The sequence below is a fragment of the Musca autumnalis genome, unplaced genomic scaffold (assembly GCF_047663935.1).
Source record: "Musca autumnalis isolate F117 unplaced genomic scaffold, ASM4766393v1 scaffold_1, whole genome shotgun sequence".
In the NCBI taxonomy this organism is placed as follows: Eukaryota; Metazoa; Arthropoda; class Insecta; order Diptera; family Muscidae; genus Musca; species Musca autumnalis.
Genome location: NW_027411644.1, coordinates 148,674,729 through 148,746,817, shown reverse-complemented (window position 1 = coordinate 148,746,817; position 72,089 = coordinate 148,674,729).

The window sequence follows — 72,089 nt, the reverse complement described above, 5'->3', positions numbered from 1 at the left end:
TGTTCGTGGTGGTTGCTTTATTGAGAGTGAATTCAAATGACAATATTTACAACTTAACTGCTAGGTATGAAAACTTATGCTAAGGCTATTTACATCTTGTGTGTGTGTCACAATATGCGAACACATCGCTTGCAATTACATGAGTTGTGTTGTGTGTTGCAAGAGGGTGTCAAACAAAACCAATAACTCCAATATATTTATTATTTATTATTTATTATTTATTATTTATTATTTATTATTTATTATTTATTATTTATTATTTATTATTTATTATTATTTATTATTTATTATTTATTATTTATTATTTATTATTTATTATTTATTATTTATTATTTATTATTTATTATTTATTATTTATTATTTATTATTTATTATTTATTATTTATTATTTATTATTTATTATTTATTATTTATTATTTATTATTATTATTTATTATTTATTATTTATTATTTATTATTTATTATTTATTATTTATTATTTATTATTTATTATTTATTATTTATTATTTATTATTTATTATTTATTATTTATTATTTATTATTTATTATTTATTATTTATTATTTATATTTATTATTTATTATTTATTATTTATTATTTATTATTTATTATTTATTATTTATTATTTATTATTTATTATTTATTATTTATTATTTATTATTTATTATTTATTATTTATTATTTATTATTTATTATTTATTATTTATTATTTATTATTTATTATTTATTATTTATTATTTATTATTTATTATTTATTATTTTATTATTTAATTTATTATTTATTATTTATTATTTATTATTTATTATTTATTATTTATTATTTATTATTTATTATTTATTATTTATTATTTATTATTTATTATTTATTATTTATTATTTATTATTTATTATTTATTATTTATTATTTATTATTTATTATTTATTATTTATTATTTATTATTTATTATTTATTATTTATTATTTATTATTTATTATTTATTATTTATTATTTATTATTTATTATTTATTATTTATTATTTATTATTTATTATTTATTATTTATTATTTATTATTTATTATTTATTATTTATTATTTATTATTTATTATTTATTATTTATTATTTATTATTTATTATTTATTATTTATTATTTATTATTTATTATTTATTATTTATTATTTATTATTTATTATTTATTATTTATTTTTATTATTTATTATTTATTATTTATTATTTATTATTTATTATTATTATTTATTATTTATTATTTATTATTTATTATTTATTATTTATTATTTATTATTTATTATTTATTATTTATTATTTATTATTTATTATTTATTATTTATTATTATTTATTATTTATTATTTATTATTTATTATTTATTATTTATTATTTATTTATTTATTATTTATTATTTATTATTTATTATTTATTATTTATTATTTATTATTTATTATTTATTATTTATTATTTATTATTTATTATTTATTATTTATTTATTTATTATTTATTATTTATTATTTATTATTTATTATTTATTATTTATTATTTATTATTTATTATTTATTATTTATTATTTATTATTTATTATTTATTATTTATTATTTATTATTTATTATTTATTATTTATTATTTATTATTTATTATTTATTATTTATTATTTATTATTTATTATTTATTATTTATTATTTATTATTTATTATTTATTATTTATTATTTATTATTTATTATTTATTATTTTATTATTTATTATTTATTATTTATTATTTATTATTTATTATTTATTATTTATTATTTATTATTTATTTATTTATTATTTATTATTTATTATTTATTATTTATTATTTATTATTTATTATTTATTATTTATTATTTATTATTTATTATTTATTATATTATTATTTATTATTTATTATTTATTATTTATTATTTATTATTTATTATTTATTATTTATTATTTATTATTTATTATTTATTATTTATTTATTTATTATTTATTATTTATTATTTATTATTTATTATTTATTATTTATTATTTATTATTTATTATTTATTATTTATTATTTATTATTATTATTTATTATTTATTATTTATTATTTATTATTTATTATTTATTATTATTATTTATTATTTATTATTTATTATTTATTATTTATTATTTATTATTTATTATTTATTATTTATTATTTATTATTTATTATTTATTATTTATTTATTTATTATTTATTATTTATTATTTATTATTTATTATTTATTATTTATTATTTATTATTTATTATTTATTATTTATTATTTATTATTTATTATTTATTATTTATTATTTATTATTTATTATTTATTATTTATTATTTATTATTTATTATTTATTATTTATTTATTTATTATTTATTATTTATTATTTATTATTTATTATTTATTATTTATTATTTATTATTTATTATTTATTATTTATTATTTATTATTTATTATTTATTATTTATTATTTTATTATTTATTATTTATTATTTATTATTTATTATTTATTATTTATTATTTATTATTATTATTTATTATTTATTATTTATTATTTATTATTTATTATTTATTATTTATTATTTATTATTTATTATTTATTATTTATTATTTATTATTTATTATTTATTATTTATTATTTATTATTTATTATTTATTATTTATTATTTATTATTTATTATTTATTATTTATTATTTATTATTTATTATTTATTATTTATTATTTATTATTTATTATTTATTATTTATTATTTATTATTTATTATTTATTATTTATTATTTATTATTTATTATTTATTATTTATTATTTATTATTTATTATTTATTATTTATTATTTATTATTTATTATTTATTATTTATTATTTATTATTTATTATTTATTATTTATTATTTATTTATTTATTATTTATTATTTATTATTTATTATTTATTATTTATTATTTATTATTTATTATTTATTATTTATTATTTATTATTTATTATTTATTATTTATTATTTATTATTTATTATTTATTATTTATTATTTATTATTTATTATTTATTATTTATTATTTATTATTTATTATTTATTATTTATTATTTATTATTTATTATTTATTATTTATTATTTATTATTTTATTATTTATTATTTATTATTTATTATTTATTATTTTTTATTTATTATTTATTATTTATTATTTATTATTTATTATTTATTATTTATTATTTATTATTTATTATTTATTATTTATTATTTATTATTTATTATTATTATTTATTATTTATTATTTATTATTTATTATTTATTATTATTTATTATTTATTATTTATTATTTATTATTTATTATTTATTATTTATTATTTATTATTTATTATTTATTATTTATTATTTATTATTTATTATTTATTATTTATTATTTATTATTTATTATTTATTATTTATTATTTATTATTTATTATTTATTATTTATTATTTATTATTTATTATTTATTATTTATTATTTATTATTTATTATTTATTATTTATTATTTATTATTTATTATTTATTATTTATTATTTATTATTTATTATTTATTATTTATTATTTATTATTTATTATTTATTATTTATTATTTATTATTTATTATTTATTATTTATTATTTATTATTTATTATTTATTATTTATTATTATTATTTATTATTTATTATTTATTATTTATTATTTATTATTTATTATTTATTATTTATTATTTATTATTTATTATTTATTATTTATTATTTATTATTTATTATTTATTATTTATTATTTATTATTTATTATTTATTATTTATTATTATTATTTATTATTTATTATTTATTATTTATTATTTATTATTTATTATTTATTATTTATTATTTATTATTTATTATTTATTATTTATTATTTATTATTTATTATTTATTATTTATTATTTATTATTTATTATTTATTATTTATTATTTATTATTTATTATTTATTATTTATTATTTATTATTTATTATTTATTATTTATTATTTATTATTTATTATTTATTATTTATTATTTATTATTTATTATTTATTATTTATTATTTATTATTTATTATTTATTATTTATTATTTATTATTTATTATTTATTATTTATTATTTATTATTTATTATTTATTATTTATTATTTATTATTTATTATTTATTATTTATTTATTTATTATTTATTATTTATTATTTATTATTTATTATTTATTATTTATTATTTATTATTTATTATTTATTATTTATTATTTATTATTTATTATTTATTATTTATTATTTATTATTTATTATTTATTATTATTTTATTATTTATTATTTATTATTTATTATTTATTATTTATTATTTATTATTTATTATTTATTATTTATTATTTATTATTTATTATTTATTATTTATTATTTATTATTTATTATTTATTATTATTTATTATTTATTATTTATTATTTATTATTTATTATTTATTATTTATTATTTATTATTTATTATTTATTATTTATTATTTATTATTTATTATTATTTATTATTTATTATTTATTATTTATTATTTATTATTTATTATTTATTATTTATTATTTATTATTTATTATTATTTATTATTTATTATTTATTATTTATTATTTATTTTATTATTTATTATTTATTATTTATTATTTATTATTTATTATTTATTATTTATTATTTATTATTTATTATTTATTATTTATTATTTATTATTTATTATTTATTATTTATTTATTTATTATTTATTATTATTATTTATTATTTATTATTTATTATTTATTATTTATTATTTATTATTTTATTATTTATTATTATTATTTATTATTTATTATTTATTATTTATTATTTATTATTTATTATTTATTATTTATTATTTATTTATTATTATTTATTATTTATTATTTATTATTTATTATTTATTATTTATTATTTATTATTTATTATTTATTATTTATTATTTATTATTTATTATTTATTATTTATTATTTATTATTTATTATTTATTATTTATTATTTATTATTTATTATTTATTATTTATTATTTATTATTTATTATTTATTATTTATTATTTATTATTTATTATTTATTATTTATTATTTATTATTTATTATTTATTATTTATTATTTATTATTTATTATTTATTATTTATTATTTATTATTTATTATTATTATTTATTATTTATTATTTATTATTTATTATTTATTATTTATTATTTATTATTTATTATTTATTATTTATTATTTATTATTTATTATTTATTATTTATTATTTATTATTTATTATTTATTATTTATTATTTATTATTTATTATTTATTATTTATTATTTATTATTTATTATTTATTATTTATTATTTATTATTTATTATTTATTATTTATTATTTATTATTTATTATTTATTATTTATTATTTATTATTTATTATTTATTATTTATTATTTATTATTTATTATTTATTATTTATTATTTATTATTTATTATTTATTATTTATTATTTATTATTTTTATTTATTATTTATTATTTATTATTTATTTATTTATTATTTATTATTTATTATTTATTATTTATTATTTATTATTTATTATTTATTATTTATTATTTATTATTTATTATTTATTATTTATTATTTATTATTTATTATTTATTATTTATTATTTATTATTTATTATTTATTATTATTTATTATTTATTATTTATTATTTATTATTTATTATTTATTATTTATTATTTATTATTTATTATTTATTATTTATTATTTATTATTTATTATTTATTATTTATTATTTATTATTTATTATTTATTATTTATTATTTATTATTTATTATTTATTATTTTATTTATTATTTATTATTTATTATTTATTATTTATTATTTATTATTTATTATTTATTATTTATTATTTATTATTTATTATTTATTATTTATTATTTATTATTTATTATTTATTATTTATTATTTATTATTTATTATTTATTATTTATTATTTATTATTATTATTTATTATTTATTATTTATTATTTATTATTTATTATTTATTATTATTATTTATTATTTATTATTTATTATTTATTATTTATTATTTATTATTTATTATTTATTATTTATTATTTATTATTTATTATTTATTATTTATTATTTATTATTTATTATTTATTATTTATTATTTATTATTTATTATTTATTATTTATTATTTATTATTTATTATTTATTATTTATTATTTATTATTTATTATTTATTATTTATTATTTATTATTTATTATTTATTATTTATTATTTATTATTTATTATTTATTATTTATTATTTATTATTTTATTATTTATTATTTATTATTTATTATTTATTATTTATTATTTATTATTTATTATTTATTATTTATTATTTATTATTTATTATTTATTATTTATTATTTATTATTTTATTATTTATTATTTATTATTTATTATTTATTATTTATTATTTATTATTTATTATTTATTATTTATTATTTATTATTTATTATTTATTATTTATTATTATTTATTTATTATTATTATTTATTATTTATTTATTATTTATTATTTATTATTTATTATTTATTATTTATTATTTATTATTTATTATTTATTATTTATTATTTATTATTTATTATTTATTATTTATTATTTATTATTTATTATTTATTATTTATTTATTTATTATTTATTATTTATTATTTATTATTATTATTTATTATTTATTATTTATTATTTTATTATTTATTATTTATTATTTATTATTTATTATTTATTATTTATTATTTATTATTTATTATTTATTATTTATTATTTATTATTTATTTATTTATTATTTATTATTTATTATTTATTATTTATTATTTATTATTTATTATTTATTATTTATTATTTATTATTTATTATTTATTATTTAATTATTTATTATTTATTATTTATTATTTATTATTTATTATTTATTATTTATTATTTATTATTTATTATTTATTATTTATTATTTATTATTTATTATTATTATTATTATTTATTATTTATTATTTATTATTTATTATTTATTATTTATTATTTATTATTTATTATTTATTATTTATTATTTATTATTTATTATTTATTATTTATTATTTATTATTTATTATTTATTATTTATTATTTATTATTTATTATTTATTATTTATTATTTATTATTTATTATTTATTATTTATTATTTATTATTTATTATTTATTATTTATTATTTATTATTTATTATTTATTATTTATTATTTATTATTTATTATTATTATTTATTATTTATTATTTATTATTTATTATTTATTATTTATTATTTATTATTTATTATTTATTATTTATTATTTATTATTTATTATTTATTATTTATTATTTATTATTTATTATTTATTTTTTATTATTTATTATTTATTATTTATTATTTATTATTTATTATTTATTATTTATTATTTATTATTTATTATTTATTATTTATTATTTATTTATTTATTATTTATTATTTATTATTTATTATTTATTATTTATTATTTATTATTTATTATTTATTATTTATTATTTATTATTTATTATTTATTATTTATTATTTATTATTTATTATTTATTATTTATTATTTATTATTTATTATTTTTATTTATTATTTATTATTTATTATTTATTATTTATTATTTATTATTTATTATTTATTATTTATTATTTATTATTTATTATTTATTATTTATTTATTTATTATTTATTATTTATTATTATATTTATTATTTATTATTTATTATTTATTTATTTATTATTTATTATTTATTATTTATTATTTATTATTTATTATTATTATTTATTATTTATTATTTATTATTTATTATTTATTATTTATTATTTATTATTTATTATTTATTATTTATTATTTATTATTTATTATTTATTATTTATTATTATTATTTATTATTTATTATTTATTATTTATTATTTATTATTTATTATTTATTATTTATTATTTATTATTTATTATTTATTATTTATTATTTATTATTTATTAATTTATTATTTATTATTTATTATTTATTATTTATTATTTATTATTTATTATTTATTATTATTATTTATTATTTATTATTTATTATTTATTATTTATATTTATTATTTATTATTTATTATTTATTTATTTATTATTTATTATTTATATTTATTATTTATTTATTTTATTATTTATTATTTTATTATTTATTATTATTATTTATTATTTATTATTTATTATTTATTATTTATTATTTATTATTTATTATTTATTATTTATTATTTATTATTTATTATTTATTATTTATTATTTATTATTTATTATTTATTATTTATTATTTATTATTTATTATTTATTATTTATTATTTATTATTTATTATTTATTATTTATTATTTATTATTTATTATTTATTATTTATTATTTATTATTTATTATTTATTATTTATTATTTATTATTTATTATTTATTATTTATTATTTATTATTTATTATTTATTATTTATTATTTATTATTTATTATTTATTATTTATTATTTATTATTTATTATTTATTATTTATTATTTATTATTTATTATTTATTATTTATTATTTATTATTTATTATTTATTATTTATTATTTATTATTTATTATTATATTATTTATTATTTATTATTTATTATTTATTATTTATTATTTATTATTTATTATTTATTATTTATTATTTATTATTTATTATTTATTATTTATTATTATTATTTATTATTTATTATTTATTATTTATTATTTATTATTTATTATTTATTATTTATTATTTATTATTTATTATTTATTATTTATTATTTATTATTTATTATTTATTATTTATTATTTATTATTTATTATTTATTATTATTATTTATTATTTATTATTTATTATTTATTATTTATTATTTATTATTTATTATTTATTATTTATTATTTATTATTTATTATTTATTATTTATTATTTATTATTTATTATTTATTATTTATTATTTATTATTTATTATTATTATTTATTATTTATTATTTATTATTTATTATTTATTATTTATTATTTATTATTTATTATTATTATTTATTATTTATTATTTATTATTTATTATTTTATTATTTATTATTTATTATTTATTATTTATTATTTATTATTTATTATTTATTATTTATTATTTATTATTTATTATTTATTATTTATTATTTATTATTTATTATTTATTATTTATTATTTATTATTTATTATTTATTATTTATTATTTATTATTTATTATTTATTATTTATTATTTATTATTTATTATTTATTATTTATTATTTATTATTTATTATTTATTATTTATTATTTATTATTTATTATTTATTATTTATTATTTATTATTTATTATTTATTATTTATTATTTATTATTTATTATTTATTATTTATTATTTATTATTTATTATTTATTATTTATTATTTATTATTTATTATTTATTATTTATTATTTATTATTTATTATTTATTATTTATTATTTATTATTTATTATTTATTATTTATTATTTATTATTTATTATTTATTATTTATTATTTATTATTTATTATTTATTATTTATTATTTATTATTTATTATTTATTATTTATTATTTATTATTTATTATTTATTATTTATTATTTATTATTTATTATTTATTATTTATTATTTATTATTTATTATTTATTATTTATTATTTATATTTATTATTTATTATTTATTATTTATTATTTATTATTTATTATTTATTATTTATTATTTATTATTTATTATTTATTATTTATTATTTATTATTTATTATTTATTATTTATTATTTATTATTTATTATTTATTATTTATTATTTATTATTTATTATTTATTATTTATTATTTATTATTTATTATTTATTATTTATTATTTATTATTTATTATTTATTATTTATTATTTATTATTTATTATTTATTATTTATTATTTATTATTTATTATTTATTATTTATTATTTATTATTTATTATTTATTATTTATTATTTATTATTTATTATTTATTATTTATTATTTATTATTTATTATTTATTATTTATTATTTATTATTTATTATTTATTATTTATTATTTATTATTTATTATTTATTATTTATTATTTATTATTTATTATTTATTATTTATTATTTATTATTTATTATTTATTATTTATTATTTATTATTTATTATTTATTATTTATTATTTATTATTTATTATTTATTATTTATTATTTATTATTTATTATTTATTATTTATTATTTATTATTTATTATTTATTATTTATTATTTATTATTTATTATTTATTATTTATTATTTATTATTTATTATTTATTATTTATTATTTATTATTTATTATTTATTATTTATTATTTATTATTTATTATTTATTATTTATTATTTATTATTTATTATTTATTATTTATTATTTATTATTTATTATTTATTATTTATTATTTATTATTTATTATTTATTATTTATTATTTATTATTTATTTATTTATTATTTATTATTTATTATTTATTATTTATTATTTATTATTTATTATTTATTATTTATTATTTATTATTTATTATTTATTATTTATTATTTATTATTTATTATTTATTATTTATTATTTATTATTTATTATTTATTATTTATTATTTATTATTTTATTATTTATTATTTATTATTTATTATTTATTATTTATTATTTATTATTTATTATTTATTATTTATTATTTATTATTTATTATTTATTATTTATTATTTATTATTTATTATTTATTATTTATTATTTATTATTTATTATTTATTATTTATTATTTATTATTTATTATTTATTATTTATTATTTATTATTTATTATTTATTATTTATTATTTATTATTTATTATTTATTATTTATTATTTATTATTTATTATTTATTATTTATTATTTATTATTTATTATTTATTATTTATTATTTATTATTTATTATTTATTATTTATTATTTATTATTTATTATTTATTATTTATTATTTATTATTTATTTATTATTTATTATTTATTATTTATTATTTATTATTTATTATTTATTATTATTATTTATTATTATTATTTATTTATTTATTATTTATTATTTATTATTTATTATTTATTATTTATTATTTATTATTTATTATTTATTATTTATTATTTATTATTTATTATTTATTATTTATTATTTTATTATTTATTATTTATTATTTATTATTTATTATTATTATTTATTATTTATTATTTATTATTTATTATTTATTATTTTATTATTTATTATTTATTATTTATTATTTATTATTTATTATTTATTATTTATTATTTATTATTTATTATTTATTATTTATTATTTATTATTTATTATTTATTATTTATTATTTATTATTTATTATTTATTATTTATTATTTATTATTTATTATTTATTATTATTATTTATTTTTATTATTTATTATTTATTATTTATTATTTATTATTTATTATTTATTATTTATTATTTATTATTTATTATTTATTATTTATTATTTATTATTTATTATTTATTATTTATTATTTATTATTTATTATTTATTATTTATTATTTATTATTTATTATTTATTATTTATTATTTATTATTTATTATTTATTATTTTATTATTATTATTTATTATTTATTATTTATTATTTATTATTTATTATTTATTATTTATTATTTATTATTTATTATTTATTATTTATTATTTATTATTTATTATTTATTATTTATTATTTATTATTTATTATTTATTATTTATTATTTATTATTTATTATTTATTATTTATTATTTATTATTTATTATTTATTATTTATTATTTATTATTTATTATTTATTATTTATTATTTATTATTTATTATTTATTATTTATTATTTATTATTTATTATTTATTATTTATTATTTATTATTTATTATTTATTATTTATTATTTATTTATTTATTATTTATTATTTATTATTTATTATTTATTATTTATTATTTATTATTTATTATTTATTATTTATTATTTATTATTTATTATTTATTATTTATTATTTATTATTTATTATTTATTATTTATTATTTATTATTTATTATTTATTATTTATTATTTATTTATTTATTATTATTATTATTTATTATTTATTATTTATTATTTATTATTTATTATTATTATTTATTATTTATTATTTATTATTTATTATTTATTATTTATTATTTATTATTATTATTTATTATTTATTATTTATTATTTATTATTTATTATTTATTATTTATTATTTATTATTTATTATTTATTATTTATTATTTATTATTTATTATTTATTATTTATTATTTATTATTTATTATTTATTATTTATTATTTATTATTTATTATTTATTATTTATTATTTATTATTTATTATTTATTATTTATTATTTATTATTTATTATTTATTATTTATTATTTATTATTTATTATTTATTATTTATTATTTATTATTTATTATTTATTATTTATTATTTATTATTTATTATTTATTATTTATTATTTATTATTTATTATTTATTATTTATTATTTATTATTTATTATTTATTATTTATTATTTATTATTTATTATTTATTATTTATTATTTATTATTTATTATTTATTATTTATTATTTATTTTATTATTTATTATTTATTATTTATTATTTATTATTTATTATTTATTATTATTATTTATTATTTATTATTTATTATTTATTATTTATTATTTATTATTTATTATTTATTATTTATTATTTATTATTTATTATTTATTATTTATTATTTATTATTTATTATTTATTATTTATTATTTATTATTTATTATTTATTATTTATTATTTATTATTTATTATTTATTATTTATTATTTATTATTTATTATTTATTATTTATTATTTATTATTTATTATTTATTATTTATTATTTATTATTTATTATTTATTATTTATTATTTATTATTTATTATTTTATTATTTATTATTTATTATTTATTATTTATTATTTATTATTTATTATTTATTATTATTTATTATTTATTATTTATTATTTATTATTTATTATTTATTATTTATTATTTATTATTTATTATTTATTATTTATTATTTATTATTTATTATTTATTATTATTATTTATTATTTATTATTTATTATTTATTATTTATTATTTATTATTTATTATTTATTATTTATTATTTATTATTTATTATTTATTATTTATTATTTATTATTTATTATTTATTTATTATTTATTATTTATTATTTATTATTTATTATTTATTATTTATTATTTATTATTTATTATTTATTATTTATTATTTATTATTTATTATTTATTATTTATTATTTATTATTTATTATTTATTATTTATTATTTATTATTTATTATTTATTATTTATTATTATTATTATTTATTATTTATTATTTATTATTTATTATTTATTTATTTATTATTATTATTATTTATTATTTATTATTTATTATTTATTATTTATTATTTATTATTTATTATTTATTATTTATTATTTATTATTTATTATTTATTATTTATTATTTATTATTTATTATTATTATTTATTATTTATTATTTTATTATTTATTATTTATTATTTATTATTTATTATTTATTATTTATTATTTATTATTTATTATTTATTATTTATTATTTATTATTTATTATTATTTATTATTTATTATTTATTATTTATTATTTATTATTTATTATTTATTATTTATTATTTATTATTTATTATTTATTATTTATTATTTATTATTTATTATTTATTATTTATTATTTATTATTTATTATTTATTATTTATTATTTTATTATTTATTATTTATTATTTATTATTTATTATTTATTATTTATTATTTATTATTTATTATTTATTATTTATTATTTATTATTTATTATTTATTATTTATTATTTATTATTTATTATTTATTATTTATTATTTATTATTTATTATTTATTATTTATTATTTATTATTTTATTATTTATTATTTATTATTTATTATTTATTATTTATTATTTATTATTTATTATTTATTATTTATTATTTATAATTTATTATTTATTATTTATTATTTATTATTTATTATTTATTATTTATTATTTATTATTTATTATTTATTATTTATTATTTATTATTTATTATTTATTATTTATTATTTATTATTTATTATTTATTATTTATTATTTATTATTATTATTATTATTTATTATTTATTATTTATTATTTATTATTTATTATTTATTATTTATTATTTATTATTTATTATTTATTATTTATTATTTATTATTTATTATTTATTATTTATTATTTATTATTTATTATTTATTATTTATTATTTATTATTTATTATTTATTATTTATTATTTATTATTTATTATTTATTATTTATTATTTATTATTTATTATTTATTATTATTATTTATTATTTATTATTTATTATTTATTATTTATTATTTATTATTTATTATTTATTATTTATTATTTATTATTTATTATTTATTATTTATTATTTATTATTTATTATTTATTATTTATTATTTATTATTTATTATTTATTATTTATTATTTATTATTATTATTTATTATTTATTATTTATTATTTATTATTTATTATTTATTATTTATTATTTATTATTTATTATTTATTATTTATTATTTATTATTTATTATTTATTATTTATTATTTATTATTTATTATTTATTATTTATTATTTATTATTTATTATTTATTATTTATTATTTATTATTTATTATTTATTATTTATTATTTATTATTTATTATTTATTATTTATTATTTATTATTTATTATTTATTATTTATTATTTATTATTTATTATTTATTATTTATTATTTATTATTTATTATTTATTATTTATTATTTATTATTTATTATTTATTATTTATTATTTATTATTTATTATTTATTATTTATTATTTATTATTTATTATTTATTATTTATTATTTATTATTTATTATTTATTATTTATTATTTATTATTTATTATTTATTATTTATTATTTATTATTTATTATTTATTATTTATTATTTATTATTTATTATTTATTATTTATTATTTATTATTTATTTATTATTTATTATTTATTATTTATTATTTATTATTTATTATTTATTATTTATTATTTATTATTTATTATTTATTATTTATTATTTATTATTTATTATTTATTATTTATTATTTATTATTTATTATTTATTATTTATTATTTATTATTTATTATTTATTATTTATTATTTATTATTTATTATTTATTATTTATTATTTATTATTTATTATTTATTATTTATTATTTATTATTTATTATTTATTATTTATTATTTATTATTTATTATTTATTATTTATTATTTATTATTTATTATTTATTATTTATTATTTATTATTTATTATTTATTATTTATTATTTATTATTTATTATTTATTATTTATTATTTATTATTTATTATTTATTATTTATTATTTATTATTTATTATTTATTATTTATTATTTATTATTTATTATTTATTATTTATTATTTATTATTTATTATTTATTATTTATTATTTATTATTTATTATTTATTATTTATTATTTATTATTTATTATTTATTATTTATTATTTATTATTTATTATTTATTATTTATTATTTATTATTTATTATTTATTATTTATTATTTATTATTTATTATTTATTATTTATTATTTATTATTTATTATTTATTATTTATTATTTATTATTTATTATTTATTATTTATTATTTATTATTTATTATTTATTATTTATTATTTATTATTTATTATTTATTATTTATTATTTATTATTTATTATTTATTATTTATTATTTATTATTTATTATTTATTATTTATTATTTATTATTTATTATTTATTATTTATTATTTATTATTTATTATTTATTATTTATTATTTATTATTTATTATTTATTATTTATTATTTATTATTTATTATTTATTATTTATTATTTATTATTTATTATTTATTATTTATTATTTATTATTTATTATTTATTATTTATTATTTATTATTTATTATTTATTATTTATTATTTATTATTTATTATTTATTATTTATTATTTATTATTTATTATTTATTATTTATTATTTATTATTTATTATTTATTATTTATTATTTATTATTTATTATTTATTATTTATTATTTATTATTTATTATTTATTATTTATTATTTATTATTTATTATTTATTATTTATTATTTATTATTTATTATTTATTATTTATTATTTATTATTTATTATTTATTATTTATTATTTATTATTTATTATTTATTATTTATTATTTATTATTTATTATTTATTATTTATTATTTATTATTTATTATTTATTATTTATTATTTATTATTTATTATTTATTATTTATTATTTATTATTTATTATTTATTATTTATTATTTATTATTTATTATTTATTATTTATTATTTATTATTTATTATTTATTATTTATTATTTATTATTTATTATTTATTATTTATTATTTATTATTTATTATTTATTATTTATTATTTATTATTTATTATTTATTATTTATTATTTATTATTTATTATTTATTATTTATTATTTATTATTTATTATTTATTATTTATTATTTATTATTTATTATTTATTATTTATTATTTATTATTTATTATTTATTATTTATTATTTATTATTTATTATTTATTATTTATTATTTATTATTTATTATTTATTATTTATTATTTATTATTTATTATTTATTATTTATTATTTATTATTTATTATTTATTATTTATTATTTATTATTTATTATTTATTATTTATTATTTATTATTTATTATTTATTATTTATTATTATTATTTATTATTTATTATTTATTATTTATTATTTATTATTTATTATTTATTATTTATTATTTATTATTTATTATTTATTATTTATTATTTATTATTTATTATTTATTATTTATTATTTATTATTATTATTATTTATTATTTATTATTTATTATTTATTATTTATTATTTATTATTTATTATTTATTATTTATTATTTATTATTTATTATTTATTATTTATTATTTATTATTTATTATTTATTATTTATTATTTATTATTTATTATTTATTATTTATTATTTATTATTTATTATTTATTATTTATTATTTATTATTTATTATTTATTATTTATTATTTATTATTTATTATTTATTATTTATTATTTATTATTTATTTATTTTTTTTATTTATTTTTATTTATTATTTATTATTTATTATTTATTATTTATTATTTATTATTTATTATTTATTATTTATTATTTATTTATTTATTATTTATTATTTATTATTTATTATTTATTATTTATTATTTATTATTTATTATTTATTAATTTATTATTTATTATTTATTATTTATTATTTATTATTTATTATTTATTTATTTATTATTTATTATTTATTATTTATTATTTATTATTTATTATTTATTATTTATTATTTATTATTTATTATTTATTATTTATTATTTATTATTTATTATTTATTATTTATTATTTATTATTTATTATTTATTATTTATTATTTATTATTTATTATTTATTATTTATTATTTATTATTTATTATTTATTATTTATTATTTATTATTTATTATTTATTATTTATTATTTATTATTTATTATTATTTATTTATTATTTATTATTTATTATTTATTATTTATTATTTATTATTTATTATTTATTATTTATTATTTATTATTTATTATTTATTATTTATTATTTATTATTTATTATTTATTATTTATTATTTATTATTTATTATTTATTATTTATTATTATTATTTATTATTTATTATTTATTATTTATTATTTATTATTTATTATTTATTATTTATTATTTATTATTTATTATTTATTATTTATTATTTATTATTTATTATTTATTATTTATTATTTATTATTTATTATTTATTATTTATTATTTATTATTTATTATTTATTATTTATTATTTATTATTTATTATTTATTATTTATTATTTATTATTTATTATTTATTATTTATTATTTATTATTTATTATTTATTATTTATTATTTATTATTTATTATTTATTATTTATTATTTATTATTTATTATTTATTATTTATTATTTATTATTTATTATTTATTATTTATTATTTATTATTTATTATTTATTATTTATTATTTATTATTTATTATTTATTATTTTATTATTTATTATTTATTATTTATTATTTATTATTTATTATTTATTATTTATTATTTATTATTTATTATTTATTATTTATTATTTATTATTTATTATTTATTATTTATTATTTATTATTTATTATTTATTATTTATTATTTATTATTTATTATTTATTATTTATTATTTATTATTTATTATTTATTATTTATTATTTATTATTTATTATTTATTATTTATTATTTATTATTTATTATTTATTATTTATTATTTATTATTTATTATTTATTATTTATTATTTATTATTTATTATTTATTATTTATTATTTATTATTTATTATTTATTATTTATTATTTATTATTTATTATTTATTATTTATTATTTATTATTTATTATTTATTATTTATTATTTATTATTTATTATTTATTATTTATTATTTATTATTTATTATTTATTATTTATTATTTATTATTTATTATTTATTATTTTATTATTTATTATTTATTATTTATTATTTATTATTTATTATTTATTATTTATTATTTATTATTTATTATTTATTATTTTTATTTATTATTTATTATTTATTATTTATTATTTATTATTTATTATTTATTATTTATTATTTATTATTTATTATTTATTATTTATTATTTATTATTTATTATTTATTATTTATTATTTATTATTTATTATTTATTATTTATTATTTATTATTTATTATTTATTATTTATTTATTATTTATTATTTATTATTTATTATTTATTATTTATTATTTATTATTTATTATTTATTATTTATTATTTATTATTTATTATTTATTATTTATTATTTATTATTTATTATTTATTATTTATTATTTATTATTTATTATTTATTATTTATTATTTATTATTTATTATTTATTATTTATTATTTATTATTTATTATTTATTATTTATTATTTATTATTTATTATTTATTATTTATTATTATTATTTATTATTTATTATTTATTATTTATTATTATTATTATTATTTATTATTTATTATTTATTATTTATTATTTATTATTTATTATTTATTATTTATTATTTATTATTTATTATTTATTATTATTATTTATTATTTATTATTTATTATTTATTATTTATTATTTATTATTTATTATTTATTATTTATTATTTATTATTTATTATTTATTATTTATTATTTATTATTTATTATTTATTATTTATTATTTATTATTTATTATTTTATTATTTATTATTTATTATTTATTATTTATTATTTATTATTTATTATTTATTATTTATTATTTATTATTTATTATTTATTATTTATTATTTATTATTTATTATTTATTATTTATTATTTATTATTTATTATTTATTATTTATTATTTATTATTTATTATTTATTATTTATTATTTATTATTTATTATTTATTATTTATTATTTATTATTTATTATTTATTATTTATTATTTATTATTTATTATTTATTATTTATTATTTATTATTTATTATTTATTATTTATTATTTATTATTTATTATTTATTATTTATTATTTATTATTTATTATTTATTATTTATTATTTATTATTTATTATTTATTATTTATTATTTATTATTTATTATTTATTATTTATTATTTATTATTTATTATTTATTATTTATTATTTATTATTTATTATTTATTATTTATTATTTATTATTTATTATTTATTATTTATTATTTATTATTTATTATTTATTATTTATTATTTATTATTTATTATTTATTATTTATTATTTATTATTTATTATTTATTATTTATTATTTATTATTTATTATTTATTATTTATTATTTATTATTTATTATTTATTATTTATTATTTATTATTTATTATTTATTATTTATTATTTATTATTTATTATTTATTATTTATTATTTATTATTTATTATTTATTATTATTATTTATTATTTATTATTTATTATTTATTATTTATTATTTATTATTTATTATTTATTATTTATTATTTATTATTTATTATTTATTATTTATTATTTATTATTTATTATTTATTATTTATTATTTATTATTTATTATTTATTATTTATTATTTATTATTTATTATTTATTATTTATTATTTATTATTTATTATTTATTATTTATTATTTATTATTTATTATTTATTATTTATTATTTATTATTTATTATTTATTATTTATTATTTATTATTTATTATTTATTATTTATTATTTATTATTTATTATTTATTATTTATTATTTATTATTTATTATTTATTATTTATTATTTATTATTTATTATTTATTATTTATTATTTATTATTTATTATTTATTATTTATTATTTATTATTTATTATTTATTATTTATTATTTATTATTTATTATTTATTATTTATTATTTATTATTTATTATTTATTATTTATTATTTATTATTTATTATTTATTATTTATTATTTATTATTTATTATTTATTATTTATTATTTATTATTTATTATTTATTATTTATTATTTATTATTTATTATTTATTATTTATTATTTATTATTTATTATTTATTATTTATTATTTATTATTTATTATTTATTATTTATTATTTATTATTTATTATTTATTATTTATTATTTATTATTTATTATTTATTATTTATTATTTATTATTTATTATTTATTATTTATTATTTATTATTTATTATTTATTATTTATTATTTATTATTTATTATTTATTATTTATTATTTATTATTTATTATTTATTATTTATTATTTATTATTTATTATTTATTATTTATTATTTATTATTTATTATTTATTATTTATTATTTATTATTTATTATTTATTATTTATTATTTATTATTTATTATTTATTATTTATTATTTTATTATTTATTATTTATTATTTATTATTTATTATTTATTATTTATTATTTATTATTTATTATTTATTATTTATTATTTATTATTTATTATTTATTATTTATTATTTATTATTTATTATTTATTATTTATTATTTATTATTTATTATTTATTATTTATTATTTATTATTTATTATTTATTATTTATTATTTATTATTTATTATTTATTATTTATTATTTATTATTTATTATTTATTATTTATTATTTATTATTTATTATTTATTATTTATTATTTATTATTTATTATTTATTATTTATTATTTATTATTTATTATTTATTATTTATGATTTATTATTTACTATTTATTATAATTTCCGGATTCCAGCGCTATCTCTCCATACAAATGCAATTTATACCAAATTTAGTATTTTCCGTACTTATAAGTACGAATTTCAGAATTACCGCAATCCTACACTTCAAAAGTAGTTTTAATTCCAAATTTCAGTATTCCATCTCTATGCGTTCACTCACATCCAAATTGTACCAAATTTAGTACTGTTCGTACCCATAAGTACGAATTTCCAAAACTTACTCAATCCTACACTCCAACAGTAACCTTAATTCAAAATTTCAGGATTCCAACTCTATCCGTTCAACTAAATTTATATTGTACCAAATTTAGTACCATTCCATTCACCCAAATATAAATTGTACCAAATTTAGTACATTTAGTACTTTCCGTTCCCATAAGTATGAATTTCCAAAACTACCTCAATTCTACAATCCATCAGTAACCTTAATTCGAAATGTTAGGATTCTAACTCTATCCGTTCAACTAAATTTAAATTGTACGAAATTTAGTACCATTTAGTACTTTCCGTACCCATAAGTATAAATTTCCAAGACTAACTCAATCCTATACTCCAAAAGTAATTTAATTCCAAATTTCTGGATTCCAGCTCTATCCGTTCACCCAAATATAAATTGTACCAAATTTAGTACATTTAGTACTTTCCGTTCCCATAAGTATGAATTTCCAAAACTACCTCAATCCTACACTCCATCAGTAACCTTAATTCAAAATTTCAGGTTTCCATGTCTATCTAAATCCAAATTGTACCAAATTTGGTACCATTTAGTACTTTTCGTACACATATGTAAGTATGAATTTCCAAAAGTACACCCATATCTCAATCGTACGCTTCAACGGTAATCTAAATTCCAAATTTCAGGTTTTCAGCTTATCCGTTCACCCAAATCCAAATTGTACCAAATTTAGTACCATTTAGTACTACTCGTACACATAAGTACGAACTTCAAAATAATTTCCTTATATCAACACCACTTCCCAACCTTGATTTCCATACCAAATATGAACATTGTACCTATATCCGGGTTAAGGTCGTACTTCATATGATTTTTGGCAAAATTGACATACAAAACATAATTTTAGAGGAGTGACGTCAAGGACTAAAATGTTCTCCGCTAACCTTAATTATAAGTCTCAAAAAAAAAGGAAATCTCTATTTCCATTACATACCAAGGAAATATCGGTATCAATTTTGTCAAGAAACAAGTAAGAAAAGTCTATAGTCGGACGGAGCCGACCATGGAATACCCTATACCACTATCCCTGGACGATCGCTCTCCACGGAACTTCTTTTCCATTATTGTGAAAATTAAATTATTATTAAGTTATCTAGCATGACAAAGACATTTTTGTAGCAGGAAAGGAAAATTTAGTTCACACAAACTAAAATGTAATGAAAACCACTTATGTAGTACTACTACTTCCGTTCTTTAACCGCTACGTTATTGCAATTTTTACCAATTTCACACAAAAGTTTCAGTCACTTTAAACGGCTAAGTATTATCTGATCTTCACGTTGCACAGTGTCCGATTTTCCGAAAAACCTGGCCAAAACTCTAAAAATGAATAGATTTTGACCTAACCTTTGGTTCTTATGTTTATTCGGCCGCTGATTACGTTTTTGATATTATTTAACCCTCAGGCGGTCATTTAAGTGGATTTTTGGTCCCTCCTCCTATAAAATGTGATCTTATCGGATCAAAATATTCTACAAATTTGTTCGCCATCAATTTTTACTATGGGTCCTAGAATACACCAAAACTCTATACCTTACCTAAACTCCAGAAATATGCAAAATTATAAACAAATTTTAGGGTTAAGGGCGTACTTCATGTGAGCTTTGGCAAAATTGTCATACAAAGCATCATTTTAGAAGAATGCCGTCAAAGACAAAAATGTTCTCTGCTAAATTTCACTATAAGTTACCAAAGAAAAGAAATCTCTATTTGCATTACATACCAAGTAGAGTTGGGTAATCTAGTTCCTAATTCCTTGTACTAGTTCTAAAACGTATGAGTAACATCATGAAATTTAACGTGTGTTGTTAAGTATACGCAGTTTGTTCAAAGAAAAAATGTGGGCCATTGGAACTGCGAAGTGAACGAGATAGTTCCATATAGTTCCTGGCACAACTCTAATACCAAGAAAATATCGGTATCAATTTTGCCAAAAAACCATGAAACTAAAATAGGGTTGCAAGCTTCCACCATTTCTAAAGTTTTGGAAATATTTGAGTTAAGATCACTTGGATTCCTTGCACTTTAGGTGTATAATGTCTTTGGTAACTATACTGACAAGAATGCGAGAAATATTTTTCTTAAAAAAATTAACCCTCGTGCGAGTCATAAAAGGGGTCCTTTTGGTCCCTTTTTCCACAAATCTTTAAAATCTCCTATAAAATGTGATCGGATCAGATCAAAATATTCTAGAAATTTGTTCGCCATAAAATTTTACTATAGGTCTTAGAATATACCAAAACTCCAAATTATACCCAAACGCCAGAAAGTGACCCTATACTATATTCTGACATTCTGACAAAAAATATCACATAAAAACAAAAAGTGCAAATATGTGCAGGATGTTTCGATGGAAATTGGTAAAAAACCCTTCATTTTTTATGAAATGGTAAATTACACGGCCCAACTCAATCTTACTCACAACTATTTTCATAATTTATTGTGAAAATTGATCTTAAAAAAAATTAACAAGTACGGACATCAATTCATTGGCGACACTGAACATTTCATTGGCGACACTGAACATCTTAAATACGTTTCACATACCTTTTATTACAATTACAAAAAGAAAATATTTAATAACCGTTGTTTAGTTTGCATATTATCATAGATTTATAAACAACTTAAATATTGAAAAGAAAAAAATCCAAATAGGGTCACTTCGACCTGCTTTTATATATTTTTTCATAACTAAACGCACTTTTTTTCGATTTTTGGCCAGGTTTTTTTGGAAAATCGGACACTGTGCGTTGGTGTGTACGCTTTTTCTTCATCATAAACTCAAACTTTGTTTAAAATTTTGCGGGTTATTATTTTGACTTACAAAATTGGTTAAAATTTTGTTTTTGGTCCATTTCATCCCCTGAACATTTCACGATCATCTTCAAAAACTAATCATTTCTATTCTGGCCCGAACCCAACCTATTTAAAAAATTCGTTACAATCGGTCCATAATTGCGGCCTTAAGCTTGTTTACAATTTTTAATGGACGGACACACATCGCTAAATCGCTTTATCTCGTCGAGATATGAATTTTGGCATACCAAATAAGGGGTCTAGGATGAATATTTCGTGGTGTTACATAAACTTTTGGAGAGACAATATGTAGCATGGGATAAAAATGTGGTTCTCTACACAGAACCCATTATATATAAGGCAGTAGGCCCGTTATCTAGCAAACACTTTATTGCAATTTACATCAGAGTTTTTTTCCATATGTAGGCTACTTTGCGAAATATATATGTCCTCAAGGAATTAAAATATCGACCAAAAATAAAATTTTTATATTTTTCATACAAACGTAATGGCCATTTTACCCGCTAAAGAATATCAGATCATCATTCAAAATTGTAGGCATCTTTTTCCACCTATACTCTTACCCGGTGCAAAATTTGGTGACTATTGATGTATAATTGCGACTTCTAGCGAGTTTATTATTACACTACAAACACCTAACGGAATATATTAGGCTGTAACTCTGTTATCTGATCATGCACACCAACATAATTGGCATCAATTGAAAGGTCAAGCGTTCCACTTTCAAGTATATCTCACTTGTCCGGAATGTCACTTCCAGGAATTAAGATATAAGCTGTATATTAAAAATTTGCACAATTTTCACACAAAAGTTTTGGTCCATTTAACCCTCTAAATATTATCCGATCGCCATCTCAAATTGCATGCTTCTACTTCGTGATATACTCTCACCTTATTTAAAATTACGCGTTGATCGGACTATTATTGAGACCTACAGAGCCGCTAGAAAATTGGATAAATATTATGTTTTTGGTCCATTTCACCCGCTAAATATTTCACGATCATCACCAATAAGAATAGGGATCTATTCTGATCTAAACCCGACCTCAATACAAAATTTCGTGACGATCGGTCCATAATTGCGGCCTGGAGCGTGTTTACAATTTATAATGGACAGACGGACGGACGGACTGACGGACGGACACACATCTCAAAATCGCTTTATCTCGTCGAGATATGAAGATTGATATACCACATTGGGGGTCTCCGACGAATATTTCGCGGTGTTACATGAATTTTTACCAAAACAAACTTATAATACCCTTTTCCACATTGTGGTATAGGGTATAACAAGGAACTAAAATATGGGTGCAACTTTCTACCATTTAGACAGTTTTGGAAATACTTGAGTAAATATTAGTTGAAATCCTTGCACTTTAGGTATATGGTGCCTTTTGCAAGTTTACTGACAAGTATGCGAGGAATATTTTTCTTAAAAAAATTATCCTTAGTGTGAGTCATAAAAGGGTCTTGTTGGTCCCTTTTTCCACAAATCTTTAAAATCTCTTATAAGATGTGATCACATCAAAATATTCTAGAAATTTGATCGCCGTAAAATTTTACTGTGTGTCGTAGAATACATCAAAACTCTAAATTTTACCTAAACGCCAGGAAGTTATCCTATACTATATTCTGACATTCTGAATCAACGAAAATATGTATAATAGGGCTATAACCAAAAAAATACCACGCCACTACCATGTGCGGAATATTGTCCAGATAACGAAAATGCGTGTTTTAGTTCGATTCGGTGAAAAAAGTTTCCGCACCGACTGCGATTACTAAAGCCCTTTTAATATTTTTAAGGATGTAAGCGACACAAATTACCGTTATATTTAAGATATTCCACAAATGATTTATTTTTTTAGTAAATAGGATTTAGTAACGGAACTATACCAAAATTTAATAAAAACTTTTGGTTAGATCAATAGTTATTCAATAAAAACCGTTTTCTGTAAAATTTGCTTTTTGTCGCTTACACCTTTTTCGCGGGAAGGGCTCGATATTTCTACAAGCATATTTTTTCGGGCCTAATTTTTACAATTTAAGCTAGATGCTCCACTTGGGAGTGTTGTTTTTCTTCTATGAATTTATATTTTATTTATGTAATGAAGTTGAAAAAAAGCAACAACTAATAAAACAAAAACAAGTAAAAAAGCATTAAGTTCGGCCGGGCCGAACTTTTCATACCCTCCACCATAAAATATTCATTCCTGTCCCCAACTTTAAGTGAGTACGTTAAAATGTCAGATAATGTACATAAAATGCTTCATTCGGGAGGCCCTTTTTTATGGTGCCTATATCTAACTGTTGACAATTTTTGGTGGGCTAGAAATTGGGAGGTACTGTTATATAGGGGTTATAATAAAACATGGGCCTATGTTGACAGTTTTTGATGGGAGCCCCTAATAACTCCTAATTCGGTTAAAAATTTAGCTAGAATCCTCAAAATATCGAAAATCGGTACATAACGTGGGAACTTCAAATGTCATTAACAGCTAGTTCGGAGGTATCTGGGCTATATGAGAATATGAACTTAAATGAACAATTTTTGTTGCAGAATTTTTGTTGACTTTTAAATTTCAAATTACAGAAAGTTCGTCCAAAAAATAAAACTAAGGTACGGAAAATCGGGAGGTTTGTTTTGGGGCTATACAAAAACATGGACATACGTTCGGTTAAACATTTTAAGTAAAATCCTCAAAGTACCGAAAATCGGGAAGTATCGTTATATTGGGGATATGTTGAAAATTGTTGATGCAGATGCGTGGTGACCACTACAACCTTCAAATGTCAAATTACAGTTAGTTCTGTTAAAAATTGTAGCTAAAATGGCCAAATTACTGAAAATTGGGAGGTATCATTACATGGGAGCTATATCCGAACATGGACCTATGTTGACAATTTTTGATGGAGAGGTGTTGTGACCACTAAGAACTTCAAATGTCAAATTACTGCTAGTTCGGTTTAATATTGTAGCTAAAATCATCAAATTACTGAAAATCGGGAGGTACCGTTATATGGGGGCTTTCTTGACAATTTTTGGTGGAGAGGTGTGGTGACCACTAAGAATTTCAAATGTCAAATGTTCAAATTACAGATAATTCGGTTAAAACGTGTTGGTAAAATTCTCAAAATACCTGAAATCGGGCGGTAACGTTATATGGGAGCTATTCCAAAACATGGACCTATGTCCACTAGTTATATAAGTTTATTGACATTTAAAAACCTTAAATGTCAAATTATAGCTACATCGGTCTGAAAATGTAGCTAAAAACGTAAAAATACCGCAAATCCGGGGGTACCGTTATATGGGGGCTATACCAAAACGTGGACCTATGTCCACAACTTTTATTATATATGTTTATTAACACTTAAGAACCCTAAATGTCAAATTATAGCTACATCGGTCTGATAATGTAGCTAAAAACGTCAAAATACCGTAAATCGGGGGGTACCGTTATATGGGGTTATACCAAAACGTGGACCTATGTCCACAACTTTTGTCACATAAGTTTATTGACACTTAAGAACAATAAATGTCAAATTATAGCTAAATCGGTCTGAAAATGTAGCTACAAACGTCAAAATACCGCAAATCGGGAGGTACCGTTATATGGGGCCTATACCAAACCGTGGACTTATGTCCACAACTTTTGTCATATATGTTTATTGATACTTAAGAACTCTAAACGTCAAATTATAGCTAAATCGGTCTAAAAACGTTGCTAAAAACGTCAAAATACCGCAAATCGGGGGTACCGTTATATGGGGGCAATACCAAAACGTGGACCTATGTCCACAAGTTTTGTTATATATATTTATTGACCCTTAAGAACCCTAAATGTCAAATTATAGCCAAATCGGTGTGAAAATGTAGCTAAAACCGTCAAAATACCGTAAATCGGGGGGTACCGTTATACCGGGGTTATACCAAAACGTGGACCTATGTCCACAACTTTTGTTATATAAGTTTATTGACACTTAAGAACCCTAAATGTCAAATTATAGCTACATCGGTCTGAAAATGTAGCTAAAAACGTCAAAATACCGCAAATCGGGGGGTACCGTTATATGGGGGCTATACCAAAACGTGGACCTATGTCCACAACTTCTAATATATAAGTTTATTAACACTTAAGAACCCTAAATGTCAAATTATAGCTACATCGGTCTGATAATGTAGCTAAAAACGTCAAAATACCGTATATCTGGGGGTACCGTTATATGGGGGCTATACCAAAACGTGGACCTATGTCCACAACTTTTGTTATATAAGTTTATTGATACTTACGAACCCTAAATGTTAAATTATAGCTAAATCGGTCTGAAAATGTAGCTAAAAACGTCAAAATACCGTAAATCGGGGGGTACCGTTATATGGGGGCTATACCAAAACGTGGACCGATATAGCCCATCATCGAACTTGACCTGCCTGCAAACAAAAGACGCATTTTCCCAAAATTTCAGCGTCCTATCTCCATTTTTGTGGATGCTAGAGTGATTACCACAGACGGACGGACGGACGGACGGACGGACGGACGTGCTCAGATCGACTTAGAATTTTACCCTGATCAAGAATATATATACTTTATAGGGTCGCAAATGAGTATTTCAATGCGTTACAAACGGAAAAACAAACTTAATATACCCTCCATACTATGGTGGAGGGTATAAAAAAAAAAACAAAAATTACAATTGTCATTCGATTTCCTCGTACTTGATTGACATTTTAGTTTTTTACGTTCCGGATCCAATAAATCATTCCCTGTGAAAATCGATGTACTAAAACTCGAGTTACGAGAAATTCCAAAGTAGAAAAATTACCTAAAATTGTTTTAGAAAATATCGCATATTTTATCGCGTTTTCTGCGGTTCGTTTCCACTGCAATGAAACAACTAGTCCAGCATCTTCGTTTTAGTGGAAACAGAGATTTGAAAACTTCACTGATAAGGGAGCTACATTCATTTTATCTCAAAATTTAGTGTGTGATGCTACATCCACGGTTCTTGATTGATCGCCTTGAAATAGATATATGCCGATGTAGATTTTCATGGTGGACATTAAAATCGGATGTGGACAAAAATTGTATGCACTTTGCTCAAATTAGCGATGTTTTATAGGTTTTTTAATGCTAAGATGCAGCCGATGCTACATCTTAGCCTTCAAATTAAATTTTGAAAAATATAATGCATATAATTTAAAATGGGTTATTTGACCTCTATTTCCTCTATTTAATATGAATGTATATAAAGCAAAATTCGTCTATCTTATTGGGAGATTTAAGCAAAATGAAGGAGGTATTCCCATAGATTTTTCCAATATTTTTTACTATATAATGCCTGTTTAATATTATTTTTTCAAACAAAAAATAATTTTTTTGATGAAAATTTGTGTTTATTTTGGCTGTAACATCGCAGCTATAATATCAATCTGTATAATTTTAGTCTCATTTGATTCGCGGTGAAGTTTTGATCCACAATAAATTTTGCAATTTTATGGACCTTTATTTTTAAAAAAGTTGACTTATATTCAATAATTTATCCATTTTATGTACCTTCCACGAATTCTGAGCAACATTTTACATGTATTATAGTAACAAGTGTGCTCATTAAAATAATTAGCATTTTTATAATATTTTTTTTTTAGATTTACTTTGGCAGTTTGGTTGAGATATGTGTTTTACTTACTATTTGTACAAATAGTAAATAATATTTTTTCTTAAAAGACAAAATAAAACCGCCATAACTTTTTTCAGCAAGTTAGATAAAACAATGTGGATAACCTACGGTACGGTTCCATGGAGGCTATTAAAACGTCGATCTATACCTACAAATTTCTGGCGGCGAGTTTTTAGACTTAAAGGCGACTATGAGGGCTATATGAAGGCGTGGACCTATACCGACAAATTTAATATGGAACATTTAATGCCCCACATGAAGACCAAATGCCAAATTTCAGTCATTTCGGTGGATTATTGGGCCACAACCTTCAAAATACCTAAAATCGGGAGGTACCGTTCTATGGGGGCTATATGAAGGCATGGACAGATATAGCCCATTTGCAATACTAAACATCTTAGGAGTAATATAAACTTTTATACCAAATTACAAAGCTCTGTATCTTGATTTCAGCAGACAGATGGACGGACATGGTTATATCGACTTAGAATTTTACCCTGATCAAGAATATATATACTTCATAGGGATGTGTTATAAATGGGATGACAAATTTAATTAAACATTTAAAAGAAATTGTTGATGAACACTTTGAAAGAGTTGAAGAATACCGTGGAGAATTCTAATTATGTGAAGAAATATCTTATAAAAGCAAACTTTAATGACTCAAGAATAGACATTTCGGTGTTGTTAAAAAAATAGTGAATAGTTGCATGTTTTGCCTACAATTGAATGAGGTAAAATAATTTTTCGTAGTGTAAAAATTATATTTTATAGAGTGAGAGTTTAGTATTATTACTTAATTTATTATTGGGGATATTATTTTTTATTCAAATGTATATGATTTATGGTGAACTACCTTATTTACGTAAGTAACAACATATCATTCCGTATCAACTGCCCTTATAGCGATCACCTGTTAAGTAGATCAGCTGTCTTATAGCGATCACCTGTTAAGTAGATCAGCTGTCTATCAGCTATACTTTTAAGGATGTTAAAATTAAGTACCGTTGTGTTTTGTATATAAGGACGATGAAACTGAAAATAACGTCAGAAGTCGCAAAGAACCTCAACTGGCTTTACAACTTCTTAAAAAGTAAAACTTCGCTATTTTGAAAGAAAGCTGAAATTGCTTAGGCAACCAGTTGTGACTGCACTAAATTACAAATACTATAATTTGCCAAGTGTCGTTTTTAAGCGCCGGTATAGCCAGACTAGGCAGGCCTATTATTACCCAAATGTTATTGTACAATGCCATATAAGGTATCGGATGATTTCACGTATGTGGAACCTACTATCTAAATTTTCGGCTCAAATTGGCTGTTATTTGCCATTTAGGGTTAGCTGTTCTCAACAAAAGGGTTATGACTTTTCGAAATTTTTTCTTAAAAATGATTTCCTGTAGTGAGAATGAATGAACTTTTGCCTATTAATGCCAAAAATAACATTCATTTCTTTTTTTACAAAAAAGGTCCCGCACAAACCACTTTGAAAAAAAAAAATTTAAAAAATTCTTTGAAGTGACAAATTTTTTCTCAAAAAAATATTTCCTTTTGCACGAATGAATGGCCCTTTGCCCACTTAGCGCCAGGATTTTTTTTTTTGTTGAAAATTTAAAATTGTTTAATTGAATTCATTTTTATTTTCTTTTTTAAGAATTTTTTAATAAATAACTTTTTTTCTTAAAACTTATAGTTTTTCCGGAATCGGGTGTCCGTTAAAACGGACAGTGGCAAAATCCGCTACCGTAAATTTGTATTATTATTATTATTATTTATTAATAGATTGGAAGTTTACAATTTCATATAATACAATTTGTATGCATGTGTAAAAATATATATTAAAACTCAATCTATATGTGGGGAAGCAAGAATGCTGTGTGCCAATGTACTTATAAGTATGTACTTTTAATTCATTATATATTAAATTCATTGATTAATAATTTTCTGTACTTAATACAGTTTTCTAAATATGATATTAGAGATGATAAGTTCGTGCCATTTAATATACTTATAACTTCGTTTTCATTCAGTATAATATTATTAAAATATTTCTTTCTATATACCTTAAAAACGGGACAAAAACCAATAAAATGTAAAGTATTTTCTGGTTCATTTGTATTACAGATAGTACAGATTCCATCTGTATTATTTTTAAAGGCCTTTGAATTTAAGTCAAGTAGACCACCTCTAGCTTTAATGATAAGACTGGTTACATGTGCTGAAAAATCTGCAGTAAGATTAGGGATCCTATTATAATCTAGCTGAGAGTACAAATCATGGAACTGAGAATTTCTTGCTGTCATTTCAAAGTCAATTTTTTCTTTTGAGTTTAAATATCTAATTACATCTTTCCAATAGAAGCATAATGGCAATCTATTGGTGGAATGCAAATATCTCAAATCATGACATAAAACTGTCCATTCATTAGCCCATGAAATTTTCAGTTCTAAAATGTTTTCAGCTAATATACGTGGAAGTCGATTTGACTGCAACTGTAATACTTTTTTAATGTAACAAAAATGTGTTTTGAGTGTGGAAGAGAATAAGGAATTTAGCCCAGTTTCAAGATGCAATATGTAGTTCGGAGTGTTATTTGGCAGGTAAAGCATTTTCTTAATAAAAAATCGAAACAACTTTTCTACATCTTCATACCTCTGATAACCCCATACCTGAGCTGCGTAACACATTATTGATTTTGAACATGAATCAAAAATTTTTAGCTTATTGGCTTTGGAAATTTTCTGGTTTTTAATGTACTTTGACCACGTAGAATTTATAGCAATTTTTGATGCTGATAGTTTATTCATTAAATGCGTTTTAAAAGATAAATTATAAGTAATATCAACACCAAGGTAACGGTAGGTATTAACAATTTCAATATCCTGGTTATTATAATAAAACTTTAGACTTGACGGTATTCTGGTACCATCGGCATATAGCAAGATTTTGACATTGGTATTTGCGACATTAACTCCCCCAGGTAGTATATTTGGCAGGTCGTTGAGATATAGGGAAAATAGAACAGGGCTAAGTATACAACCCTGTTTAACTCCCGTCTCTACATTGAAGTACTCGGAATAATAATTTCCGTCCCAAACCTTGCTTCTAGTATTCTTATATAACGACGCCTCCAAACAATAGTATGCTAAGTCGACTTAGCATGTTTTCAAGTTCTTTACATTTTTATATTTAACGTCCTTTAACTTAAATTCTGTCAAATTTTGGTAATAATCGGACAATCCGAACAGAAGTTATAAACAAATATTTACTTAGCATAGTACTGAAGGTCAAAAAAAGTTCCAAACTTTTAGAGCTTGTCCTGCAAAACTCACTGTTCAGAATTAGCAAACTATTATTTGGAGGTGTCGAACGTCTTTTAACTTAAATTCTGTCTAATTTTGGCAATGATCGGTCAATCCGAACAGAAGTTATAAACAAATAATGACTTAGCATAGTACTGAAGTTCAAAAAAATGTCCAAACTTTGAGAGCTTCTCCTGCAAAACTCACTTTTTAGACTTAGCATACTATTATTTGGAGGTGTCGATAATATCTCTATTATTGAGATAATTTTTCTTGAAATGCCTATAGAAGAGAGTTTGTAGAATAAGCTGTTTCTTGGAATAAGGTCAAACGCCGAAGAAAAGTCAACAAAGAATGCATATGTATGCTTATTTGTTATTTGGTTTATATTGACGATATTCACTAGGTTAAATATGTTATCAATTGTCGAGTATTCCTTCCTAAAACCCGCCTGAAACTCATTTAGAATATTATGCGTTTCCAACCAAAATGTTATCCTGTTTAATAGAATAGAATTGAAGATCTTGCACACTGAATCTATAAGCGATAGTCCTCTGTAGTTTCCAGGGTCATTTGCATCACCTTTCTTATAAAGGGGTATAAGTATGGATTCCTTAAAAGATGAAGGCACTTGTTCTTTGAGAAATATGTAGTTGAAAACGTGTAGTAGATTTCGAAGCAAAATCGGAGGTGCATATTTATAGAACTCATAAGGAATGCCGTCTTGACCAGGGGCTTTATCGGCTTTTAATTTTTTAACGACGTTATATAGTTCACAATACTCGAAAGGGGAATCTAATAGTGGATCCACAAAATACGGCAAACACCAGCTTATGTCAACAGTATCTCCTCGGTTTAGTAAAAGGGAACTAAAATGTGCCTTAAAATCATCAGAGCTAAGGTTTCCATTTACTATATTAGGACGATGTTTCAATGTATTAGACAACGACCACCATTCTTTGCTAGATTTTACAGTGTCTAGTCTTTTTAGGTTTTTGTTATAGAAAAGTAATTTCTTTTTTTCGCACATTTTTTGGAAGCTATGTTTAGAAGAGTAGTATAGGGTTCTGTTACGTTGTGTATTCTGTTTCCTGTAATGTTTTAAGTTTCTATACATGGCCGACCTTAAGCGATAACAAGCCCAGTCAAACCACTTTTGTCTGGGTATAAAACGTTTCTTATTATTTCTTTGGATTTGAGCTTGTTTGATGGTATTTGATATACTTTGGACCATATCGTCAACGGACAAATTATTGGTGATATTATCTTCTACTAGTAGCGTATTAATATTTTGGACATATTGTGTTTTATATGATTTTTTTCCAGTATAATCTATTGATTGCTTTTCTATTGCTCTCATTTTGATTCTTTGGCGTTTTGATTTCTAGACATAGAGGCATATGATCAGAGTACGACTTCGAAGGAATCAGAAATTTGTCTATGTATTGCAAAAACGAAGAAGAACAAACACAATAATCTATGACAGAGCTACCCATGATGCCGCAAAAAGTGTATTCCCCATCGCTATCACCGCTCACTCTACCATTTAAGACAATACCCCCTATATTTTCAAAAATGTTTAAAAGTTGTTTACCGCGGGTATTAATTGTATTGTCTTTAGACTGCCTGTTAGGGTATAAATTAAACCCTCGAACTATAAATTGATCCAATGACTGTTCGTTCCCAATTCTAGCATTCATATCTCCCATGATACAAAAGTTCTCTGGACAGAGATCAGTCAAAAAATTACTGAATTTTTCAGCATCATGTTTCCAATTTGTGCAGTTCAAATAGATAGGAATTAAGTAAAAAATATTTCCGTGGAAATTAGAGGATAAGTAGGGGTACAAATTTGACGGAATAAAGTTGAGTTTATATTTATGTTTTATCTCTTTTTTGTAACCGTATAAACATCCTCCACTTGCTCTACCAAATCTACTGTTCTTCACTGCATCAACCCAATGAATATAATAGTTTTTGAAAAAAGATGTAAAGTTAGATTGTTTATTAGCAGTGACATGCGTCTCGAAAAGAAAGAAAATATCGAAATTATTAATAAATGACAAAAAGTTACCGTAATTGAAACAACTTTCTAAATTTGAAACGTTGTAAGATATTATATGGCACGATTCGTATTGCTATTGAGTAAAGGAGTTAGTATTAATAGTGTATAAATTGATAGTTGGCTTCCAGAATGTATGGGAAATTGGTATTTTTTACAAATATGTATAAAGTAAACTTCATTTTTAGACGTACGCACAAATCCAACTGTTTCATATTTTTAAAGATATTGTCTATCTTCTTCAATTTATAAAATATTTTCCATCGTAAGCCCTAAAGAACGGCATGTTTAGCATGTTTATACATAATTGTAAAAAACACCAATTTCCCATACAAATTTACGGTAGTGGATTTTGCCACTGTCCGTTTAAACGGACAGCTAACTTTGCAGTGTAATACAGAATAATTCTTGTTTTGTATTCACAATTTATGTTTTTAGAATAATACTTTCACATCTTTTCTAACTAATCTCTGCGTTGTATAAGTGTAACTTGTCTGCTTATGTGTTTTTTACCATTGTAAGAATATCACAAAATCACTTCACGAAATGGGTTATTTTTGTGACGAACCGCGAAAAAATACGCAGGTCAAATGTCAATTTATGAACGGGGAAGGACAGACATATGAGCAAACAATTAGAAAATGCAAAAAAACCGGCAATAAAACACGTATATAATTGTTTTTTAACTGCATTTTTGTGCGCATTTTTTGCCGGCGTTTAAACGACCAGTGGCTTTAAGTGGGTTAATGACTAAAAAGGTCCCGCACAGACCTCTTTTAATTTTAGTGATATATGAAATAAAGTTATATTTAATATAAAATTATATATGTGTTATAATACGATGATAAAATTAGTGAGAAACAAACGGTTATGTCATTTTGGTTATGTCGTGTGCCCCTATACGTTGTTTCCTGTTAAATATCTGCTTACAGTGACTTCAAAAAATTGTCAAAAGTTCTGAAAAAATAAAAACATTAAAAGCTTTTCTCATCGAATCCCTTTCTAATTAAGATTTTATGCAATCTTAGGTAAAAACTCATCAAAATATTATACAAGAATATGAGGTTGTAAAGAAATCATAACCCTAGTAAACAAGCTTCTCTGGCAGAAGTTGTGGGTATAGTCCCCGTATAATGGTAACGCCCGATTTGAAGTATTTTTAGATTTTTCATTTTAGCAAAAATTAGGTATTTGGTGATCCCAGAATTTAAAAACTTCTCCACCTAAATTTGTGGGCTTTAGTACCTTCGTAACAGAAATAAAACTAATTACTCCATATTAGTTCGGAATATTTCATAGTGTAGGGTATTAATGTGAAGGCCTGGCCGAACTTAACGCTTTTTTAATTATTTTCTTAATTTTCCATTTCTTAATTGGAGGCTTATATGACAATTGGGGCCGTATTTTGTAAAATTGAATTCAAGAGTGTATGGGTAAACCGCTTCCATTTTCATCGCCACCATTTTATATAAATCATTAATATATTTTCACCTTTGCCGATCAAATCGTCCATGGTCAATTGAATTATAATTGGGATATTGTGGTGGGGAAATCCCGCACCGGGAATTTTACGGTTTTTTGGCTACGGGATATTCCCGGCAAACTAATTCTTATTTTCCGGGAAATCGAGAAATGCATATTTACTTTTATCGCAACTGATATTGAATGAATGAATAAGCTATGTAATAAGTAAAGAACCTATGACGAGGGATTATATGCCCGTTTTTTTATGCCATAGAATCAAAATTCGAACAGAATCAGGAAATGACAAATGATTTGGAAATAACTTTAATCCACAAAATTTTTTTTTTCAGCGAAAAAGTTATAGAAGCCGCACCAAAAACTTGGACAATAACGACGCATTTTTGTCCTGCTATTTTAAAGCCCCATTTTTTGAAGCAAACTTGAGCATAACAACATATTTTCCAAAACATAAGATTTTCGAAGTTTATAAAATAGGAATTTCTGATCAATACCTTCATTGTTTGAGGTACATCTCTTTCCATCAAGCGATTTCCTTAGCTTTGAATAATGCAAATGGTCAGTGTGGGGTAAATCCTGACAACATGCTGGCAGAAGTGCATATTGGTAATCCAATCCATTTTCCATATTTCTTCATTTTTACTTGATAGAGCGAAAACGTGTCATCTATTTTCGGAACGGAACTCCCTGTAAAATTTGCTCTGGTGGTCTAATAAATGGAACCGGTATTATATTTCATATATTTAACTATAAGAAGATGGAAAAATTACGAGAAGATTGATCCACACTCGTTATTTAAAATTTCGCGGTTTCCCGGATACCCGGAAATTGCGATTTTGTCATTCCCGTTTCCCGGGAATGCACTACGGTTTCAAGCAGAAATTTGTTGGCCAAAACTATTTTTTGGAAGTTTCCAAATTTTAAGTTGTTTTTGGGCAGAATAATAATAAAAAAACACTTTTGATTTTTTCAAAGTAGTCTGGCTTAATCCCATTATTGTTGTTTTTTTAATATTTAAAACAACTAATTTATTATCAAATCAACCGAAAATAATTAGTTTTTGCAAATACCATTAGTTGCCGTTAATTGGCGCAGTACCAATGTTGAAACTTTTTTTTTTTTTCTCTATTAAGTTGCCTTTCGTAGAAAGGTGTTACTTGGTCCATCCCTTGTTCAGCCAAGAGATATTGAAACTTTTTTGTATAAAAATAAAACAGACTTTGTGCTTGAAAATGTGTACGTTGAAATAGTTTTGGCCAGAAAATTTGGATTTGAGACCATAGTGGAATGATAAAAACAGGGAAAACCCAAAGCCCTAATTATAATTGTAGAAATATTTTGCCCAAAGGTTTAATTATTTAAATGAAACTTAATGTGAAGCAAACAAAAAGAGAACAAGTTAAAAAGCGTTAAGTTCTGTTTCTGTTGTGAAAGTACCTATGCCCACAATTTTAGCTGGAGAAGTTACTTGACCACTAGAAACCCTAAATGTCAAATTATGGATAATTCGGCCAGAAAATGTAGCTTAAACCGTCAAAATACCTGAAATCGGGCGGTTCCGTCATATGGGGGCTACAAGAAAACGTGCACCTATGTCCATAATTTCTGGTGGAGAAGTTTCTTGGTCATTGGGGACCCTAAATGCCAAATTATAGCTAATTCGGTCTGAAAATGTAGCTAAAACGTTAATAGCTGAAATCGAGCGTTACCGCTATACGGGGGCTGAACCGAAACGTAGACCTATGACCATAGTTTTAGTGGAGAAGTTCCTTGATCACTGCGAATCCTAAATGCCAAATTATAGCTTATTCGGCCAGAACATGTAGTTAAAAACATCAAAATACTGGAAGTCGGGCGGTATCGTTATATGGACCTACAAGACGTGGACCTATGTCCATAATTTTTGGTGGAGAAGTTTCTGGCGCACTGGGAACTCTAAGTGTCAAATTATATTTAATCCGGTCTGAAAATTTGGCTAAAAACGTAAAAATATCTGAAATAGTTCGGAACCCTTATATGGGGGCTATACCATAACGTGGACCGATATAGCCCATCTTCGAACTTGATCTAAGTTCACACCAAAAATAAATGTATACAAAATTTCAGCCGTGTAGCTCGATTCATTCGGAAGATCGCGTGATTACAACAGACGGACGGACTGACAGGGGTATTTCGACTTAGAATTTTACGCTGACCAAGAATATATATACTTTATAGGGTCCCAAATGATTATTTCGATGAGTTACAAACGGAATGACAAACTTAATATACCCTCCATATTATTATTGAGGGTATAAAAAAAGGGGACAAAAATGGATAGTGAAGCGATCTTTTAAACTCATTAATATAAAAACCAATGAAACACTTCATTGAAAATGTTCTTGTTTAATTTCGTTGAATACACCTTCATCAGTTTTCTGATAGTTTCCGTATAAATCAAAGATTTTATTGTCCCACCCAAAGTATTTGCATCATATTGTGTACATTTTTGTTTCGTGCACATTTATGTTAAGGGAATTTTAAAAGTTCCTCATATTACTTCGCACTGTCAATTTGTTAAAATAAAAAACTGTCCATGTGTTTGTGTAAACACTGGCATCGAAATTGTAAATAATCACTGACGATAACTTTATTTAACGGCACACCAATCAAACATTTTATGCGTCTGAGTTATTCTTCTCTTTTTTCCATTATTTTATTTTTTGCTTTATTTTGCACAATTTCTTCATTTCGCTTCGATTGCTCAGCTTTGTTTCTTGTTTTATGAGCCTGACTGACGATCGTACATCACAACAAGCGAATCACTTAATCAGCATCGACGGAAACGGAAATTGTTATACTTTGTTCGTGCATACCCTCGACGTGTACGAGCTGCACTTATGTGTGTATGGTTGTTGGTGTGTGAGTATACATGTGTATGTGTGTATTTTATGTATTTTACCATTCAGATTCGCACAATACAGCGTTATTATTATTATTTTTATTAGTGTAGTTGTGCTAGTAAATGCAACTAGAGTACCAGGGTAAGGAGCGAGAGGAGTGCGTAAGGCTACGTAGGTACATACATTCATTTATATGCCAATATGGTGCAATATAACTCTGATTGTTAGTGTATGATGGCAGCTCTTAAATTACACTTGATTCAATTTTTTCATTACCATTTTTTGGTGCACTTTTTCCGTTGTTCGGTCTGGCGTTTGTATTTTGTGTTCTTTATTGGTGGTATTAAAATTGCACAACACGTGCATTTTACCTTTTTCACAATGTAATTTTATGGAATAAATGAATGGGTTCCATGCTTGTTGGTCTTTCCTTGCACAGTTTTGGGCGGCTTTTACTAAATAGCGAACAGAGGGATCGCTCTGGTACTTGACGAGCTCAATGATGTGCACAATTTATGGGAACTAGCGGAAGTGTTTACTTACTGCCTCCGGATTTTCGCCTATTTTTTGTAAATGGAGGTGGTTGTCTGGGCACAAAGCCCTGTGTTCCCTTGTTCTGATGTATGTAAGTGGGCTGGGTAGTGTTGTGTTGTGTTAAGGAGACATTGAATAGATGGGACCGTTTTCGGTGTGCTCTTTGATATCACGTTAAAGTGATTTTCACATATAAAACGTGATTGTAATTCAAATATACTCTTCGTATTTTATTTTTCGCACCGAATGAGAAGAGGTTAATGGCGGCAAATGTTTTGCACGTTACATTCGCCTAAAGCGGAAGAGGAAATGTTAAAATTTCAACATTGAGAGTTTATTGTGATTGTAAGGATGTGGTGATAACTACACTGTGTTGGTGTGTAGGTACTTTATTTCAGGTGATGAAAATAGCAGATGAATGCACATACTCGTATACATGTATCTCGACAATGCCTTCAAACATTTTTAGCGATAGGTGGCAATTATCTTTTTTTGATATTTAATAACATTTTCATATATGTATTTCTTAATTTCACGAGATATTGACTTTAATTTTGTAAGCCTTACACCTATCTTTTATCAATTTGATTATGTATTTTTATTTGGTGTTTTTTTTTTAGTTAATAATTCACATAATGACCTCGAGCTTAATTAATTTGATCAATCTGTGTAATTACTTATTATGAAAATATGTCAAATGAACAATGCCCAGCAAAAATTCGGATCCGTTAGCCATTATTATTACAAAGTAACTACTAATATTAATTGTAACGATTTTTTTTTTTGCAAAACTTAAAAATATCTCTTTGAGTTGTATCAAAAAGATATGAGAATTGGGCAATTAAATCCGTCATTTTTACGTTTGGGTATTATGTCTGCTTTTTGCGGGAAGTATAGGTTACTGCTGGGTGCGTCTGCAGGTTGTGGATAATGGAACCTGCAGTGGATGTACTCGGAATTAAATAATTCAGCAGATCTGGGGGACAATTTTGGGTAAATGTCCCCGTGCCTATGATCCCTGGGTTGACGGTGCGTTTACCTATGAAAACTTTTAAGAGATAGGTTAAGGTTTTGGATTATCTACCTACTAATACTAAACACGAAATAAAAGCCAAAATAACCCAGTCAAAGTTGATGACCCGCAAACACTAGCAAATGTTGCTGAAACGAACAAAGCTGATATCATCACCTTACAAGAAGTGCTAAGCAACTGGGAAGGTTATACATTCACATCTAAAGGTTACACAGTAGGGTTATAACTTGTCTCTCTGTATGCCTAGTTGGGGCACATGATAACTCTCGAACGGATCAACCGATTTGGCCTACATTTTGGATCCCGTTATAGTTTTTCCACACTTAGTTTAAGTCATATCAACTTTTTCGGGTACCTCCACCACAAAAATTAAATATTTTTCGATAACATGGTGCGCACGATAACTCTCGATGGAGTAATCGATTTGGTCCAAACTTTGTACATCGCAATATTTCTTCTAGAAATAGATTAGGTTCGAATATGGATTCTACGGGTCCACTCCTTCGGGTACCTCACACACCAAATTTCAATTTAGCCAAAGCTTTCATACCGTAAAATTACTTCCAAAAGTACATGAAGTTCCAACAAGGTGCCTATGGGACAACATCTTCGGCTACCTAGCTCACAAATGTTCAACAAAGATACAGTTTAAGGGCTGTTCGAGGATCCCTTGGACATTTTGACCCAAGCTACTCCTTGTGGTCTTGTTTACAGTGATATTCTACTTTTTTTGGGCAAGTTCATGCTTACTGACATAAGGGTCCAGAGGCTTTAAATCGTTCGGAGACTAACTAAATTGACTGGTGGGTGCGATACCTCTGGAAAGGAATGACTCTCAAAATAACATCACTTCAAAATAGACTATGCCGGACCATTCTTTTAAATTTATTTCCCCAAAATTCTTAAAATCCCATAAATACTTAATTTTTGGGGAAAAAGATTTTGGTTTTGTAGCCTGTAGTCGATATGTCCATAGATGAAAGTTTCAATTAACACAGGCTAAGGATATGCCTATCGACAAATCCGACTCATACTTTTTTACATGTTTTCATGAAAATAAAAGTCACGAATTTCAATGTTTCGAACCGTTTAGAAATTATTACATGTTTAAAATGCTTTTGGGTACAAGTGATTAATCAGTGTGGGCGGAGTTCCTGTTGACAAGAGATTTGCTTACTGTTATTTGTCAGATGAAAGAATAAATTTAAATTTGGAAATGTCTGAATTTCAGTTCCAATAAATAGCCTGGACGGTGTACAACAAAATTTTTGATGTCACCGAGTCCCAAAACTTGTTCTCGTAAAATTAAGAAATTAATAACGCTTTTTCCGTACCATTATACCGGAACAACAACCACTGCGGTGTCAGAAGGAGTTTTCTTCGAGTTGTACTATTTTGTAAGGACTTAGCTAAAATTTTGCCGAAGCTATTGGACCTTGAGATATTTGTTGGACCATGTTTTGTAAGGACTTAGCTAAAATTTTGCCGAAACTATTGGACTTTGAGATATTTGTTGGACCATGTTTTGGATTCGGATTCTATAAGTCGTAGTCTTCTTTGTCTTTAAATTTCTGCATTTATTAGTCGGCTTGAACTTCTGGTAAAATTTTATAGTTGAGGTGTTTTTATGACATAAAAGAATATTATTTTCTTAGATTATCGATACAATAGCTGAATATACATACAACAGTTTTGAAGAAGAAGCAATAGACAATTTTCGATCCAATTGCACTCGCGGATATGAGTTTTTCTTCTTTTTGGTGTTAATAAAATTCGTAGGCGGATAACGAAATAACATTAATAGGTTTCTAAAATAGATTAGATTATGATTAAGAAAAAACCGTGGGACTATATTGAAAATTCCGTGCGGGGAATAGGATCAAAATACTAAAAAGAGTGAATGTGGTAGAAAAATGCTGGTATATACCAATGCGTGAATAATGGGTAATTTTCTTTTAAACGGTTTAAACTCGATTCTGGTGGAGAATATGGTTTAAAACTTCAAAATACCGAAAATCGGGTGGAAATTGGTATGAGGACTATGTGCCAAATTTCAAACTTGTATCTGAAATATAGTGAACTCTCCTTGTTGAATTCATAAATTTGGTGTCAATATTTTATTATTACAGTATTTTATTTAACTTGCTTTGGTCCGTTTAGTTCAAATCCGGTAACTCATTTTTAACACAGTTGCAGTTGACCAATCGAACTGAAACTTTGCACACTTTTCAGATTTAGATGACAATACATGAATATGGAATCAAATCCAATATTGGTCAATTTTATAGTGTTTAACGGTGTTTTACTTAAATTGCATTTCAACTCTGGTAACTCATTTTCCACACAGTTGCAGTTGACCAATCGAACTGAAACTTTGCACATTTTTCAAATTTGGATGACAATACATGAATATGGGCCCAATTTTTCCAACAGCCGCCATATAGCGGTACCACCCGATTTCAGGTATTTTGAGGGTTTTCTGTTCATTTTTGCCCGAATTAGCTGTCATTTGGCATTTCCAATGATACAGACATTTCTCCACCAAAAATTGTGAACATACAGTATCGGCCAAAACTAAAGCACCCCCTCAGTACATTTTTTAAATGATAATTTTTTAAGAAAACAAAGTAATAAATTTATTTTTTTTTATTTTTCTTTTTACTTATTTATATCTTTGTTATTGGAAAACACAAAAATAAGGAATTAAGAATTTAATAAACAAAAGTTAAAATTCAAAAAACATTAACCCTAATTCAACAATTTGTATTGAAGTAAAATGAAATAATTAGTTTCCTTTCGTGTATGAAGAAGCCTTAATACTAAATTTCAGAAATTTCGGTAAAACAATGTGAGGCACCTTTCTATGGGGGCTATTTCAAAACGTTGATCTATACCGACAAATTTCTGACGGAAAGTTTTTAGGCTCAAAGAAGACTAAGAAGACGTGGACCTATACTGATAATACTCTTCTGGAATATTTTATAACTCTTGGAAGACGAAATAACGAATTTCAGCCATTTCGGTTGCATATTGACGTCACAATCTTCATTATTACGAAAATCGGGAGGTACCTTTGCATGGGGGCTATATGAAGGCGTGGACCTATACCGACAAATTTAAAGGGGAAGTTTGAGTACCCCCAACGAAGTGTAAATACCAAATTTCAGCCATTTCGGTGGAATATTGAGGCCACAACGTTCAAATACCAAAAATCGGGAGGTACCGTTCCTTGGGGGCTATATGAAGGCATGGACCGATACCGACAAAGTCCTGGGGGAAAGTTTTATACCACCAAATTTCAGCTATTTCGGTGTGATAGTGAAGCTAAACCCTTTAAAATAACAAAAATTGGGAGGTACCGTTCTATGGGAGCTATATGAAGGTGTGGACCGATACCGACAAAATTCTGGGGGAAAGTTTTATACCCCTTAAGAAGAATACGTACCAAATTTCAGCCATTTTGGTAGGGTAATGAAGCTAAAACCTTAAAAATACCGAAAATCGGGAGGTACCGTTCTATGGGGGCTATATGAAGGTGTGGACCGATACCGACAAAATTCTGGGGGAAAGTTTTATGCCCCTAAAGAAGACTACGTACCAAATTTCAGCCATTTTGGTAGGATAATGAAGCTAAAACCTTAAAAATACCGAAAATCGGGAGGTACCGTTCTATGGGGGCTATATCAAAACGTGGACCGATATATCCCATTTTCAATACCAACCATCCTACAAGTAATAAAAACTTCTGTACCAAATTTTGACTCTCTATCTTTAAAATTGCGAGCTATATCTTGATTTCAACAGACAGACAGACGGACATGGTCAAATCTACATAGAATTTTATGCTGATCAATAATATATATACTTTATAGGGCCTCCGACGAATATTTCGATGTGTTACAAACGGAATGACAAATTTCATTCGGTAAGCGCTTTGTTCAAATATCCAAATTTGAATAAACTAAATATAGAACCATTACTGTTCCTTACAAGTCACTTATACGCCCGTGTTTTATTTCTTTTTCTTCCACTCCTGCCAAAACTGCAACCGGAGGAAAATATTTCAATATCCACGGAGTAATTTTCTATCCAAAACACAGCAGTATATCCAGCATCTTCTTCCCTCCAGAAATACTTACATCTGGTATTTTCACATGCCATTACACCATGTATTACCGAGTAATGAGAGCTCATTACTCTCCGCATTATCAGGCAGTACATACATAATGGCTTACCCATAACTACTTCTTCTTCTTAGATGGCTTTTGTATTAAACAGAACGTCTTGTTCCATAAGCCGAACTAAGAATAGATTTCCAAATGCACCGATCTTTTACTTTACTTCTCCAATTTTGGATGCCATGTTCTGTGATATCTTCTTCAACTTGGTCCTTCCATCGGAGTTTTGGCCTTCCCTTGGGGCGTATACCGTCGAGTGGCTCGTATTCAAATGCCTTTTTGGCGGGGGCATCTTTATCCATCCTGCTGACATGGCCAAGCCAATGCAATCGTTGTAGTTTGATACGTTTTACTATATCGATGTCGGTCGGCTGGTATAGCTCGTGCTTCATACGACATCGGTATTCACCGTCAACGCATATTGGTCCATAAATCATTCGAAGAATTTTTCTCTCAAACACACCAAGTTCTGCCTCATCTGCTTTCGCAAGTACCCATGCTTCAGATCCATACATAAGTACGGGTAGTATCAGTGTCTGGTAGAGCGTAATTTTTGTTTGACGAGAGGTGGTTTTACTTTTAAACTGTTTACTTAGACCAAAGTAGCATCTGTTGGCCAATATTATTTTTCTTTTGATTTCAAAACTGATGTTGTTCGTTTTGTTTATGGCGGTGCCGAGATAAATAAAGTCATTTACTACCTCAAAATTGTAGTTCTGAACATCAACAGTTGGTCCGAGTCTACTGGACGTCTTGCGTGTTGATACCATAAACTTTGTCTTATCGCCGTTGACTGCCAGACCCACTTTGGCAGACTCTTTTTCAATTTTCGCAAAGGTGGCTGTTACGGATCGAGTTGATCGACCTATTATATCAATATCGTCTGCGTAGGCCAGTAACATTATATCCTTATTGTATATAGTGCTATTTTTATCTCTATCGGTATATACATTCGATTCTCGTATGACCTTTTCCAATAGAATGTTAAATAGGTAACACGATAGGCTGTCACCTTGTCTGAAACCTCGTTTCGTTTCAAAAGGTTCCGAGAGGTTCTTTCCTACTTTAACAGCTGATCTTGTATTAGCCAATGTCATCCTGCATAATCGTATAAGTTTTGCAGGGACACCAAACTCAGACATGGATTGAAACACCTTTGATCTAATTGGGCTGTCGAAGGCGGCCTTATAGTCGACGAACAGGTGGTATGTGTCGATCTGTCTTTCGTGGGTCTTCCCAGTATTTGGCGCAGTGTGAAGATTTGGTCAATTGTCGATTTACCAGGTCTAAAGACGCATTGGTATGACACGATTATGTTATTGACGATGGGTTTTAAACGTTCACACAGCACAATCGACAGCACTTTGTATGCGATTGGGAGCAGACTTATGCCTCTGTAGTTTGTACACACCGTCTTGTCTCCTTTCTTGTGTACGGGACATAGGAGGCTTAGGTTCCAATCGTTGGGTATGCTCTCTTCCTGCCACATTTCGGTAATTAACTGATGCACACTCCTTATCAACATTTCGCCACCGGTCCTGAACAGTTCGGCGGGCAGCCCATCAGCTCCTGCTGTTATATTGTTTTTCAGCCGATTAATTGCTGTCATGACCTCGCTTTGGCTAGGTGGAAGACATTCAACGTCGTTGTTGTTGTTGTTGTAGCAGCATACAAACCTACATAGAAGCATAGGATTGATGCTGGGTTGGCAGCCGCTGGCCGAAACACTATGGTTTCGGGCCAATCCGGTACGATAGAACCCGCTGCCGTGGGATTGGTTCTGGTGTATCTTCATCGCCGCCCATATTCGATACTAAGAGCTTCATGATATGCTCCTTCCAGATCCTCAGTACGCTATCTGTATCAGTTACCAGATTCCCTTCATGATCTTTGCAGGAGAATGTGCCTGCACCATACCCTTCAGTCTGGTGTTTTACACTCTGGTAAAATTTGCGGACTTCATTCTGACTCCTGAACATCTCGAGTTTCTCACGCTCACGTTTTTCTTGCTCTTTCTTTTTTCTTCTGAAAATACGCTTCTCCTCTCTCCTCTTCTCCCGATATTTTTCTTTCGCACTTCGTGTTGCTACTGAATGCAGGGTTGCTCTGTATGCCGCGTTCTTTTCATCAGTAGCCTTGCGGCACTCCTGATCGTACCATAGATTTTTAGGTGGTGGTTTTTGGTACACGAGCACAGATTTTGCGGCAGTTTGAAGTGAGTGGGCTATTCTTTGCCACCGCGCTTCCACATTATCGGGACAAGCAGTTCCGTCTTCCAGCATGTGAGTCAGTTGAGCGGAATAGGCTTGTGCTATCTGTTGTATTTGTAGCTTCTCGACATCCAGCTTCCGTCCTGTGTTAGATCGCACTTTTGCCGCAACATTAAGGCGAGTGCGTACCTTTGCTGCTACAAGGAAATGGTCCGAATCGATGTTTGCTCCTCGAATCGATCGGACATCTAACACACTGGACGAGTGTCTTCCGTCTATCACAACATGATCAATCTGGTTTCTTGTTTTCCCATCTGGGGATATCCACGTGGCCTTGTGTATGTCGAAGTGTTGGAATCTGGTACTGCTCACTACCATGTTTTTTGCTGCTGCAAAATCGATCAGCCTCATTCCGTTGTCGGATGGTACCTCATGGAGGCTGAAATTTCCGATCGTGGGACCAAAGATATTTTCTCTCCCAATTTTAGCATTAAAATCTCTAAGAACAATCTTAATGTCATGGCCAGGGCAGCGGTCATATGCTCTCTCTAGGCGCTCGTAGAATATATCCTTGGTCTGTTCATTTACCATAAATCCAACACCTAGCTCATGTTTCGTTTCATGGCAGCTATAATACAGTGCGTAATCGCTTGTTATTTTTACGTCTGCCCGGTTCCATCGCACTTCCTGTAAGGCGATAATATCAGCATTGTACTTGTCAAGTACATCCGCCAGTGCGCAAATTTAGAGGGGTTTGTTTTTCTTCTTTTTCTTTGTTTTTTCATAGTAGGTGGTGTTTTGACGGGGTGACTTACTAGTCCAACGCCCAACCCAATTTTTTAACGTTCTTATGGGTGAACGCGCGGCACATGTTAGCTCACTACCTCCAACGGATGTTAAAGGCAGCTCCCCAAGTGACACCACGGGAGGTCAGTGTCCACTTGAGATGAAAGAGGGACCAAGATAAATCCTGGGTTTTGCCATGTTAAAGCCGGTCAAGACCGTTGCTTGGTATCATTCATCCCCTACGTCACCCACCCATAACTACTTACCTTATTCATTACTAAGTAGTTACTAAGTAATGAGTACGGTTGCACAGAGCTTGTGTCTCCGACTACAAATCCTAGGGTTGTGTGTTCAAAGCTCACTGTCGGCATGGTAGTTTTTTGTTGGTAGTTTTTGCTTAGGTAGCGATCAAAATTAACTAATCGCTTAGTTCTATCGATAGCGATAGTGAAAGCTTATGAAAGGGCTAGTGGGTAGTGTAGCCTACCATATTATTGGACAAGCAACGATTTTAGCCGTTTTACTTCTTAAAATAATTGGTTAGAAGTTTGGTCTGTAAGTAATTATGTTGGAGTACTATAGGAACCCATTACATGGTAACGGCATTTTCTTCTGGTTTTAGAAGAAGGCAAATCGAAGCCACTGAAAATATAATTGCTTTATAAAATGGGTAAGAATGCTTATCATCCATACATTTATTTATTTTGTTTAATATTTCATTCTTTTTAACTTTTTATATATTTTTCATATTATAATTTGTTTTTGATGTGTAAATTGTCAAATCAAAGCTGTTATTTACGATTTTAAATGGGAGTATGCACTATCAGTTTTGAATAACAGTCAATGAACTTTACCACAATTTTCTAGAAAATAAAAAAAAAACATTTCTCAACTAAAAGTGTGTGAAATACAACATATAAAGCATTTTTGAAAATCAGTTTAGACCAGGATTATTTGACATGAGAGCACTTGTTGACTTGTTAGGAAACCACAAGAACAACTTTCAGCATAGGTCATGTTTATGACAGGCGTGATGGATTTTTGGATTGTCGCTCTTTACTATACTGACAAAGCAACCAACAAATTATTTAGACCGCAGTACGTAACACTGGTTTTGGTTCAATAAAATTCAACAAAAATAATTAGTCATTAGTCCGACTCAGAGGTAACTTTACATAATAATCGTATCTAAAGGTCTGAACACAAAGTGCCAAATATTTTTTTTCAAAATATCTATATATATAAAAATGGTGTAAAAAATGTATAGTAATTCATAAAATGAGAACGGCTAGGCCGATTTCTGTAAATTTTTTTGTCAGTTATTCGTATTTTCGAGGAGAAGGTCTTTACGGAAGAAAATTTTGGAAAATCTCTCTGGAAAAGTCGGAAAAATCGAAAAATTGGAAAAATCGAAAATTGAGTTTTTGTATGAAATTTTATTCCTTAATAGCGAGACGAAGTTCGCCGGGTCCGCTAGTGTAGTATAAATCTTATCGTCACATTGATTAAATACTCAATTTTTTTCTTTTTTTTCAGGCTAGAGGTATAAAATGTTGCATCCGATAACCTTAACGCTATATTCACTTCTTTATGTTGATTTTGATTGCTGATGCTGTTTTCCTTTCTGTTCCGTTGCCTTTTGATAACTGTTGTCATTCTGTTGAGGATATTTTGTTAAGAGTTCTTTCGAAGTTTTTTAGGCGTAGCATGAATGGGAAATCCCAAACCCAAACACAGGATATTTTCCAATTTCAAATACAAATGTGTATTGACATCTTTATACAGACACACATATATTCCTCAAGCCAGATGCCAGAAATGTGGTTGTTGTAAGAGGGTGCGCAAATGAAGGGGACCAAAGTTTTTTGGCACCAGCTATGGTCTGTCAAACAATCAACCAAACGACCAGCCGAGCAAATGTTATGTGTAAATTGTTTAAAAGCAAAAGTTATGCCCTTATATCTTGGTCTGCCTCGAGACTGGCTATTGTGGCGAAACATTCTCTGAAGGGTTGGTTGCTGGGAGTTGATTCGCCCATTTGGCATATTCAGTGTAATGGGATTTCTGAACATTTACTTTGAATTGGTTATATATTTAAATTGTGTTGACAACTTTAAAAAGTCGTAATGACAGTGGCTGGCTTGCAATTGCTAGCCAGCAGTAACTTTGATAGCAGCAAATGGCACTCAACAAGAAGCGCAAAAATATATTCAGCAAGCAAAATTGTAACCAGCAACAAGATAATCTTCTTTCCCCGGATCGCCCTGTTGCCTAGTATTCTAGAATGGACCGAATGTTAAAGTTTACGACGAAACAAAAAGGGCTTTAAAAGTGGAAATTAAATTGAGGTTTTTATGTTCGGATATTTGGTTTTGTTAAACATAACATTATTGTATTGACACTCGTAATAAGTACGACGGGAGTTACCACACTGAAGGATATACATATAAAAATGGACAAAGATAAACAAAATGTATTCAAATTATACTACAAAAAGATCATGTAAATAACTTTAATAATTGTCTGTTAATACACATACATACATGTAGATCTATTAGACAGCTCGTACGGCGTCGATATTGACCGTCAACACATATATATATATATATATATATATATATATATATATATATATATATATATATATATATATATATATATATATATATATATATATATATATATATCCGTGCTTCGGAACCATTAGCACGGATAGTATCAGTGTTTTGTATAGTGCGATCTAAGTTTTGCGAGATTTGGATTTGTGGATGGTGTCTTGCTTAGTTCAGATTATTATCCGTTGGACAATATTACACTTCTACTTATTGCAGTTCTGATGTTGTATTTATTGTGATGATGATAAGTGAAAGTAATAGTCGACAACATAAACAAATAACATGTGGCTTTTTGTGTATAAGCGACTCCAGCAGGATATGGAAAAGATCACAAGTCTGTGCCCTTGTCGTTTCATATTAAAAACTCGTCGCAGAGATTATTTTCATTTTAGTTTTCTAATTTAACTTAGATTCGTGTGTTAAATGGGCATTGCGGAAATATGTGCCTAAATCTAAATCTGCTATCTATCATGGTTATATTGCCGCTGCGAAGTCTGTTAGTCTCATTTATCTCTTAGATGTTTCATTGTGAAGGTTGCCGACAATTGGGGAAAAGACATTTTCCTTTCCAATTGTGGCACTATAATCGCCTAGAAAAATGCTATCCGAATGTAGGTAGTGTGTAAACTATTGGCACTCTTGTACGTATAAAGAACTAAAAAGCGTTATGTTGGCCGGACCAAACTTTTTATACCCTCACCATGAAAATCCTCAATTTCGAAAATCGGGAGGAACCGTAATATGGGACTTATACCGAAACACGGATTTATGTTGACGATTTTCCGTGGAGAAGTTTTGTGATCACTGGAAAACTAATATGTCAAAAAACTGTTGTTCGGTGAAAAGACGTATCTAGAATCCTCAAAATACTGAAAATCGGGAGATGTTGTTAAACGTGGGCTATACCAAAACATGGATCTTGGTTGACAATTTTAGTGAAGAAGTGTTTTGCTCACTGGGAACCTCAAATGTCAAGTTACCCCTATTTCGGTAAAAAAATATTTAGCTTAAATTCTCAAAAAACCAAAAATGGGAGGTACCTTTATATGGTGGCTATACCCAAACATGGAAATATGTTAACGATTTTCCGTAGAGAAGTTTTGTGTCTGTTTTGTTTTGTAATGTCAAATTACGGGCAGTTCAGTCCAAAAATGCTGATAAACCCCTCAGAATATCGAACATCAGAATATCACGATCGTTTCAGTCATCATTCCGATGCGGCCACGTTCTTAAATAAAAATAAATCACACCCTAGTTAGATCGCTGCAATTTACTTATTTTTATGTCAATTCATCAAAAACAAAAGAGAAAGATTCGTTAAACTACTTCACTATCGGAACTATTTGGAATGGTGGAAATAAAAAAAACGACAAAAGAGAAAGATTCATTGAACTATATCAGTATCGGAACTATTTGGAACGAAGGAAATTAAAAGAACGATGTAAGAGAAAGATTCCTTGAACTATATTACTATCGGAACTATTTGGAACTATGGAACTATATTAAGGAACTAGTTATTTTTGGGAAAAGGAACTAGAAAAATCGATCCGCTCCAGAAACTAGATTGCTCAACTCTAACAACCAAAGCTGTAATTCGACATTTAAGGCTCTAAGAGGTCAGAAAATATCTTTACTACAAATTTGGGCCCCCATATGACGGTACCTTCCGACCAAACTAATTTGTCATAAATGGTTGCTAGTGGTTAAAAAACTTATCCACAAAAATAGCAAACATAGTTCCGCATTTTAGTATAACCCCCATATAACGGTTCCTCCGACCGAAATTGCTGTAACTTGGCTCTCAGATTAAGGATTTTTCTATTGAAGCTATTTTAACTAAGTAATTCGGATTCTCAATGGGGAAAGAGCTTATTACTATTAAAAACGAAAAGAAACGTATTGTTCCATTTTATTTCAATACAAATCCTTGTGGAGTATATAAAAAGTTCGGCGCGGCTGAACTAATCGCCGTTCTTACTTTTATATAAATTGACTATTATTTTTTTTGTGTGACTTAGGGGATGGAAGATACCAAGGAACGGTCCTGACCAAGGAACGGTAGTGAGCTAATATGTGCCGCGCGTTCACCCATAAGAACGTTAAAAACTTGGGTTTGGGCGTCGAGTTAGTAACACTCCCCTAGAAAAAACAGCCTACTATGAAAAAACGAAAGGAAAGAAAAACAAACCCCTCTAAAGTTGACGAACCCCGCAAACGTTTTAGGGACCATGATCTGCGAATCTGCACCTGGAATGTTCGCACTCTTTATAGAGAAGGCCGACATTACTGTCATACAGGAAATACGATGGAACGGGAAAGGTGTCACAACAACACATAAAGGTAGCGCACTGTATTATAGCTGCCATCACACAAAGCATGAGTTTGGTTGCGGATTTGTAGTTGTTCGGAGGTTAAAACATCTGGTCTCCAGCTTCACCCCAGTGAATGAAAGACTCGCTGCAATTCGATTAAAAGCTAAATTCTTCAACATCAGCTTTATTTTCGCTCATGCTCCCATTGAAGACGAGGACGAACACACCAAAGATATTTAATTAATTCTCTTTCGAGTTGAGCTTATTAGACCTATTATATACATTGAAAAATTAGGAGTCTACCGAAGTCCCACACATTCAACCATAACGCTACGTTTCACGGGTGGTTAAGCTGATCTTCAGGCGTATTGAATATTGTTTTTGTGGCAGACGAAGGCAAAGCTTGGGAACTAGTATATATATCGCACCTCATTAGATAAATGCATATGCGAAATTATGTCAGTTAATAGAAACTCCAAACTTTTCCTATAGTCCAAAGATATATTTTACAAGCGCTTAGGAAAAACTTATGACCGTTGCCCTGCCCATGACATTAAAATTATACTAGGCGATTTTAATGTCAAAATTGGAAAGGAGAATATCTTTGGCCCAACAGTCGGGAAATTCAGTCTCCACAGTGAAACATCTGACAATGGTATGAGACTGATAGACTTTGCAACTGCAAGAAACATGGTAGTTAGCAGTACCAGATTTAAGCATCTCGATATTCATAAGGGCACCTGGCTGTCGCCAGATCAAAGAACAAAAAATCAAATTGATCACGTTGTTATAGATGGAAGACATGCATCAAGCGTGTTGGATATACGATCCTTCCGAGGTGCACACATAGACTCGGACCACTACCTTGTTGCAGCAAAGGTACGTACCAGATTAAACGTAACATCCAACGTGCGAACAGACACAACACGGAAGTTGGACATCGGTAAGCTGCAATCACAACAGATAGCCACAGCATATTCCACGAAACTGGCCCAACTGCTTAATCAAAGCACTCCTCGTCCCGATAACATATCAGGACAATGGCAAAATATTGCCCACGTAGCGCACGAGAGAGGTATCGGGAGAAAAGGAGAGAGGAGAAACGTCTTTTCCGCAGGAAAACGAGAGAGATGGAAAAGGAGAAAAGGAGGAGACAGAATGAAGTCCGAAAATTCTACCAAAGACTGAAACATCAAACTGATGGCTTTGGAACTGGCACATCCTCCTGTAGAGACCAGCAAGGTTATTTGGTAACTGATACAGATAGTGTGCTAAAGATTTGGAAAGAGCATTTTTCCAAACTGTTGGTATCCAGTAGTAGCGAAGTCGACGAAGATACCGCAGATCCAATCCCAGAAGATGGTATTGAATGTATACCACCCGGCCAAGATGAGGTAAAGTCAGCAATAAATAACAAAAGCAGCAGGAGCTGATGGCCTCACTACCGAGCGAACAACTAAAGCCCATGGTGAACGAAATTATTGGACCATACCAATGCGGCTTTAGACCTGGCAGGTCCACCATTGACCAGATATTTACCCGGCGGCAAATGCTGGAAAAGACCCAAGAGATGCAGATCGACACCTACCACCTTTTTGTCGATTATAAAGCAGCCTTCGACAACCCGCTACGTTCAAAGGTATTCCAAGCAATATCTGAATTTGGTATCCCCGCAAAGCTCATTCGGCTTTGTAAAATGACTTTAACTGACACTAGGTCCTCAGTTAAAATAGGAAAGAACCTCTCCGAACAGTTCAGTACCAAAAGAGGTTTCAGACAAGGAGACAGCCTTTCGTGTGATCTCTTGAACATCCTGCTGGAAGAGGTTATACGAGAGACCAACGTTAAAAGAAATTACACAACCTACAGCAATAGCCACATGTTACTTGCTTATGCTGATGATATAGACATTATGGGACGATCAGTAAAAGAAGTAACCGATACCTTTATAAAGGTCGAAGGAGAATCTGCTAAAGTGGGTCTGGCGGTAAACGGCGAAAAGACCAAGTTGATGGTGTCGACGCGCAATGCGTCCATTGAGATCGGACCAACTGTTGAAGTTGGTTCCTATAATTTTGAGTTAGTAAAAGACTTCTTATACCTCGGCACCGCCGTAAGCACAACAGAAAGCGAAGCATTAAACAGAGAGAATTGGAGGTCTTTTCTTAGTTCGGTCTATGGAACAAATGTTCTGTAATGGGCCAGCTAAGTAAGTAAGTATTATTATACCCTATACCACAATGTGGAAAAGGGTATAATAAGTTTGTTTTCCCAAAAATTCATGTAACGCCGCGAAATATTCGTCGTAGACCCCTCATGTGGTATACCAAACTTCATATCTCGACGAGATAAAGCGATTTAGCTATGTGTGTCCGTCCGTCCGTCCGTCCGTCTGTCCGTCCATTAAAAATTGTAATCAAGCTACAGGCCGCAATTATGGACCGATTGTCACGAAATTTAGTATGAAGGTCGGGGTTGTACCAGAATAGAACTGATTAGTTTTTGGCGATGATCGTGAAATATTAAAGGGATGAAATGGACCAAAAACAAAATTTTTGGTCGATTTTGTAGCCGCTCTGTAGGTCGCAATAATAGTTCGATCGCCGCGAAATTTTACACAAAAGTTAAGTTTATGATGGAGAAGGCGTGTGAAAAGCAACATGAATATCGGATAATATTTAGCGGGTTAAATGGACCAAAACTTTTGTGTGAAAATTGGTAAAATTTGTAATGTACAGGTTATATTTATCCATGGAGGAAAGATATTGCAAATCTATAGTGGTATAGGGTATCACATGGTCGGCCCTGTCCGACTATAGCCTGCTCTTACTTGTTTTTTTTATGGTTTTATTCATAGTAAACTTAATTGAATCTGGCAACTCAAATGCGCTTATTTTCATAAATATGCCTTCCTCCTTCAATGGGTCCAGTTATCGCTTTGTCGATTTATACATACATATGTATTTAGCTGTGTGTATGCATGTGTAAGAGCACTTTCTTTCCAGTTCGTTTTTTGTGTACGACAATATTCGCTTTTGGTTGTCTTTGAGGTTCTAAAAGTAATTTTTATGTTAATGATTTGTACGAAACGGCCAAACAGCGGCAAAACAAACAGAAAGTTTCTTAAGCCCGTTTAAATATTAATAAAAGTTTAAGACAAAGTATATCATTATTATCTTTAAAGTAAACGAATGAGTTTAAGAAGCGTTATTTTCAAAATAATTTATATGGCAATTTAAAAGTTTTAATTCAATTTACGTCTTTTTGGACTGTGGCTCGTGAATGGAATTGTAGCAAAATCAATTCAATTGTGGACACAAATGGTTAACAATGTCTTTTTCATTGGTATTTACGGTGTATATGGTATATGTAAATATAGTGTGTAATATAAATATTATTAATTTTTATCTTTGACCCTATATTAAAAATTATATGCATATCGCAAATTAATTTTAGATGCGTAATACATATCGTCGAAATGCAGATGGGATATTTAAACATTATTAGAAGGAAATTTCTTCAATATGTATCTCTCAGTATTACATAGTAGGATTGGTAAAGCTGAGAGAGGTTATGATGGTTGTAGTGGACGGGGAAAAGAGTCAGGTTAATGTTTAACAACATTTTTAAATAAAATCGCATTTTTTACATTTTGAGCTTTGTGCAATTTTTGGTCTGTTAGTTTCAGTAAGACCGTATTTTCCATGGCCGCAACATATTCCATCTCATCGCCATTTATATTAAAACTAGGGGACCCGGCGAACTTCGTCTCGCAGTTTGTTAGGTACAGAACTTTATGGCTTTGGTTCAAACCTATAACACTATTATTGCTATCACCTTGTTCAATGGCAAATATTTCTTTGTTTTGAACTGTTAAGGACGATCTTTGAAGCAGATGCACATTAGACAATTGTACTTTCGACAATTGTCAGTTTGACGAAGAGAGAAGGTACTGAGAGGCAAAGTGTTTCTATTTTCCTCGACTCTCTCTTCTATAAACTGACAATAGCCGCAAAAAAAATTAGGTAACTCTAAATCGGGACTAAGATATACTTTTTAAGCAAATAACACGTTTTGCGATGTAAATAAAAATATTTGGTAGCGCAGTTGAAGTAAAATAATATCATAACGCCCTACTCGTTTCATAATCGATGGTTTTCTGCAATTCTTGTTTCCACCACTGAGCACGATATTTCACTAAAGCAATTGAATATTAATTTGAATTTAATGCTGAATATAGAGCTTATTTAAATTTGCGTTTTAATCAATTAAGCCATTTTAACCTATTTACCCATTTTGATCCGATCGTTCTCAGGTAACCACCTTCGTCTGTTTTTATACCCTCCACTATAGTATGGAGGGTATATTTAGTTTGTTTTTCTGTTTGTAACACATCGAACTAATCATTTGCACATATATTCTTGATCAGGATAAAATTCTAAGACGATTTAGCCATGACCGTCTGTCTGTCTAGAGCGCTATATTTTTGCACCCGAGCGTCTTTTTTCCATAGGCAGGGCAAATTCGAAAATGCGTTATATCGGAACACTTTTTGGTATAGCTCCAATATAATGCTACCTCCCGACTTTCGGTATTTTGGGGATTTTAACTAAATTTTTTGACCGAACTACCTGTAATTTCACGTTTGGGGTTCCCAGTGGTCACAAAACATCTCCACCAAAAACCGTCAACATAGGTACATGTTTTGGTATAACCTCCATTTAACGGTACTTACCGATTATCGGTATTTTGAGGATATTAGCTCAAATTTTTAACGGAACTATCTATAATTTGACAGTTGAGGTTCCTAGTAATCACAAAATATCTCCACCAAAAACTGTCAACATAGGCCATGTTTTGGTAGGGCCCCCATATAGCGGTACCTCCCGGTATTTTGAGTATTTTAGCTAAAATTTTTGATCGAACTACCTGTAATTTGACCGTTGAGGTTTCTGTTAATCACAAAATATCTCCACCAAAAGCTGTCAACATAGGTCCATGTTTAGGTATAGCCCCCTATATAATTTACCTCCCGATTTTCATTTTGATATAGCCGCATATAAGGTTCCTTACCGATTGAATACATTTTTTATGTTTTTTACCTTATTTAGGTATCAGAGGACACAAAATATCTTCATCTAAAATTGTGGACAGGAAAGAGTATAATTATTCCGTTTTAGTTCAGAATATTTTATGGTGGAGGGTATAAAAAGTTCGGCTCGGCCGAACTTAACGCTTTTTTACTTATTTTTTCTGACTGCTCTATTTAATGTGATCTCCCGAATTCTACTTGCACTGCAAGTTCGGTATTAGATGCAATGGCTCTGGTAACATGGACAGAGCTATTCTATTAGTTGCCGTTCTTTGTGTGTTTCGGATGCTTGAAGTCTTGTCACACTAACACGTGACTGCTGTCGATTACTTGGTTACCCTATATTTAATTTTGACGTAAATAACATAGTCAAATTAATATCACAAACTTATTAACGATTAATAAGTATTTACCTACTTATGTCGCCGATAAAGAATATTTGTCAGATAATTCGACCAAAAAAACTCCAATACCTCCGATTTCTTGTTTTTTCCAATTTTTCCTTTTTTCGAATGACATACATACATTGTACCAACAGTACCAATGTACATATGTATGTTTGTATGTATGTATTTGGCCGTTTGTAATTGTCTTTTTTTGTATCATGACAGAATCTAAACAGTATCAAAATATATCTGGTAAAGCTTAAATATTATACCGCATACATCGGAAGTTTGTCTTTCGAAGATGTTTTTACCTACGGTTTAAAAGTATACATATATGCCAAAACTTCACTTCCAATGAAATTACCTCGGAGCTCTTGATGTTTTAATTAACCCACCAATTTTGAGGATTTGTACCCTTTTCCTCAAAACTGTGGAAACTACTTTTGGCATTATCATCTTAGTCTTTTCAATCGGTATCTGATCGAACCCACCACTAATCTTTACAAACTCTAAACTAAGCCCTTTTAACCATTTTTCGCTGTTAATTTCCTAAAAAGACGCTTGAAAATAAATGAAAATCGATTTGATTGTGAATAAAAAATTCAATACAACTTTCAAAAATTGACAAAGGCGTACGTACAATGGACCCTCACAGTAGGTGCAAATACAATTTTCGCCAAAAACTTTCCAAATAAGTGCCAAGATTTACTCCAAACGCGAAGCTCGATACAAATTTATGGAAAAATTGACTTTATTGACAAAATATTTTTGCAAATTTTTCGCAAATTTTCGCAATTTTTTTAGGTTTTATCCTTTTCTGCGAATTGGTGCGAATTGTCAAAATCTGTTCAGCCGTTCTTGAGTTATAAGCGTAGTAACTAACATCATCCTTTTTTATATATAGAGACAAGTAAAAAGATATCAGTCAGCTTTGCCGACAGAGATATACTCTAAGCCTCTGTGAATTGAAACTTTCATCTACGGAAAGATCGAATGTGTTTAGGGTGTTCTCAGAATTATGTGGCCCTTTTTGGACATATGAACTTGCCGACAAAAATGTGGATTAGGATTGAAGTTCAAAAGTGTTGCGGAGGAATTACTTGAAAGAATGGACCGACATTGTCCATTATGGAAGTAATATCTTTAATAGATATATTTTCGATAGATATCGCAACCTCAAGTCATTTCTGTGGGCCATCGTATAACTTTTGGACCAGTATGCCAGGAAGCACGGACTTGTCCACGGCAAACGTAATATCGCTGTAAACAGGACCACAACGAACAGCATCGATATACATTTCCAAAAAGATCTTCGAAAAGACCCTAAGCTGCACCTAGACACAAATGTTGAACTTTTGTGGTTGAGGCTCCCTAAGGAGAGGACCGATATGGGCCATTTTAGAAGTTAAACTAAATTTGGACAAAATATAAGAGATCCAATGTTTGGACCAAATTGGTTGCCCCATTCAAGGGATAGTACCGAAACTAAGTTAGCACAACATATGACGAATGCCAAATTGTGGACCAAATCGGTTGATCAGTTCGAGAGTTATCGTGCTAGCTAGCCACTACGTATGGTGTCATAGGGTTTTTACATCTTTCGGGCTGTTTTCTCAAGAATTATGGAATTGCCCCTGAAAAACATTTACCGTCGTAATTAAGGCAACGAATGGAAGTCGCTTCCACAAAAATCAAAGTGATTCGATAGCAGGTCTTAAAGTTAACTTATCCGAAATGTTATGTGGGAGGTACCCAAAGGAGTGGATAAATATAGTCCATATTCGAACCTGAGCTATATCTGGTAGATATATTAGGATACATTTTTGTAAGCACAATTTTTCGAACATTTTGGAACATTTGTGGGGAAGGTACTTGTAGGCCTATTCTGTAACTTTTATCGATTAAAAAGTTGTTAAAAATTCTTTCGTTTTTGTAACAACTATAAAACAAACAGATGATTGTTGTAAAATAAACAATGAGTGAAGTTGTTAAAAAGTTACTGAATAGGGGGGCTGAAGGAGTGAACTGATATGGTTTATCTTCGAATTTAAAATAAGTTTGGACAAAATATTACGAAGCCCAATCGAGAGTTATCTTGCGCTCCAACCACTACACACGGTGTCATATGGGTTTTTGGCAACTTTCTCAGGAAGTATGAAGGTTTTGTCAGGAAATTTTCCATTGTTAAGAAAATTTTACCACATGTAGCCATGTTCATCCACTACCCATATCACAGGCCTTTCCTCCCTATTCTACTGATCTCATTTTCAAACTTTCTACAAATATTACACGTGATTTGAATGAAATGAACACGGATTTATGCAATTTAAATAAAGTGTGCCATTTATATGAACATTTATACAAAACATTATAATGGTAAATTGTAATCGAAACATAACGCAACTTTTGAACGGAATTGGAACACGTACTATTGCAGCAAAAACCAAAAATTATAAAACACCGTTGTTTGTGTTCTTCTGGCAAACTATCTCTGGCTCTCGGCCGATCCTTTTCAGTGTATAAATTCTACCTGAAAAATGCAAATATTGATACTTCCAAATGTTATTTGTTTAATTTTTCAGTAGCATTTTTTAACTGCATTGACCGTAATTATCCATTCTTCTTGAAACTTCATAATATAAATCCACGTTTTGTCATAACTCTCGTGCAATGGTATTTCAGGGTTTTAGATAGGAAATCTTCATAATTCAAAATTCATAAATCATTCATATTGTAAATTCGGAAAAATCTTAGTAATTCATAAAAAATATTTTTAAGTAATAGTTGGAATTATAGATATTATGATATATGAGTCATTCCAAGTATTGAATCAATGTTTTGGCGTTTTTCTAGTCCCACTTCTAAATTCAAATATATTATATGCAATTATAAAGTTGTCAAAAAAGGGACGCGTGCGCGGTATTCAGATCTACAGACACTACGTATAAAATTTCATCAACTTTGGTCAAGCCGTTTCGGAGGAGTACGTTTTTCTTCGAACACTCTGTCACGATTGATATAAAATAAGGAGAATTTTATATATCGTCACCATAAATGCCCAAAGACGCAGCTCCAAAAAGATCAGAATTCTTTTTTTTGATAGAAAAATACATGCTGTTGCAAAATTTAAAAATCGAAATTCTACGATAAAAAATATCTATCCTATTCATGAAATGGCATTTCGGATATTGTTGTAATGAAGGATCCCAGAATCTAGCGTTTTTGCGGTTTTATTACTTACTCCCATTCGTACACGATTGATAATATCCAAAATGATATTCTATAACGCAGTTTTCATTTTAGAACGTTTTTTGCTTCTCCTGTAAAATTCTGTTTTTTTAGTTACGTCTTTGAGCATTTATGGTGACGATATATTAGATTTAAGTTATATTAAACGCATTTTTTTCAAAGTATAATATTGACTTGTGTGGAATGGTTGGTATTTAAGGTTATATTCAAATTCACTAAAAATAGAATTTTTAAGAACTTTCTGTCGTAATGACAATATAAAACCAGTAAGGAAAGGATCAAAGTCGGGCGGGGCCGACTATATGATACCCTACACCACTGTGAATATGTAAAATATAAATCAGAACCATATCCAGATCTTAACCGATTTTGATATAATTTGGCACATTTATTTCCAGACCGAATTCAGTCACACATTCCAAATATCATTGAAATCGGACTTATATATCGTGTTTTGAGCAGAAACTACACGAAATCGGCCGAAAATATAAATGGGTGCTATATCCAAATCTGAACCGATTTCGATATAATTTGGCTCATTTATTTCTAGACTGAATTCAGTCACACATTTTTCATCGAAATCAAATTTCATCGAAATCGGAAATAGATAGCGTGTTTGGTACAGAAAATACGTGAAATCGGCCGAAAATATATATGGGAGCTATATCCAAATCTGAACCGATTTCGATATAATTTGGCTCATTTATTTCTAGACTGAATTCAGTCACACATTCCAAATTTCATCGAAATTGGACGTATATAGCGTGTTTGGTGCAGCAAATACGTGAAATCGGGCGAAAATATATATGGGAGCTATATCCAAATCTGAACCGATTTCTATATAATTTGGCACATTTATTTCTAGACTGAATTCAGTCACACATTCCAAATTTCATCGAAATCGGAAATATATAGCGTGTTTGGAACAGAAAATACGTGAAATCGGCCGAAAATATATATGGGAGCTATATCCAAATCTGAACCGATTTCTATATAATTTGGCACATTTATTTCTAGACTGAATTCAGTCACACATTCCAAATTTCATCGAAATCGGAAATATATAGCGTGTTTGGAACAGAAAATACGTGAAATCGGCCGAAAATATATATGGGAGCTATATCCAAATCTGAACCGATTTCTATATAATTTGGCACATTTATTTCTAGACTGAATTCAGTCACACATTCCAAATTTCATCGAAATCGGAAATATATAGCGTGTTTGGAACAGAAAATACGTGAAATCGGCCGAACATACAGTGGCTCCAAGCGAAAGTCGTACACCTAATGAAATTTTTTTAATTGACTTATATCTCCGGCACAAAATGGGATATGAAGAAAGTATTTACGCAGCCTTTTAGTGCATTTAGTCGACAATTTAGAAACATGATATAATAAAATAATCAACCCGTTTACATTGTTGAAAAATTAAATTAGCTAAAATACTAAGAATTTTAGCACCAAGCGAAAGTCGTACAGCAATTATAAAGACAAACTATTTGTTAAAATAATTAATTCTAGTACATGTTCTTGTTTTTTGTTAAATCCTACGATCGATTTAGCGTAACATCTGCGCTTCTTTACAATTGACAGGGTCCATTCTGGAAACTTGTATCAGGTTAAATGGGAAAGAAGCGTAAAAATGAAATAAAAATTATTTTTATGAAACAACATGAGAAAATTATTTGTTTAACTTTACAAAAACAATTTTTTTAGATTCAGCAGATATCGAAAGTTAAAACTGCAAAGCTATTCAATACATTGATGTCTACTAATAAGAAAAAAAAACCATATGAAATATTTAAAATAACTAAAACATTAAAAAAACAATATTTTCTTTTGGATAGTTTAATACACGAAGTGCAAAATGAGTTCATTTTTAGTGTCCCGACACTCTAATCGATTGAGAAAAATATTTGGAAGCTTATTTTTCCAATGTGCACTCAAATTTTTACAACATAAATACCTTGTCAATTGGTGATAAAAAAAGTCGCAAAAAAGCTATACATAAATTTATCCAAGAGCGATGTTTAGAATATCAAAACAATAGCGATGAATGCATAAATTTTCTTAAAAGAGTGTAATTTTCATAGATCCAACAAGTTCTGTCCGAAACCTGACATTACATTGTGAAAAATCCCACAAATTGCTTCATGTCTAATACACGAATAATAGAACATAACGCATCAGTGTATTTGTGGGTGTGTGGGGCTTATCTTTCAGATTTGAATCTTTGTTTTATAATTTTTCTGAAGTCATTGGGAATCAAACTGTGAGATTTTATAATTAAAATTAGTTCTCACTACCTGTCGAATAATGTATTGGTCAAGGTAAGCGTTGTTCTTTCTGCCAAAACTCTGACTTCAAGCATAAAAGCTTATTATTTGCGACCACTGGTATTAAATAATTGTTTCAATAACATGGGTTGGCTGGACTGTAGTCCAAGCTTGAACAATAAATCGTCTATAGTGGTTCTATAAATGGAAAATGTCTCCAGAAGACTTATACTTCCAGACATCTTTATAGGAGAGATTTTCCAAACAAACAGCGACATATTTTAAACTTCAGCTGTTCAAAACTGGTCAAAAATATTCTAAATCGATTGCAGAATTCAACTGAAACCAGAAATATGCCGAAGGACGATTTATATTAATAAATATTTTGTCTTTATAATTGCTGTACGACTTTCGCTTGGTCCTAAAATTCTTAGTATTTCAGATATTTTAATTTTATAACAATGTAAACGGGTTGATTATTTTATTATATCGTGTTTCTAAATTGTCGACTAAATACACTATAAAGCTGCGTAAATACTTTCTTCATATCCCTTTTTGTATCGGAGATATAAGTCAATTAAAAAAATGTCATTAGGTGTACGACTTTCGCTTGGAGCCACTGTATATATGGGAGCTATATCCAAATCGGAACCGATTTCGATATAAATTGGCACACTTATTTCTAGACCGAATTCAGTCAAACATTCCAAATTTCATCAAAATCGGACGTATATAGCGTGTTTGGTGCAGCAAATACGTGAAATCGGGCGAACATATATATGGGAGCTATATCCAAATCTGAACCGATTTCGATATAATTTGGCTCATATATTTCTAGACTGAATTCAGTCACACATTCCAAATTTCATCGAAATCGGACATATATAGCGTGTGTGGTACAGGAAATACGTGAAATCGGCCGAAAATATATATGGGAGCTATATCCAAATCCGGACCGATTTCAATATAACTTTGCACACTTATTTGTAGACAAAATTCAGTCACACATTTAAAATTTCATCAAAATTGGACGTATATAGCGTGTTTGGTGCAGCAAATACGTGAAATCGGGCGAAAATATATAAGGGAGCTATATCCAAATCTGAACCGATTTTCCCCAAAAGCAATAGCGTTCTTCCTATGGCTAAAAAAGTTGTAGTCCCCAATTTTCAGCTGAATCGGACAAAAAATGCGACCTGTATGTTGCGAACAAAAATACATGGACAGACGGACAGACAAACAGACAGACGGACGGACACGTATAAATCGACTCAGAAAGTGATTATATGTATATTCCCAAAAGGAACTGTGGGTCTATTTCGTTTCCTTTTATATGTTACATAAAAATGCACATAGACATAATACCCCTTACCACTGTGTGGTGTAGGGTATAATAAGTAACTGCAACGAAAAACTTGCATGCACTCTGTGATAAAACTTTTTACACTGCTATGTGGTATTTTCGATGTTTATAAAAAATACAAAAAATATATATGACCCTAGTATACATATTCTTAATCTTCATAAAATGCCAATTCGATGTCCATCAGTGCGCCCGTCTGTTGAAAATTAGACAAAGCTCTCAAAATTGTTAATAGATTTAATGAAAGTTATATAACTCGTAAGACTATGTACGGGTCTGTAGAAGAACGAAGACTTTTGAAAGCCGCCAGAACCCGAAGTCTTTCGATAAATGAATAAAAATGTCGTTTAATTGTGTAATAGTTTTAGCTATTACTAATGTTAATAATAGTAACACTAAATTGTAATAGTATAATTGGGAACATCCGAATACGGATTGGCAGATAAAAAGAAGAAGAAGTACTTTTGTTATTGAAGATGGATTTTATGGGTCCATGTTTTAAAATAGACTCCTTTCTTGATCACTTATATACCATTGATTGACGTAATTTCGAATCTTCTGACACGCGGTACTGGAATATGATAGAATATATAACACAACCACATAAAAGGCATTTTGTCGTTACTTACTGTGCAAAATTCCCAAATAATAAACCAAAAATAATTGCATCACTCGAAACCACCACTAATAATCGTTGACAATTTGGATCTTTTTAATTTCTTTTAAATATTTGATTGTCGTAAATAAAATATTTTTTTGGAACTTTCAAATATTGATAAAACCGCATTTTGCTAAAAAAAAAAATTAAAAAGTTTGGAAATAGATAAGTCGACAACAAAATCCTCCAACGAAATGTGAGGAAACAAGACAATTACTTACTTCAAAATATATTTTTACATTTTAAGACAAATAGGTTAAGTAGGTCGAGTTTTGGATTAACGTACGAACGCCATTTCAACTTTATATAATAGACTATGCAACACGAAAATTATTAACCATATTATGACACCACAGCGCGATAGGAGACCAAAAAAAGAGAAGACAAGTGTCTCGCCGTTTTTCCTATCTCATAATCTATTGCCTCCAAAGGATTGAGACTTTGATGACAAAAGTGGTCATTTTGTCAGGACTATATCTTCGAAACCGTTACGAAATTTGAATTAATCTCAGAGGCAAAATTGTAGCACATCTCAAAAAGAACAAAAATTGTGAACACATAAACGCTATCAAACTTCATCTCCTAGTTCATAATCGTCAAGATGTAATTTTTTTACATATTTTCTCGGCTTTTGGTCTACAGATACTAAACCGTTCTATATTCAAGACAACAATCATCTACAATAATGCAGCAAATATATCAGTAAATAACTTTCTGGAACATACGAACTGTCTGCGAAAGGTTCTTAAAGGTCAAAATAGCAAAACACTTTAGAAAATATTGAATTTGTATACATTTTTCTCCGATTCTGGTCCATAAATACCAAACGCTCCAAAAATTAAGAATACAGTCAAATACAGAAATGTACCTAAGTTTTCAATAAACAACTTTCCAGAACATATGAATGACACTTTAAGCTGAAATTCACAAACAAATCAATTATTGTTTAACATTTCCCCTACTCAAGTCTGTAAATAACAAACTCTTCAAAATTCAAGAAAATTTTAAAGGTCGTGTATTTACGAACTTGAACAGGAAAGAATGGGCAATAGGGTGGGGCGATTTGAACACCATCACGGGCGCCTGGAGTTTCTGATTCTTGGGATTGTACTGAGCAAAAAAGTCTACTAGACCATATGTCTAAAGTGAAAATCGAGCCCCCGGATTCTGACTTGAAGGTTTTTATTCCGGGTTTTTGCATATTTTTGACATACAACAGTCAAACCATTGAGATTTTCGATCCAACACAAAGACAAAATTGTAGCCAAAACAATAATTAAGAACTCTCTAGTACGTCTCAAAAGCATTTGAATGCTCCTTTAGGCAGTTTTGGCCTTGAGAAAATGGACATTTTTTGGAAAATATCGATAGATGACACAGTGCTACAAAATGAAACTCAAAGTCAGTGGGTAAAAAATTTCGTTTGGAGATGAAAGCCCTTGGTGAGTGTACTAAGGACCCAAAAGGAATTTTTCACCATAGGTCATGTGTCTTAGATATCGCGTGGATAATGGTTTAATTATGGACCCTTAATTTGTGAGAAAAAGCTTTATATCTCTGTTTAGCGTTCTTGTAGCTTCATTTTGAGATAACATGTCTTCAGTTAAAAAATCCCATCTTGTAGTACTTTTGCTATGGTTGAAGAAATAAAGAACGAAAAGGTCATGAAAGGAATAGGGTTAGAAGGATGAAATGTTTGACGAAAAGATTCGCCATTCGATTTGACTGGAGACATGTTATCTCAAAATTAAGCTACAATAACGCTAAACAGAGATGTAAAGCTATATTCTCACAAATTAAGGAGCCAAAATTAAACCGTTAATCACGTGATATCTCAGACACATGCCCTGTGGTGAAAAATTCCTTTTGGTTCTTAGTACACTCACCAAAAGCTTTCCCACTACTGGTGAAGAAAATCCATTAGAACCGCAAAAGTCAACTTTGAAGGTCCGATTTTGGTTATAGTTCCCATATAAAGGTTCCGCATGCTATAGGGTATTTTTAGCTGTTTAGAAACATTTGCAATTTCTAAAAATATGTCTGTTCCAGAAATTCAAGAATCTATTAATTTTTACTATTTTTTCAAATTATAAAGAACAAAAATTTTATCGTAGTTAAAATTAACCATTCCTCGTCTGCTCTACTACTTAACACTAGCTTTGTTCCCGTACTTTTTAATAGTAAAACTTGTAAAAGAGAGAAGGAGAGAAAAATTGTTGTCACACAAAAGTTTTTTCAAAAAGTTCGGGAACGCAAAAATGGAAAAAACGCCAAAAAAAGCTGGAACAAATGTCAAAGTCGGCGTACCAACCAGCCAATCAGACGCCGGCATCCAAGTTACTATTTATTTACACGCTCAAATTTGTCGAGTAAAAAGTTTTTAAAGAGAGCGTCATTCAGCGCCATTTTTGTTTAAAGAGAACATTTTACAACTTTTTTGTGTACGGGAACGGGTTTTCGGGTAAAATGTGTAAAAGTCGTAAAAATTTTAAAAACTTTTTAGTTCTGGAACAAATCTACTGATAGGCCTTCTGATGTTGTCTTATAGCATGTTTATATTATAGGTTTTTCCCGGGTTAACCTTCTTTATGAAAATTTGAAACCCAGTGGGTTTATTAACTCCGGTTATATGTAAACGTACTATTAGAAAACAATTGTATACTAACATTTTGGTTTACATCATGGATACTCCATGAATTCTAAATAAATACCATGGCGGAATGATAAATACCCAAAAATACATTGGAAATTTAGCCAATTCAGTTTTGTCCGATAATATCGATTGAAAAAACTATCAATCGATAGTGACATTCAAAATAAAGTATCGATATTATCGATAGTACCATCGATTGTTTGCCAGCTTTAGTTGTAGCTACATTTTTATTTGACTATCTGATGTGTTACATAATCTGTTAATCTTGCTATAAATGGTAGATTAGGTCGATGTTTTATTGTAGGAAATCTATCTCCTAATTTGAGGAACTGCAACTTAATATATGTATGTATGTATATGGTTATGTGTATCTACAAAAATTTACAAACATTTTTCATTATTGGAATTCGTATTTAAATTTGGGAGTTTTTCAAATATATTAGACACACATTGCAAATTAATTTCTTGAAATTGTAAATTATGTTTCCTTATTTGCGAAATTTTTAATAAACATCGTACACATTCATTCTCATTTCGGAATATCCTATATATACAGCTGCAGTCAAATGTGACATATTTTCAATATTTTAGATATTGTCATTTGTCTTATGCTGAAACTTAAGCAATTTATAAAAAACGCAATGTAAAATAATATGTAAAATAAATGTAGCAAACAAAGTTACATTTACATTAATGATGCGGTATGTTGGCCATTATGCTATTTTTTAATCAGGTGATTGTTGTGTACCTATCAACCTATATTACCATCGACAGCTTTCGATGCTTGTTAAAGAACGCTCTATGGCGGAATTACAGATTTAAGGAGAAAAGTTAGGTTTCAAGAGAAAACATTAAGTTTATATATCAAACTATTACAGCATATGGACATTATCGGAAGCATATTACGGCTTTTGTGCAGCCTAAATATGAAATCAGTCAAAATTTGATAAACATCGCAGCAAATCAGGTTCTTCTCACTACAGTCTTTCCATTGTTATAACATGCCTTTAAATGATCAAACGAATGTATGTAGATGTCTATGGAATTGTAAAAAACATACAATGTACATTTGTTGAAACAGTTCCTTCAATAAGAAAAGTTCCGAGAATGTATGAATGTTTGTTGGAACAAATGTAGTCGTTGTGTCGTGTTTACACAAATGTGTGATCCATCAATCTTTAATAATGGCTATGTGGAAAGTTTGCTGACTGGCTGACTATTATGTATGTACATTAGGGTCACCACCAAAAATACCATGTGGCAAATTAATATTTTTGGAATATTCAGTGTAAAGAGTTACCTCACAGAAAGAAAACAATAATATAAATTTTTAATCAACATTTCTGGGCATACAAATTCTTCCTCAAGGTTGGCAAAAAGGCTTAAAATTCTACGATATAAAATGTTAAGTTGGGTGTTCGAACTCTTTTACACAGCATTCCATTAGGAATATAGGACCATGCCTGAAAATATTACAATTTGACTATAAGAAAATAATTAGGATCAGTTTATCAGTCATTAAATAAACAATACATATGAAAATATCAATGCACTCCTTTTCTGCAAAAGATAAAGTGTGACACCACATTCCATTATATTTTTAATGTAGCGCTACTTTGCTGTGCGTTGGTATTTTTGATACTTTCGAAAAAGTATTGTTATGCATATTGAATTCACATTAATCGGCCTGAAGGCTTTTAATACATGTTAAATTACAAATAAATGAAAGAAAAAACTTATAGCCCTAATGTACACACATGTGCATATAGTACATTCCCCATGTTAATTGCTTATTTACGTGATTTCATACCAAATTAACTTGGCAAATTACAAATGATAAAACATTTTGCAACAAGAAAAAGGATCTCTTATACTTCCCATTCATTCGTGCCGTACGGACGATTGTATACTACATATGTGCATGTGTAAATGACGAGATAAACTACATTTTTTTAATTGAAAACATGAATAAAATTTGTAACTGCTTTCGAAAAACAAATTGCAAGTCTGACAAATAAGAAAATTAAAATCGTCTTTCCGAATGACTACGCACATGAAGACGTGTTTGTTAAATTGTATATAAATACATACAATATAAGTATGTGTAATTGAATGCGCAATGTCCTGTACAAACCAGTAAAGATGCCACAAATCCATTTGAGTATTATATTTCTTTCATTCATGAACAAATTATGGTTTTGGGCAACTTAACTTCATGTATGTTGTTGTCTTGTCTACAAGACAAACATCAATCAGTCATAATCAAATTATAAGTCATTAATTTATACATCTACATGCTTGGAATATGGTTGTATGTGTGTATGTATATGAAGGTGCATTAGGGTTACGACTTTTTGACCTTTTTTTCTCAAAAATGCCTTCCAGTTACGAAAATGAATGCACTTTGGTCTGTTAATTACTTAACTAAGGTTTATTCCATTTAAGTATTATAATAATTGTTCCACAAACATCCCAGATGGGACAAGGGAGACTTCTCTCATATCAATGAGTGCACCCCGATTCATATTAGCTCAATGATATGGGACCTACTGTTTATTGCCGAGTCCGAACGGCGTGTCCTAAGACACCACTTGTAGAGAAGTTTTACGTGGCTAAAATACTCAAGAAATATCGCCAACATCCCTGAGGGGTATTTTGCCACCGTTGAAAATGTTGATGTTGTCTGGCCTGGGAATCGAACCCACGACCTTTAGCGTGCAAGGCGGGTGTGCATACCATTGCACCACGGTGGCACCAATTTAAGTATTAAGCTAGTAAAAAACATAGACTGGGCCCATGGTAGAACAAAGAAGGTAGAGTA